Source organism: Phalangium opilio, unplaced genomic scaffold, assembly GCF_054372755.1.
Source record: "Phalangium opilio isolate 3A_F unplaced genomic scaffold, DU_Popi_V2 ptg000059l_1, whole genome shotgun sequence".
Lineage (NCBI taxonomy): Eukaryota > Metazoa > Arthropoda > Arachnida > Opiliones > Phalangiidae > Phalangium > Phalangium opilio.
The window spans coordinates 2,814,696-2,886,784 of NW_028324176.1; the positions used below are offsets into that span (position 1 = coordinate 2,814,696).

A 72,089-nucleotide genomic window follows, 5' to 3' on the forward strand; every position below is an offset into this window, starting at 1 on the left:
CTGGTTGCGTAATAATTCAAAGAGTATGGAATTAATTATACTAACAAACGTTTCGTTTACTTCGGTTAATTTAATACGTTCTAAATTTTTAAATTTAATTTTACATTCTACTTGATTACATTTGTATTTTCGAGATTTTTTATCTAATATTTTTTCGCAAGTATAAAATTGTTTAGGATTAGCTTTAACACTTAAATTTAGCGGTTCTTCATTTTCGGAATCGCTCGAACTACTCATCTTTAAATGAGTAAGTTTATCAAATTGTTTAGAGTTTTATATATTTTTTTTTCGTTTTTCTTCTTTTTCTTTTAAATCGTTTTCGAGTCTGGCTTGTAGCATGTCCGCGTAAGGTGATAGTTTACAAACTCTGCTGCGATCATTTTCCGGTCCCGAGAACTTCCTATGCATTTCCTCTAAATAATTACGACCAATGATAGGGACGTTTCCACACCTCTTTCCGTCCCCACGAAGAAATAGACATAACGGTTGTTCGCGCCAATGAACAGCCAATGGATGATTGTCGGCTCTCCATCCAGTCAAGGCGGTAAGGCAACAAAAACAACGAACGGTTTTAGGACTAATGCAATAAAAACCGCTAGCTGCCATGTCATCCACGCTAATACCTTCGACAGACCATATCTTGAACGTTGATAATCTGTTAACTTCGAGTCTCATATCCATCCCATCAAACGTAGACATAGTGTCTTCTTTTTTTATATTAAATAGTAGTAGTAATTGATATATTGGGTATATAGTATATATAAATACGTTAATAGATATACGAGTAATAGATATTGGGATTCCATATTGATTAATTAATCGTTTTTGTTAAAAAACGAATAATTTTTCGTGATCTTGTCGGGATTATCGATGATATGCTTGGCGATCTTGTTCACGATAGATCGAATTTGTTTACATTCGACGCTATCTTTAGACGCGACAAATCTTAATCTTCTTCCATCGCATTGCCAAATATCTTTATTATCTCTATCTTTTATATCCTCGTACTTGTATATTTGAATATCGAAATAAAAATCGTCACGCGACGCTGGTAATGAAGTCACGTAACTAGCTAAACCTCGTTTAATATCGTATCGAGGGACAATGCCGGATTTTTCGATAGTATTTTCCTCTTTAACGTTTTTAATTTGCTCAAAAATATCTATTTCCTCTTCATCATCTGATATATTAAGTTTTCGCTTACCGAGTGAAGATGAAGATGCCATAACGAACGTCGAGTGAAGAACGAATAAAATATCCGAAAATCCCGAGCCCTTATATACACCGTCCCCGCCGCCCCCGGGGGAGGGGGGTGACACACGGCGTCCCCGCGCGCCGGCGCGCGGGGAACGCCTAATTATACGGTTAAAAATATTTTTTCCTTGTAATAATTACGATAGGAATTCTCGTAGATAATTATAGCCTCTATAAAATTTTTAAAAGTTAGAATTCTCATGGATAATTATACGATACCTCTTGGTTATAAAAATATATTTTGAATTCTCGTCGTTAATGATACTTAATGATACCTCTTGGTTATAAAATATATTTTGAATTCTCGTCGTTAATGATACTTAATGATACCTCTTGATTATAAAATATATTTTGAATTCTCGTCGTTAATTATACTTAATGATACCCTAGGTATATACAATGTAACAAAAATAATTGCTTTTTTAGCTGGCTGCGGGTATACTTTTTAATGATGGGTAGATATACGATTTCAAACACCTGGATACCCCTAGGTTATCAAATATATTTTTTAAAAGTAATTTACCGAGAATTCTAGTCGTTAATTATACTTAATGATACTTTTAGGTTGTAAAATATATTTTTTGTATTACAATGTATCAAAAATAATTGGTTTTTTTATCTGGCTGCGGGTATACTTTTTAATGATATTAGATATACGATTGGAACACCTGAATTCCCCTAGGTTACAAAATATATTTTTTAAATTACATTGTATCAAAAAAATAATTGCTTTTTTATACGATGCACCTGGGTGTAATTACAGAGAAGTATTTTTTGCTTCGATTTGGGTGGAGTTTATGTAGAAGGCTAAAGACGCTTTCCAACACACATCCTACACAGATGGAAAGCTTTAATTGGTATTTAATGGTTTTATAAAAAACGAAAAAGTGTGGGAATTTAAACAGGGATTTTTCGGGGGAAAGGTGCTCCGATCTTAAAATGGATGATATTTTTGGAAAAAGGGCGAAGGGTCAAAATTATACTTTCAAAAATCACGTGTGAATTCTCCCAAGGTTTTTATTTTCTCGTAATTATCAGGTATAAGAATTTCTATCGCTTAAGGGTAATATTATGGAATTTTTAAGTGGAGATATTTTACTATAAAAAGACCCCGAGTTTTTGTTAGGAAAGTCAATCGAAAGTAAATGTTTGAAACTGCACTGCTCGTTCCTGAATAAAAATACCCGTGATGTGTTGTGAGTAATACTATTTTTATAAAAATATGGCTATGTTTCGCGATTTGAACTTACACTTAACAAAAAGCGGTGTAACGGTAACTGTTTGTCCGCGGGGAAGAGACGTAGAACCAACAGTTATTGTTGAAAGTGGAAACTTTATTTTAATACCGTATAAAATATGGTACATCTTGAACAAACGTAAATCTGAATTCGCGGCCTGTATGCAGAAATCGTCAATTAAATTTTATCGTTGTCAGAACATCTATATATCTATTACGAGTTTGGGTCTTGTCTTTACGTATGACGAAAGCGTTCCAGTGACAATTAAACCCGAAGTATTTACGCTTATTATGCAAGACCCCATGAACGGGTTTATTTCAACCCATATTAACTTTATTATTAATCAAAGAATTTTCATAAAAAATATGCTACTCACCTTTCGAATTCTTTTGGGTGATTTTGAAAAAAAACTATTGGATGTTAAACGCGAGTATAAAACTACCTTACACGCATTTTGCAGCACGTTAAATTTAACCGATCTGTTAAAATCTTTCGAAAATAATTTACGTAATCCTCAAAATATTCAATGTGTTTTAAGCATTCAACAAATGATTTCGTACTGTTTAATTGAATTTTAAAAAATCTTTTAATAACATGTAAAATTAAAATACAACAATAATAAATGGTATATATTTGGAAAAAGTTAATATTTTTTTTTTAGAAAAAGAGTTAAACATTTAAAGGATAATCAAACATTTCCATAAATGCCGTATTAAAATCATCGGGATGGCCGCGACAGGGGTAATGAATATTAAACATAAAAACGGGGATGCAAATACCCACTATCTTATTGTATCGGGGACAGGATAGAGTTCTACAATAGAAAGCCTTTGTAATATTTCTATCGATTTCAGAAACCTCTCTTCCTTTACAAACGCAACACGGTACGAATGCGTATGAATGAGTTTCGAAGATTCTAAAATACATAGCTACTTTTACTTAACTATACTTTTTAATGGTAAAAATATCACTTACCCTGCAGATGCCCTTTCTCTCGCTAAAGCTGCGGTAATTTCTAACGGTACTTGGGTTCTATAAAAAACACTCTTAAGAAACTAGAAGCTTAAAAACAACTAGTAAACTTTTAGCTTACAGAGAGTCCATCTCCTGTAACTGCGGCTGAGGATTATCTTCTGGGAGACCCATGTTTTTTAAAAGACTTTCTCGGATGAAGCGTTAAAAGAAAATGATAAAGTTTTCCCCCGAGATATCTACTATTTCAAAAGAATTATTATTAGGCGTTGTCAAGGTTAACTACTTTTTAAGGCACTACGGTTGTTTAAGAGAGGGGATTCTTATAGAGTGTTTAAGCTTAATATAAAAAGATAAGAGACAAGTTTCGTTATAATATATATATTTTTATTGAGAATTAATTTGAGATAATAATTTAGGTAAGCGTCTACGATCAATAAGAAAACAGAAATGAGAATTATTTAAAATATGAACAGGATAATATTTTTGATGATAGGAGAAGCAGATGAGATGTTGGTATAAAGGACAGTCTCGAATAGGACAGAAGTAGAGCTTGTAGACAGTTGTACGTCGTTCCGGAACGCAGACAGTTTCCCTGATAGTGTAGTGGTTTGGAGAACGGCAGTAACAATTAGGGCAGCGAGTAGGAATATCGTAGGTAGAACTATAAAAATAGGTTAAAATTTGTTTTTTATATACAATAAGACTCATTTCCAACTTACTTTAAGTCAATTTGTAGATCTTTTTCGTATTCGGGAAGCCGGTATGTTTTATATTTAGAAAGGAAAAACGTATCTAGGAAAAAGTTAATTGGATAGAAATTAGGCTGATCCCAGGTAAGGCAGATGATAGTTTGGAAAAGAGGGCAGTTAGAATTAGCGCAAAAGTATAAAATATAGCGGGATTCAGTAGTACGAAAAATGACATGAGAATTAAATTCGGTGGAAAAACAACAAGAACACAATGTTGGATAGGGATATTTAAGACTGTAAAAAACATGTATTAGTTTATTAATTTTTAGATAATCATTTTTTATGCTTTACTTTAAATCAATTTGCATGCATGGGTATTCTTGAATCATTGCGTTGTAAAGTTCTTCGCTTTCGCTGTTTTAAAAATTTCTTGTTAGGTATCTTACAATTCCTCAAACTTATTTAAAACCTTACGTTTCTTCATCCGAGGATGATTCGGTAGAGACCACATCCGGGTCGTCCGCTTCGGCGAACATATCAAAATTCGCGATTAATTCGTTTATTTGCTCCTCCATGCCATCTGGGATATCATGCTCCTCGTGGATGATGATTGGTTCTACTTCCAATTCATCATCGATATCCCAGAGTTGGGGTAGAGCGCTATATAAAATAGATCCGGTATTAAAAAATAATTTTAACTTGCTAGCTAAAATAACTTACAATTCCTCAACCGGTTGAACAGCGTTTGAGTTAAAAGATTTTGCTGGACACATTTTTCTAGTAGTAATCTAGACTTTGAAGATATTTTCAAACTTAAAGTTTTTTGCGTTATGATGTGAAACTTTGAAATCCGTTCAGTTTATATATGAAATTTTCAAGGTTGTTAGCTTAAGAAGTCTAGTTAGGAATTTGTAATGAGCGTCGAGGTCATCCCTGGTTTTCTTAGAAAAATATATTTAACTGTTGGTTTTTTATGTATTAACGATTTTAAAGAAGGGTCCATATTAATGAGCGTCCCTATCGAAAAATATTTATCAGTCGTTTTAAGAAGGGTGCATATTATAAATGTATAATTTTAAAAGAGGCCCTCACAACGTGCGTGTTTCTTATAAGATATTATTACTTTTCACAGACTTGAATGAAAAACAATTTTCGGAATTAAATACCACAGGCCAAACTGAGTTACAGAGTGGTCAGGATCTAAACTGTCTTTTTTGTGAAAAAGACGATATTGCTAGTTTCTCATCTATTGGTGGTGAAATTCATTACTGCGTTAACAATAATTGTGAAAAATTTAAAAAAGCCATTTATAAACAATACGGTAAAGTTTTAATCACCAATATTGAAAACGCTTACGCGATTCTGGACAATAGTTTTTTTTGTATCAATTGTAACCAGTTTTGTTACAAAGCTCAACGCCAAGAAAAAGAGTGTTCATACTGGGACAGTGAAGAGGAACCAAACTATTATTTGTGTAGCTTCCCCAAAAAATGAGAGAAATTTATTCGTACAATTTTAATGAAAAAAATATTATTGAACATGATTGTAAAAATAACGTACCTCGGTTAGGGACGTTATGTCTAATCGAAATTGAAGACAATCGTCAGAAATTTGCGCGAAAGTATAAAATAACTCACACAGTGATTAGAAAACTCGTTTGCGAAGAAATTTTGAAAAACAAGCGGGAGAGTTATGTTGTAGAACTATCTTGGGTCACTTTCTGTATAGTTGACTCATTATGTCAAATCGATACGGTTGATTGTGGTATTTACATCCCTACAACGGAGTGTAAACTAGGTCGGATTCATAAGTACTATAACAAACAAAACTGGCGTTGTCAACATCGAAAAGAGGCGCCCTACGTTCTGGGATACGTTTGTCACGACAGTGAGGCTGTTCAAGCAGTAATTAACACGGCGATTGTTAAAATCATTTACGAATGCAACTCTACGCTGACGTATAAAAACCCATTTCGCAAGAATTACGCAACATCTAACAGCTTCAGCTCAAATTTCTTGAAGCTGTTATATATTAGTGTTGTAATCGATTCTTTACGGTTCGGCAATTACTCTAAATCATCCTTATCAAATACACTGTCTAGATTTAGGGATACATTTTTTAAGGTTCGATACTCTTTTTGTAAAACCGGTCACTTTCGTGACAATGTATCCATTGATAACGTGTCTGAAGTGATTTTTTCAAAGAATGCCACTAACAAATCTTACGAAGATTTTCAAAATGCCAATCCATCTTTCCTAGAACTTGAAGGTGAAGATTGTGATTGGTAAGGATTTGCAAGATAGTGAACCATCATTTACCTTTTAGTGAAATAAAAATTCAAAAAATGGATTCCGGGGTTGGAGAATGCATGCATCACATGGTTTTTGGTTCAAGTAACAATATAAATTATCGATTTTCGAGTTACGCGTGTGGCGAAGCTTTTTGTATTAAATCACAAGCTGCGAACGCGATACCTCGGTTAGGTACGTTATGCCTGATCGAAATTGAGGACAATCGTAAAAAGTTTGAAGGAAACAATCGAATATCGAAGTATGCTATTGCTCAACTTGTACACAGTGAAATGTTAAAAAACTTGTGGACCAACAACATTGTTAAAGTATCTCGTAACCGATATGATTTTTGGAGAGATGTAGTCTCGATCGATACCACGGATTGCGGACGTTACATCTTGACTACGGAGTGTAAACTAGGACGTTTACATAAATACTACCCTCATGAACTTGATCAATGTCAACATTCGAGTCAAGCAGCGTACGTTTTAGGGTATGTGTGTCACGATCAAGCGAGTGTTGAATCGGTATTAAACACAGCAATTATAAAACTTTTGTATGAATTTAACACTCGTTTGATCATAAAGGATAAAAATGGCGATGATGATTACTTCTATTATATTAATGGTGATCCCCGTATTAGTTATACTGTTAATGTGATAAAGTTATTATATATTAACGTAGTTATTGAAGAATTGCATAACTTTAATCATTCGTTAATGGATTTAACTTTCACTTTCGAAAAAATGAAAATAAAATTTAATCTCTTTACAGAATCTAAAAATATTCCAAGAATTTTGAGAGATAAAATCGGTTTAATATATGACCCCACTTTTAAAGTATTTTCAAAAGACGCTATTGATTATGCACGCCTAGAGTTGCAAAAAATAGAACAAAAACTGTTATATTCATTTCCAAGTTTTTGGAATTATTTTCGCAGAATTTAACCCCAGAAAGAACGCTGTCAATTATAATTTACAAGATAGTGAACCATCACCATTTAGTGAAATAAAAATTCACAAAAATGGAGAACGTTTTTGGTATTGAATCGCGTAAAAATATAAATCATCGGTTTTCGAGTTACGTGTGTTACAAACCTATTAGTATTAAATCAGAAGGTGCAAACGCGATACCTCGATTAGGTACATTATGTTTGATCGAAATTGAGAACAATCGTAAAAAGTTTGAAGGAAACAATCAAATATCGAAGCGTGTTATTAATCAACTTGTACGTCGCGAAATGTTTAAAAACTTGTGCGCTAACAACATCGTTAAAATATCTTACTATCGAAGTGTATCTCCCAGCTTACGAAATGGTGCATGGTTTGAATGGACCTCTATCGACACCAGAAATTGTGGACGCTACGTTTTTAGAACGGAATGTAAACTAGGAAGTATACATAAATACGACCCTAATGAACTTGATCAATGTCAAGATTCGAATGCAGCAGCGCACGTTCTGGGATACGTTTGTCACGATCAAGCTAGTGTTGAATCGGTATTAAATACTGCAATTATAAAACTTTTGTATGAATTCAACACTAGTTTGATCATAAAGAACAGACAATACAATGACACCCCCTGGAATATATATATTATTACACCTATTAGTTATACTATTAATTTGTTAAAATTATTATATATTAACGTAGTTATTGAAGAATTGCATAGATATAGGTATTCTTTAATGTTTTTAACTTTCACTTTCGAAAAATTTAAAAATAAATTTACTCTCATTACAAGATCTCCATATCTTCCAGATATTTTGGAAGATAGAGATAGAGATGGAAACCTAATATTAGCGTATGACCCCACTTTTAATGTATTTTCAAAAGACGCTGTTGATTATTATCATCGTCAAGACTTGGAACAGATGGAAACACGCTTTTTAAATTTATTTCCAAATTTTTGGAATGTTTATCGCAGAATTTAATCGTGATGTAATCAATACAAATGAACATTGTTTTTTTAAAAAATTTATTTCATCCTTTGATTTGTTTTTTACACCATTGACACAATCCTGTTTTAAAAAAATTCTGATCTAAAATAGGTAAGAGTACAGGATAAAAACCAAGAAGCGCTACTCCTGGGTTCATAGATAACATTCCACAAATAAGTCCTACAGGTACAGTTATGGGAAGGATAAGTAATAACCCACCTAAACAGACATTTTCTTTTACAACCTGTAAAACACGCTGCGTACAACATCGATTATTACAATATTCTTCAGTCTTGGATTTGCTTGTAGTTGAAACATATTTCTCCGTTGGTGGTACATCTCTACCTATCTCATCGATAGAACAATGTATGGGTATGTTGCATGTCGAAAACCCTTTCACAATTGGACATTCCGGGGAATATTTCCGATGCTCCTCATTTACTTTATCATTAGCTTTCCAACTATGTAATGTTATATCGCAATAAAAACATTTAACGGCGTCGCCCTTCTTTAAATAATAAAAACCATGTTTCGCAAACTCTGACGGTCTTATATTACTAACGGGGTAATCTTTAAAAGTTTCGAGCCGTAGTTTTTCCCAGTTCATTATAGCTTTACGTTTTGTCCCGAACTAATATCATTTCAAACCCTGTTGCTGATATATCTTACAAATTTTACCTACGTCACAACACTACACGTGACTCACACGTGACTCGCATTTGATTGACAGGCGTGGGATTCTGAATTATGCAAATTATAATCATTTTCGGTTCATTTACATGTTTAAGGTCGGATCTCTGAATTATACAAATTTAGATCCTAATTTGCATAGTCAAAAGTGGGATTTCTGAATTATGCAAATTTGGATCATTGTTGGCTAATTTGCATGCCTAAAAGTGTGGTAACTTACTACTTCCAGGGGATTATTACTAAATCTATCTGTTCTTCGATTCGCCGGAATGTTAGAATTACAGCAAAAGTAAATTTATACGGTTATAATTTTATCACTGTTTAGAGTAGGGCATCGAGGGGCTATTCACTCTGATTTTATGCACGGTAAATCATTTAAGCATTGAAAAAGATAGCGCTAATCACTCATTAGGGTAAGGTATAGAGGGGTTATCCACTCATTAGGGTAGGGTATAGAGGGGCTATTCACTCGTACGATGTGGCTACTATTACGAGCCCTTGGGCCGTCTTGTTAATATCGAAAAAAAGGAAAAAATTTACAATGATAGCCGACGAAGATTTTCCAGTTTAAATTTGTTAATAAGCAATTTTAAATCTAGATTTCTAGTCACATCTTTTTCGTATAGGCTAGCAAAAGTTAAGTTTGCATTTCTTTCATGAGACATATTTGAAATGCAATTGCGCGAGTAAGGCAGGAAAGCTAGCCTGGCATGTCGCTGTTGAGGCCCCATGCCCCTCCAAAATGTTACCCCGATATTATTATATTTTGAAAGATAATTTAAATACCATTATTATCTTTTACTGTATAAGCTTTGACGTATAATTATTGCATTAGGCTAGAACACTACCTAGACATAATAAAGCAAAGCTATGTCCAAAAAGAAAACCATCCTTATTCGTTAAAGTCGGTATGTGGTCTGTCCGCGAAAATAGTTTCTATTGCATTTCGTTGTATAAATTTTACGAATCTTGGGCCACAGATCGAACTTTTTGAAATAACGCTTCGACTGAACTAGAAACTTTACCATGTGTTTCGTATGAAATACTAACCGTAATCGGTCAAGTTGTCACTGAGAAACAGAATAAGCTCGGCTTCGAATCATTTGTAAATTAAATTACCAAAAATTCGATAAACTAAAGGGGAGTTTTATAATTTGGTATCCGTCCTTTCAAATTTGAAAAAAAACCGTTTGCTAGCCCATGTAATAAAGCTCTTGTATTTTTTCTTAAAAATATATTGTGTAAACTCCAAGGGTCGATTTAATAGATGTGCACGCACGCTATACCTTTGATTTTATAAAAAGAATTAAATGCTATCCAACAATAACACTAACCTAGACAGTGTTGTCGTGATTTGTGGATTGAACAATTAAAGTGTGACCACGTTTTCTTTATTCCAGTTGGCAATGGGAATACACCAGAAAACACGGGGTTAGCTAAGCGTTGATTGCACTGTAATATATTAACATTAAAAAATTGACTTAAGTCATCACTTATCTTTGTGAAATCAAAAAAAAATCAACAGTTATTAAATTTCAGTTCAATATTGAAACCGTGCAATTTCCACCCGATATTTTCATAACCAAATGTAGGTTATATCAGGGATAGAAGTAAGAATGGAGAACAGAGTAATCTGGGCGTGCGTCAAAATCCCGGACCCCCTTCCACGGGAAGGAGGAGTATCAAAGAAGAGGCGACTCAAAGCGACAGAGGTAAAAATGAAATTAAATATTTTTCCCTGTCTCCGTCAGCAACGTCATCAAAAGGTCGTTTAAGTGAGTTAATAAGATAAGTTAAAATTTTGGTTACATGTTGGAGGGAGGGGCTCTATACTGGGCTATGAGTCGGACTGAAGTAAACACTAACCGTTCACCATTCCTACTTCTAAAACTAAATCTATTAGTGACTGGTTATATAAAGGATGATGAGGGAGGATGCGTGATCTGTTAGAAATCGAAATGCAAAGTGTGGAACGACTCAGGTTCGATGGAACGATAGAAATAGAGGAGGATTATTCGGAAAAACTGGCAGGCGGTCTACGTCAGACGAACCAAGAAGACGGCCCGCCAATTTCCCTAGTAAACATCCCCCATTTTCTGGAATCCCACCGGATCTAAGGCGTTAAGCCTTATTTTAATGCTCGCGTGTTGCGTAGAAATTTTAACGTGAGCTTGTAAAATCTTTCGCGTATACGCTGAATCTAAAATGTTCAGCATTATCATGCCTGCGTATTTATGAAACGTAGCGTATTTTACCAAAGCTTGCGCGTATCTACGAAATCCGCTCGTATCAAATTGAGATAGATATGTGCGCTAATTCTTCAGTTCTACGCTAGATGTCAGGCCGGTCTTCGCACTCGAAGAAGGTGGCTGCTTCTTGGTTGACAGTTGACACTGTATATATCTTGGGCCTTTGTCAAATTTGAACATGCGGCGCGTCTTTTAGTCTCTTTTTAATTTACATTGATACTTTAGAGAACATTTGTATAATTATTTAAGGACAACTTTCCATGATTCCTGAGGTAATTATCATGTAAATAAATATTAATGTTTTCAGCCGTAAAACTTCTTTTCGTGTGACAGTTCTGTTATTATTATGGCAAGTGGGCAAGCACTTTTAAAATTGCATAGGGAGGAAGTGAGAAGGAGAGATATTGAATTGATGGAAAAACTCATAGATGCTGTGAGAGGCCGCGAATTCATATGGAACAAAAGACTTGATAGCCATAGACTCCGGGATGTGGTCGATGAAGGATGGAGAGTGATTGCTGACGAAATAGGAATTGAAAGTAAATTCTATAAATATAGGTTTCATCATAAATGCATCACCTGAGAGAATAATGCGCTTATGGTTCATTGGGTGGTGCTTTGGTGTGCAAGTTTTCGAGGGACTTTCATACCACCAAGCGGGGCAGGGGAGCAGCTTTACCTCTCTTTGTAGTAGAAAAGAGCCTCATTTTTCCCTGCGAACTTGCCCAACACTCTTTCATTAATATTTTAGATATACCAAATTGACAGGGTTGTTTGATTTAAATCAGTTTGATTGAAATCACTGATTTAAATCATGATTTAAATCAAGAGATTTTTTTAAAAAAATCATTTGATTAAAATCAAGAATATATTTTTATTTTAAAAAAATGTTTTCTAAGATTCCAAGAAGTAGTTTAAGAAACTCGAGAAGAAACTTAACTAGAAAAGACCTAAAATTAAAAATAATCATGGCTTTGGTATATTTCAGTTCAAGTTTTTCCCAGAACTCCAGTTTGTCTTGCTGGAAAGGCTAGGAAATGAAATAGCGGTCAAGCTAGTCTTTTTATGCAAGCATTTGAATAGTAACAATATCCAATAGCTGCTCAAATGTCATGATTATTTTGCTTTTGGTTAATTTTGGCTCAAAAGTTTTCATGTTGGTAATTTACTATCTATTAGTTCAATAAAAATCAAAAACATCAAATAAATCAATTAAAATCAAAAAAATCCGATTTAAATCAAAAAAATCAACAACCCTGGCCGTGGTAGAAAAGGCTCTGTGGATGGGCGTCTTTACGCGCGGTAAGTGGCCTGATTTTGCTATGAAGTAACCATAGTCTTCCAGATGCGTTCCGCGTACTTCGCCCTCGAACGTCACCACCCACTGCGGGTAATTTCCGACCTGGCCGCGCTGCGTCCCCTGGCCGTACTTAAAGTGTTAGTGACATAATTCTCGTCACCCACAAACTTAAAATGCGAAAAAAATCCTTGAAAAATCTAGTTTATTGTGATATGTTTACTTTTTTATTTGGTTTCGTAGCAATTTATAAAATTGCAATCAAAGTATAGGGTTTGGAAAAGGCCTAGTTCAAATTTGTTTCGTTTGATGACGTAGTAAGGAGAAATTTTCTCTCTTGATATCGCTCACGTGACGCCTGTTATTGTCTCCGCGCGCGCCGCGTTAAGCCTATTTTATTCAAATTCGCGCGGCATTAGTAGACTCGGGCGCTCGCGCTTGGCTTTTCAGCGAGATGCCGTGAGTGACGTAGCAAGGAGAAAACCCGCCAAAAATCTTCTCTGCAAATTTGCTCTTGTCCCCAAAATTTCAAGTTTTCGAAGTGTTTTTTTCTGTGTTTTCCTTCATATTTAAATATTAATCAAGCATATTTTTGGAATCAGAAGAGTTTAAACTCTCCAAAAAGTAAGGTTTTCTTTAGATTTGAGATAATTTTTAAATCACGTCGCTATTCTTTTAAGGTCAAGATGGCGAAGCGTGCGGTCCAGGCTGTCGATAGGTCATTTCCCCGAATCGAGGCGTAAACCCTTTGAGCGACTGCCTCAGCAGGAAGGAACTTCAGCCGGTCGAGGTATTTCAGCTTGGATTTAGCCTCCCTCGCCACCACCCCATCTCCCCTTGGACAGCAGCGGTGGCCGCCATCAGACCGGCATTGAGCGCGGTCTTTTATTTATTTTCTCACAAATACATTTAGTTATTGTTTATTTTCTCACAAATACATTTAGTAAATATTTATTTTCCCACAGATACATTTAGAAAGAATTTATTTTCCCGCAAATACATTTAATAATTTTTTTATTTTCCAATTATATATTAGAACACATATTTATCAATATCTATGTAGTAATTTAAATATCTCGTAAACATATTCTTACGCGTATAATCGTTTTAAGGGAAATCGCGAGTTTTCAAAAATATTAGTAATTCCAAATATTGTAAATAATTAAGTAGTATATACTATGATCTTGGATTCGTTATGTCTACTAGGACAATATTTTTAATTAAGCCAAAATAGATTCGGTTAATTTTGGGACTTTGTCTACGCGCTCAATAATATATAATAATCTGGGGCCCGTTGTTTTACTTACAAAGCATAAAAGTAACGTTATCCACATTAACATTTGTGCAAAGTTCAATTATAAATAAATAATATTTTTTAGGAAATATATCATCATCTGCGGTAAATTTAAAGAATAATTGCTTAAAAATTTAACTTGTATACTGAATGAGTTTTAATGGCCCAAATTATTTTTCAAACAATTCAACAATATGTTGCAATGGAATATAATTAAAGTCTGTGTATTTGACTATTTGTATGTAATGTTTGGTCAATAAATTGTACCCAGTCTATGGACTCAACATCAAAGATTTTATTGTGATAAAAATATATTCAAAATAGTTGAATAAATCACGTGGAATTTAATCAACATATTTGTCTAATAAAGTTCCAAGGTTTTCATCTAACTATTAGGCATTCAATATCACGAAGGATTTTGATTTGCACAATTATTGAAAAAAAATATGAATAGTTTATAAGAAGATGAACTTCATACATGTCCCTATTTAATTTGTGCAAAACATTGAACGTGTAAAGGCCGCATAATACAATAATACATTCATAACTATTTAAAACATTACAACATTGCTGTAATTGAAACACAATTAGTTGATTAGCTGGAGGCTAGATATATAAAATGAAATAGCCTATAAAATGTCGAAAACTTCTAGGGAGGCTTTTCCCGATGGGGTGAGGGAGGGAGATTCAGCGTTTCGAAATTATTCCAAGTTACGACACATCTTTCGAATAATTAAAAATGTGTGCCGCATCTTTCTCCTTAGTTCTAGTCTTTTCCATTTGAGAGAGCTATATCTTCAACAGTTTCTATATTTGATTGAACTATAATACAGGGTTTCGAAAGTATTCCAAGTAACAACAAATCTTTAGCCTGATTATAAGTGTATGCCGTATCTTTCCTATTCAGTTTTAGTCTTTACAATTTCAGAGAGCTATATTTTAAACTATTTCTATATTTCCTTTTTTTGTTGTATACGTCCGAAATATGGTGATGAAAATACAAATGTTTTAGTCTGCGTTAAACAAAGCAGTTTTTAGACTAGACGCCTAGAAACTGTGAGCCAATAATTATTTTTTATTCAATGACATCATGAACCACCTCGTGGCATGTTTTAGAGTTTTTTGTCCCTTTTTTGACTTCACATTTAAAATCTCACGACAAAAAAACGTGTCTTTGTCTTTGAGAAACATCTTTTACGTCTAGAAAAAATAATTAAACTGTAAGAAGTATTTCAACCAACAGATTATAATCAAAATTTTTTTTTCATTTCAAAGCGGGAGCGTCGATTTCAGATTTTTAGTACAAGCTGTATATCCTCAGTTCAAGTGCTAGGGGTCTTCGTTCCACATCTCAATTGATGAAAAAGTGTCGTAACTGTCCAAGCATTACCAACAAGGAAATGGCCATTAAAGAGATATACGCGAGAAATATGGCACCAATATCATTAAGAGACGTCTTTGAAAAGGCCAAGCTTTGCTTTGTCTTAAGGTATTTCGAGCAGCCCCTTTTGTTCAACAGAAAATTGGCTCTTATTTGATGTCCAGTCTCCCAAAAGTTCAATATTCTGTCGCGTAATGAAAATGTCAGCAAATGATATTACAAATGGCCTTGTCTATTACCTTAGATTAATCAAGTCTTTCAATATATCCGAAGCCACCTTAGACACTTGGAAAGCGATGGGGGACGGCAAGAAACGATCTTTACCGTAATGCAAGGGTTTTTTCGCATTGTAAATGTAACGGCACACGAATTCCAAATGGTGAACGGTGGCAAAGTAGACGGCGTTTCCTTGTATAAAAACTTCGTCGTTGTCTTTACTTCTTCGCTTGAATTTTTTGAACCTTTTTTCGTATTCTACCCAGAAGTCATTACGGGTATTCTAATTAGAAAGAAAAAGGCATAAAATAAAGAGGCATCTGCAATTATTTTTATTAGTAAACCTAGAAGGTAATTTCTGTTATGTCATAATCGAATAATATTATTCAAGTCGAGCAATGGATAACAGTACAAGTTATAGTGGGCAGCCCAAATAACAGCGGTTCTCATAACCGAGTCGCGCTAAAAAGCGGTTTTTCGAAAACGCAATATATCCGTTACGGCAGTTCCATTTACAGCGCGTCTCGCAAACGTGGTGAACCGTTACAGCAGTTCCCCTAAGATATTCTAGGTGTGACTGGACATGAAAAACGATTGTCCTATATGATTTGTAAGTTTGGTAATTTGAACCTCAATTTGTGTAGGTTATGACTTGTTCAAAATTGTAGTTCTAAACTACGCCGCTGTTCTTTTTCCCCGTTTCAGGATCTACTCTTACTAGGTACTCCCATGATAGTGTATCTCTACACTGTTAAAAAATGGTATTTTGAAGGTACTACAAATTAGATTTTGCGACCTTTTTAGTACCCATTAACGTATTCTATTTGTTGTCTCACAGTGCGGGTATTAAATGATTTCAAAAAAGACATTATGGAAATATAAGGTACACTGTTAAAAAACATGTTCCATATTGAACAAAATGGCGTTTATTGGAGTGTCCCCGTACGAGCACAGCGTTTTGTTCAAAACAGAACACTAAACGAGTGTACTTAGGCCGTGAGCCAGGTGCAGTCGTCGGTACCAATAGGTGGTACCAGACGAAACTTTAAAGGCTAATAAATGAGGCTTAGGGACTTCTGTTAACACATTATGGACGCCTCAAATCTGTAGCATTTAAAAATAGCGGCCACGTGAGAACCCAAAAAGCTTGTATCTCTTGTTCAAATCATCGTAGGTGCTCGTACTATACACCAAATTAAAGATCGAAATGTGCTTGACATTTCATTTCTCACAAAAAATGCTTTACTGAACCGTTTAGTTGCTGCGTTTCATTTTAGCCAAAATCAACCGATTCGTCATAATTATTTCCCAATATTTCAAAAAATAGCCATAACCTAAACGTTTGTATATTTTCCATGTGAAGACTGAACTTTTACCTTTTATTTGAGCCGTTGTTCGTAGAAATGGAAGCATAAGGACCCGAGTTATGACGCTTCGAAAATGAGAAGTAGCTTGACTCTCAGAAAAAACAAGATGGCCCAAGGGCTTTAATAGGAGCCACATCGTTATCTATTTAATTAGCACATAAAAAGAAAAAATATTCAAAGACCCTAAAAAATCAGAAGTATCCGACAACACAGATAAAAATTCAAAATTATCCGACCCCACAGATGAAAGTTCAAAAGCATTCGGCCCCACAGATAGAGTGGTACCCTCCCGCCATCCCCGACACTTCAGAGATAAACTAAAGGACGAAAACTCAAGTAGTTTATCGAGTCTCTATGGTTCAGTGGTAGCGTGTCTTACTGCAGCGGCAATGATCCGGGTTCAATTCCCGGGTGATATGTGAAAGAATTTTAATTAAACTAAAATCTCTAACTGAGCTCAGTTATGGGTGGGTTGAGGTACTATCGAGTTCCTTTTAAGCTAAAATCTAACGATAACGAAAGCGACAACCCCGGCTACTACTACTACTACGGCCTCATCGTAACTACGATGTGGCTAAAAATGTGTACCCATAAATTTCTGGGTGATTTAATTTTTTTATGGGCATGGGATATAGAACCGCGGGAAATACGCGAGAGGGGTGCGTGCTCAATGACAGTTTTAGTTTTGGTTTCATCGAAAGCGGTTACAATGACTGTTTATGTTTTTTATGAATTCGCAGATTCATAATAGTTAGGTTTATGATATGATATGAAAGATGGTCATGCTTTATAAATATTATGGATAAATCTGAATGCTTCAGTTAAGTCACAGCTTTATGCATTATATGCAACCGCAAACTTCCGAAGAACGATTTTACTACACTAAGAGATGAAAAATCATGGCTTGCACTTCTGAAAGCTGTAAAACTACATCTCAACCGATTATTGAACATGAAGGTACCGATGTTTTACCAGACATTTGGTATGAGCGCAACTGTCGCAGTCAGTTTACCCACAAGAAGTGTTTGGAAAAGCTTCTAGAATATTCAATCTGCGAAACTGCGAAGCGGAGGTAGGACTGTTCACGAGCTCGAGCCAGCTCGGGCTCGTGACGAGCGAGCCGAGTTCGAGCCGAGCCGAGCCGCCACTTTTGCGGCTCGATTAATTAACGAGCGAGCTTTTTTATGTTCGAGCCGAGCCGAGCAGACAGGCATCGAGCCACTACGACTCACGAGCTGAGTCACTGATATAGTGCTTTCCTATAGCCTTTATTCTCTCCACCAATAGCGTTCCGTTGTAATTTTGCATGAAATAAAGCGTGGGAAAAAATCTCTCGTCTCTAACATTGAGCATTTTTACCGAGCGGGTTTTACTGAACCATTACATTCCTAAACATGGGATGGCATTTATAGTCGTTCTCAAGGTTGACGTTGGTAGTAGCAAATTTTTTAAACATGTATATATTAATCGAGCTAGAGCCGAGCTAGAGCCGAGCCGCCGTTTTTTTGACTCGAGCCGAGAAGAGCTTTCAAAAAGCTCGATCAGCTCGACTCGTGAACAGTCCTATGCGGAGGAAGAGCAACCTTCAACAAGTGATTCATCTGTCCGACGATCGCAAAGACATTTAGATTATGCCAATGCCTTGTTAATCCAGGAAAATGCATATTTTGCGAAAAAAAAACTAAATATAGGGAACATCGAAGTAAGGAAAATCTAATACAATGCGTAGCTTAAGGGCTGATAGAAATATAAGAGACGTTGCGAGTGGAATGCTAGGCAGTAACGTGTCTCAAGGAGAATTATTGGTTCATAAATAAATTTGCAGCTTTAACATCGTGGGATATAGTTGCGTTAGAGGCGCAATACCACAAAACATGTTATATTAACTAAACGAGGCAGAGACCAAATAAAGTGTGTGTACAAAACGATGAACACGAAGAGGCTATAAAATACTCCATAAACGAAATTGAAGCATACAAATGTTTATATGATTTTATAAGAGATGATATATTTGCTAACCGAAAAGTGGTGCAAATGACGAACCTCTCAGCTAAATTGGGGTGTTTAATAAAACAACAAGGGGAGGTTAATGATAACTTTGCTTCACACATACAATAGAAGCACATACAATAGAAATTGGAGGTAGAACTTGGTACAAGTCTTTTATTTCTTCTTTACGAAGGTGGAAGAGTTTTAGTAATACCTGACAAATGTTACCCGCGAATATTTAGTCAAAGAACTAGTCAAAGTACTAGATCAGTTGAACCTTTATACAAGCGACACGTCAGACTTGAAGAAAATGGTTACAAAAACAGGATCTCTGGTACAAAGAGAAATAAATAAATCAAAAGTTCATCAGACGTGGCCACCAAACCTGGAGCAGCTAGAAGAAAACTTCATCTCCATACCGGACACTTTAAAAAAAACTCTTGAACGTAATAATTAGTGGTGAAATGCCTCGATACGCTAATTCAGCACGGGTGCAGAGGCTGGTCTGGTCGATCAGTCAAGATTTGATATGCGGCGCATCAGGTGGTCAAGCCGTAACTTCAAAATATGTGTTGCTTCCATGGGCATTAAAAACACTCACCAGTGTAATACCTCTCCGTGACGATGACGGAGAGGAAAAAAATCTTCGATGGAATCTTTGTTCGGTGGTTGCCCGTTTCCGCACAGTTTTATTTTTCACGACTTAAAAACCTATAACCCGTTTCCGCACAATTTTTCAAAACCCATTTCCTTACAGTTTGAAAAACATTTTAAATATCTGGAACTGATGCTGCTGGTCCATTGGACCGGAAAAAAAGCCAAAATGTGATGTTTTATGATTATAAAGTTTTCGATGCTATTTAACGATAGATATATTTTTAATGCAGATTTTACAAACGGAATTGAAACATTCTCCTTTTTACTTCTATTTTTTAACAAAAACAAACTTGGTTTAATGCTTACGTCTATCAATACACTTCTCTATAGCGATTCTGATATTGCAATGGTCAAATCACAAGTATAATAGCATGCCTCTATTGTAGCATACCAAACCAAACCAAAAGCTAATCGAACCTTACCCTAAACTATAACGATAGTGAGATTGCAATGGTCAAATCACCGGTTTAATAACATGCCTCTATTGTAGCATAACCTAACATAACCCCAACCGAGCCCGAACCAAACCTAACCCTAAACGAACCGAACCTAACGTAATCAACAAGAAAAAAAATGTTTTATTTGCAATCTTTGTGGAAATGGGTTATGTTGAAAAATGGTGAACTAAAATTTCAATGTAAAAGCTTTTGCGGAAATTGGCCATAAAAAGTGTGCGGAATTGGGCTTAGATTCTTCAAAACGGTACGGAAATGGGCATACTCGCTTTGTTCACAGAAAAAAAAACAATACCGTTCCAGCTTGAATGATCTTTGTTTATGGCGTAATTTTTATTTGTTGTTCGAAATCGAACGCCATACTTTGAACAATTCTAGTCCATGATGTCATTTGTTGTTTTTCTCTACATTGAACGAATAATTTGGAATGATTCTAGTCCAGGCCGTGATTTATTGTTTTAGTTCTAAATTGAACGAATAATTATCAAGATTTAAGTCTTTGACGTCATTTTCTGGTTAAGGTTCTAAATTGAACAAACTCATAGTCATTGAACGAACCATTGAGTGATCTTGATCGCGACCATCTATTTCGAACGGGTTTTGAACGCCTGTTTTTAACAGTGTATGAGACCTTTTAGAGTTTCAGCGCTTCTGGTGGTATGTTAACGTACCCTTGAAGTAGAAAAAGACTTAATAGATTCCTTTAAAGGCATTTTTTAGCCCCGGTCTGCTGATTCTTACAAACACTACTAATGTAAAATACATGGTATAGTATTTCTAGCCCAAATTCTCTAACAATGTTTACTTCACCATTAGCACCAATAATGACAGCGTAGAAGGAATCTCGATTGGAATGTTATATATAAACATTAAAAATAGGTTTGGTTAGGTCTGGTTTGTGTTTTTCACTTAATAGGGTAGTAGTAGTATAGGGCCACACTTCGTACCACGGTAGAGGTATAAATTAGGAGCGTGGGAACTGGAGCGTGGGGACTGGAGCATGGGAACTGGAGCGTGGGAACTGGAGCATGGGAACTGGAGCGTGGGAACTGGAGCGTGGGAACTGGAGCGTGGGAACTGGAGCACGCCGCCGCCGCCGCGGTGAATCTTCGCGAGAACCCCGCGCGCGAGTTCCTTCCCCCCTGAGCCTCACCCCCGCGGGGTTCCCCGCGCGTGCTGCGAGTTCCTTCCCCCATTATAACTAGTTTCGTACTATTCAATTCCAGGAAAAATTCTATTGTTAAATTCTTTCTATTTACTGAGATTTTATACTGAGACTATCCCTTTCGTATTTTATACTGAGACTATCCCTTTAGTTTTTTATCCTGAGACTGTCCTTTTAACGAATTAAGAGGTGTTTTCCCTCGGTAACATCAAACCTTAACCTTTCTGTTTTCATACCTTACGTGTGACTAATCAGTAATAGGGATTATTTATTCGACAACACGAACTGGCTATAATACGTTTTATTCAATGCCTTCAAATATATATCAGTTTAGTTTTTAAATCATTTACATCGTTTACAATGTAGTTGTAAAGAAATGGTTCATCAATAGGTAAATTAGTACCAAAATCTTTGCGAAACTTTTCAATGACATTATCGTAGTTAATTACTTTTAAAGCTTTCACTAGGTTTTTTTCGACCCTTTCGTTCCAGTCAGTTTCTTCGGACTCGCACATAATATCGTGGGCTATTTTGTTTTGGCAAGAGGTATTGTCGCAGCATTGGGTCATCTCCAATAAGATTTCCGTTACGTTTTTCAGAATCGCTTCTCTCATAGTTTCAACGGCTCTTGTTTTTTCGTCTATGAGGGCTTTAATTTTCTTCAAATAATCCCAACTAGATCGGTTAAAGGAAATGCCCCCGCTTGTAGCGTACAAAATGTTGTATTTTTCTCGACATCCTCTCGTGTATTTTCTAATGTCAAATAAATGACCTTTCCGGTTTACGAAGCATTCTAGCTTTAAATTGGTAGTAGTTGGATGTAGCCAGACGGAAAACCTCGGCGAATTTCCTTTGAAGAAAGCGTCGATTTCGTTGGAAAACTCGCAAATATTAGACCAAACGTGTTTCTTTAATGATATTTGTACACGAGTGTCGGTACGTCTAAAATATACCTTTGGGGTCGTGACATTACCAACCCAAACTTCTACTTTCTCCGAAATATTGTGAACTTGGTTCATTTTAAAGCGGTTAAGAAATGACGATTTCGACGTTGAGTTCCTACCTAATATAGTTTTTCCTCAAAGTTCAGGTGATCTCCAAAAAAGAGTAATACGAATGACGTCATATCTAATTCAACCAATCAATGCGCCTATATTATAACTGTTCGACGAATGACGTCTATTATAACAGTTCAGCGAATGACGTCATATTTGCCTTAAGTTTTACTCTAATGATACAAACGTTTTTATTGTTACATTGGGACTATTTGTTACAAACTTCTATTGTTAAAGTTAGATTATTTTTTTGAGGATCGACGGCATAAGCATTTTCTAATGGCATAGAATTAAGGCGATATTTACAAAGTCACGTCCTGTTCTTATGGAATATTACAAGTCAGCTATATAAAATATAAATCGAAAGACCTATGTTTGTATTAAGTAGTGCTAAGCTTATTGGCTGACTTAACCATCTGGGTAGAAGGTTTAAAAAACTAAAAAATTACAAATTGTGTACTAGAATGTTTATAGCACGTGATTTTACTGTTACAAGCACTTCTTGGAATCGGAAGTTTCTTAGAAATCAGTTAAAGGCGGTCATTTAGAGGTCTTACAAGTTATCTAAGATTTCAATAGAAAAATGGTCAAAATTTTTAAAAAAGGCTTTTTGATTTCAACTTAGTTTAAAGTTTTTGATGAAAATGATTTTAAGTACGAGTGCAAAATATAATTTGTGTGGATATAGTGGTTTCAAGCGTGTAATTTTCGAGTAAAAAACCACGTTTGTTTTTGTGATCATCAACTTAAATAAGGAATACATATATTCACATTGAAAGGTAACATTTTTTGCTATATTTAAATTAGTTTTGGGGTGCCTAGTTTTGGAAATGTGCACAAATTTCAAGAAAAATATAGTATAAGTGAACTATCGTTATAAGTTATAAACGTGACAGGGTGTTAGCCACTAAAATAAGATCAATATACATGACAAAAATGGGTAATGAACGAAAAATAAACGAACTCCTCCTCCTCTTCATTTAAATTAGCAATGCGTATAGAGCTTCATCTATTTAGTTGTCTCAAACGGCAGAAAATCCAACCCTTTTCTTATGAAACTAAAGTCATACCATCCTGTTAACTGGAAATGGTAGTTGTAAAACCCTTTCGCTAGGAATGCGAGATGTAAAACCCTTTTCTCTAGAAATGAAAACAATGTAGCTGACTGAGAATTTAAGTTTATTATACTACAATTTACAATACTTATTATTCATTACCGTAAAAAAAATAAAAATATTTAAAATTTAATGTAAAAAAGATACACGAGCCACTTTAGTATGAGTTACCTCTTCTTGGTCTCTAAATGTAAATGATCTACGATTGCTAATAGTATGCCAGCCGGCATTATGCGAACAAAATTCCTCACTATACATATTAAATAAAGGTTTTTTAATGCAATTACTACAGAAACTTTTCTGAACGTCCCAAATTACTTCTACCATCATGTCGTCTCGATGCACTGCTGTATGAGTTTTTACCGCTAGATATTTCGTATTTGGTTCGTCCATATCGCTAAACAAGACAAAACAGTCTCTGCAAACTCTACGTTGGCATTTCCTTTCACCTTTTCTCCATGTTTTTAAAAAATAGTCATATTCTATGTGGTGGTACCCATCCAATAAAAAGAAAGGGATGGTAACTCTATTCCTTTGCGTAGCTTGAAATTGAGCAAAAGTCAAGCGATTATCCACTTCGAATTCAATTTCTGATTCTGTGATCCAAAGCCAATTTGGCATTTCTTCGGGATATAGATCCTCTTCGCCCAGGTTCCCTCGTTCACCAATAGCTGCTTTCCAAAATACCTGTTCAGATACTCCCCAAAGTTGGCGTGGAATTGTTTTCTTAATATCATTAAAGGTTTGCTCCGTATTAGCTAAAACGAATTCCATTGTTACTACCATGGCTCTAATGGCCATGGATCTCAAAGACATGGGTGACCGAGATTCCATATTGATTTTAAATATATGAAGAGATGCTTTAAAGTTAATAACTGAATGTTGTATGTGCCCTTAAGTTTTAAATTTCCCCTTAAATACATACTGTTAATTAGATAAAAATATTCGCCAAAAGTAACATTAGGTCGATTGAAAGGTTACTTACCGATAACTGGAATCGAACCAGGATCTTTCGAATTCCATATTTAGCAGCCAATACGCTACCAATCGACCTAATGTTACCTGTGATCTTTGAGTGTGAAACTATAAGTCTATTTTTCCAATAACTACTATTTATACAATGTATGACGGAGGTGATATTAGATTTTTTGGCAAAGGTAGTTTAAGTATAGTAAAGCATATATAAGGCTCATTAGACTTCAAAGTTAATTGTTGCGTTGAGTCATAATTCCAAAAAAAATCCTTCTATGCCAGAACTTCGAATTAACTAAAACGTCATTGTTTCTAAGGCTTGAGTTCCAAGAAATTTTAATTTTATTTAAAGGTATGGTTGTTAAGTTTTATTTCTCTATTCGTTTAAGTATGTCGCGCCAATTTTCCCCTGCTTTCACGTGCAAAAGCGGTAGGCATGATAAACTACGTAAATTACCTTTTACACTCCCTTTAAGAAGTCAGAACAATATAAATACCGCACCCACCGCCCCGCAAACTACAAAATATCCTCATTGCTTTCGCTTAATCTCCCTGCTAAAATTAATAATTTCTCCAAAATGGTAAGTAATATATATAAATATATATTTTTGGTACTTTTTCTTACTACCCCATAGCTTTATGTTATCTAGGCTCAAAGCAGCAACCCTTGGGAGACTCTTCAACTACAGTTTAGTCAATCCGAACAAATAGGAGTTAAACTATGCAAGCTTAATAATAAATTATACGTAGACATAAGAAAGTACGCTCTGCCCAGAATACCCATTGAAATAGTAGACGACTTAGTTAAGGTTTTGAAATTAGCATCTCTAAATAAGTTACCGCAAAGTTCCTGTTTGCCTGGGATGTTGGAAATCGAGAAAATAAAAGAAAAGGGTTGTCTAATAACGAAATATAGGGGCCAAGCGCGCGAGAAGCAACTGGATTTGAGGGCCGTCGATATATATCGGAAGTAGTGGAACTAGTATCGAGCATTTTGAAGAAGGTTACGCTGAAGTAGTAAAATGTCTGATGATGAACCGCTTGACCTTTCTATTTTTAGAGCAGAAAACTTTTATGAATTAGTTAAAGTAAATGTAGCCAGATCTAGGAAATTTAACTGTTCATCCTACGAATACAAAATTATCTTTAAAAACCTTGATAAAATATGTGTGACGGAACTATATGAAAAATTGAAACTGATATTTCAATCAATCATTGAGACTACTATCAACGCGGGTAGAGACTACAACAGAGTCAGGTTTTGTGTTAGAAGTGACCAGCTGGAAAATGCCATAAATTTAAGATTTATGGCGTTGAACGAACTGACAGTTGATAGGCTTTTTGGTGCTATAAGTCAAGTTAGTCAATCAAATCGTAATTTCATTTTAGACGGTGATATTAGAATTGATGCAATTTTTCTAAAAACTGATATTCCAATATCGGGTAGAAAATCAGTCAGAAATAGATCGATGTTATCACTAGAACATTACATGAAAAACGGGAGGACTTTTTTACCAATTTTAAACGATGACGATCATTGCGTAGCTCGAAGCATAGTGTGCGGAAAAATGGTTGCGGACTTAACCTATTTAAAACAACAAAAACAAGATAGATCTGGTTTCGACTATAACCGATACCGTAGAATACAGGCACCTAACAGACCGCTACAGAGGGAAGAGGCCCTAAAACTTCACCATGAAGCTAACTTACCGGTAGGACCCGTTAGTATAGAACAGATTTCGGCTTTTCAAAAAATCTTAGAACCCGAATACCAAATTATAGTGTTTAGCGCTGAAAATAATTTTAAGAAAATTTATGAAGGTGAAATTTACGCTGAAAAAAAAAAAAAAAATTTCCTTCTGCTTGTAGATACACATATGCATGTTATTAAAAGTTTAGCAGCCATGTTCGGATGTGTTTCTTATTGTAACAAATGCTTAGTAACATTTAGTAATGTATTTAGGGCCTCAAATCATAAATGTTATTATATAAAAACGTCTTGGTTTGGACCAAGGCCGAAAAAACAAACGATATGTGTGAGGTTTATCATTTGACTGAAGTTTCAGATATTGCAATTGTTTTAGTTATTTTTATCCATTTAATCCTAAATCAATATTAAATTCAATCAAATGATTTTACTGTTAATCGATCCATTCCCTCTAAATTAATTGAAAAAATTACATATCTACGCTTTTTCAAGAACAATTACATTTTCCGAAAACATTTTATCATGAAATTAATTATTTTGAAGGGAGTACGTGTTGAGGTATCATCATAGAATATTTGAAATATATATTCTAAAATGGTCTACTCACTTACAAATGTACTCAAATTACACTGAGTGATCGGTCCTTCAGGCGCTAGCGAGTGATAAGCCACAACCATAATCATTCATGTACACGAATGTTTTATAGTTTTAGGTTATTAAGCTTGGCGGGCAAGTCCGGAGAGTCACTTATGTGAAAAGGTTTCGAACTATATGGTATTATTGGCTGAGTGTGTTGCGGCGGCCCAGATGACCCATACACTTGAACCACTGGTGCTTTTAAAATTTTTTATATTGGGAAAATAGAGGAAGGGGGGTCGGAGGAAAGTGTGACCTTCGCATAACTGGTAATGAATGTGTATACCCAAATTATTTCCGCGTGAAATGAATATAACAAGTCATAAAAAAGTTGTTAAGCCCGCAACATTTAAAACTATGTCCGTCAAGGTGCTTACAAGTTAGTGAGCAACGACGCGAAATCCCTTCAAAATAATTAATTTCATGATAAAATGATTTCGGAAAATGTAATTGTTCTTGAAAAAGCCTAGATATGTAATTTTTTCAATTAATTTAGAGGGAATGGATCGATTAACAGTAAAATCATTTGATTGAATTTAATATTGATTAAGGATTAAATGGATAAAAATAACTAAAACAATTGCAATATCTGAAACTTCAGTCAAATGATAAACCTCACACATATCGTTTGTTTTTTCGGCCTTGGTCCAAACCAAGACGTTTTTTTATAATATCTGTCACTTCAGTCTTATTGTAATTAAAATTTTAATAATTTTTTTTTGCTTTACCGTCATACATTTGGGGTTGATCTATTTCTAATTGATTAAAGAAGTACTTAACTATCGTTAATTACATTTAACTTATATTCAAAAACATTGATTTCGATAAGCAAATAATGTTGTACTTTATTTATGAAAGAAGTTTAAAAACGACGGTATTTGAAATATGGAAGAAAAATATTTGTTTCGTACACTGTATACATATACAGTGTTGTCGAGATCAGACCAACAGCTTCCTTTATGTGAAACCCCCAATACTGCCAACGGGAGATGTCATACTAAATTATACAGGGTGTAAATAAATGTTTATAATTCATGTTTTATTGTATGCCTGAATGCAACAAAATATATTAAAGCACAGTCCTACGATTAGTCTTAGTCTCTTAGAACCTGGGTCTCAAATTGCAACCTCTAAACTGTTTGGTAAACAACTCAACTTAAATATTCAAAGTGTGTACCATTGTGGTTGAGGCACTCTTCCAGAGGATTGTCCGTGTCTTACATTACATTTGGAACCACTAAACTCATGACGCATGGTAAGACTAATGGTATTGCCGTTAAGGCTTGATGTAGGGGGATATGATTATGCCGGTTGTAATGCCCTTGCAAACTGGCACGAACAGTAGAATGGCTTAGTGCAACTTCATGTTCGACCGCTCAACTACTAGCATGAGATTGGCTTCAAAACTATCTACGATGTCAAAGACTCTATCCTCATTACAGACTATACAGTCTCTTCTACGTTCACGATCTTGCACTACCAAAATCACGAAGGTGTTCGCACCCGAATGTTGTAGGTGTGGAGACCGTTCGGCATAAAATACTGCCTTTAGTTGAACGTTACCGCTGCGACACTGAAAGACCCTGTATATCTAAAGAGACCGGAAGTTCCTCAAAGTTTTCAAAGATTGCCAGCTTGAGCAGGTCATGGTGTGTATCGTGGTGAAGGTCGCTTTAACGTTCGACACGTGACACCACGGTATGTTTGGTCCTCCAATGTCCTGACCAGATAGGTCCAAACAATTACCATCTTGGTTTTTGGGGTCAGTGTTGCGGTATTGCTCGTCCCATAAGAAATACAAGGTCTCTAGTGTTACAATTGTAACAATACGTCTGTCAAAAAGGCACAAATACTGTAAAAAAACCATTGTAATAATGGTTGGCCAATTTTTAAACACCCCTAACTTTAAACTTTGGACTAAATAAGGAAAACATAAAGGTTTCTTTGGGAATAACTTTGAAGAAGGTCCGAGTTGTCTGTGGAACCGAGAAAAAAGGCCGTAGTGAAAAGTAATCGTCGTTACGTAGCAGTTAGGATCGAATTTAGTTAGTCTCGTCTCTTAGCAAAATGCCAGTGTATTCAAACCAGGGCAAATTGAGCATGATGTTTACGAGGATTACCTAAGACGGCAAAACCTTTGCGTGAACTAATTGAAGCCGATCCATTATTTTTTAGAAAGGTACTGTTCTCTAACGAGGCTATTTAGGAATGGTACCTTAAACCTTCATAACGTGCATTTTTGGGAGGGCAATCTTGGAAACCAAATTATCGGACCCTGTTTCTTGATAAGAAAATCTCTGAAGGCATTTAATTGGACTTTCTGCGTCATGAGTTCGTTTCTTGAAAAGTTATTGCAAGACATGGGCAGATGAAGAATACCTGCACCACAATGGTAATCACATTGAACATTTACGTTGACGTTGATGTGTACCAAACAGATTAGAGGTTGTAATTTGAGGCCCAAATTCCAAGACTAATCGCAAGACTGTGCTTTAAAATTTGCTGTTGCTCCCCCCACTTGACTGGTATGCTATGAGATATTTCAGAAGAAGAAAATTTATTGAATTAGCGAGAGATGGCTAGCGATGTGGCTTAATTATAGGCTAGACGCCCTTGTTTTATTGGCAACATTATTACATTGAATGTTGCCAGATTAAATTGTTGCTGGTGATTTTGCGAACTATGTTAATGATATATTAAAATTTAAATGGAAGAGTTTTTTTGACGCATTCCTTACCCTAAAGTTTTGTATTTGGAGCCTATTAATGAATTATAGTGATAATGTAATTAATTTTAGTGATAAATAGGAAAACATTTAGGCTGAAAGAACAACTCGCGTAGTTTGATCTTATTTTAAAATTTCAGTTCAGGGTTATCTATAGTTACCCAAAAAACCTATTGTTTTCGATTAATTTCACGTTAAATATGGTTATTAAGTTGAAATTAACGGCTTATCTTCTTTTACTAGTGTTATTTCAGTTTATTATACGAGTTTCAACAAGAAATTCTCCCTAACTGCCAACTTTAGAGGCGTGACTGTTTGACTCTTGCGATACAATCACTATTTTGCCCCAAAACTTTTAAATATCGATCCTTTTCAATGGCTCTCTTTTCAAAATGGGGAAAAATGCTTTTAAATGACAATTTAATTAATCGTAAGAATTAAACAGGAAAGTAGTGGCTGGGTGAAAGATAATGGTAGTTTTAATTAAAATTTGTTAGTTTAATTATAAGGTATCCACGAATCTTTCACATTAATTATACTTGATTGAGTTTAATTTAACGGCTTATCTTGATTATCTAGTGTGGATTTAGTTTACAATACAAGTTTCAATAAAATATTAACTTTAATTGCAATTACCCTAAAATTTTAATGTATGCGCTTTTGATATATTTTAATGATCATTTAAATTAATTTCAAAGTGAAATAGGAAACTAACTGTGGCTGTACGAAAAACTTGTGATGTTTTAATCTTAATTTGAGCGTGGTTCGTGTGAGTGGATTAAGCTTAAAATTTATTTGAATTTTTTACCCTAATTGCAATGTTTAGTGCAGTTTAATATTTTTGCCATATATTCATCATTATGGTACCCTAAACTTTTGAATTTCGCGGCAATTAATGTACTTTAAAGATAGTTTAAATTAACTTAAGTGTGAAATAGAAAATATTGGGCTTTACCAATGGCTTGGGTAGTTTTAATCATAATTAAACAGTTTATTTAAAAGTTATTTGAGCTTTTATCCAAAAATGTATATTTTGGTTTAAATTCACGTTAATTATATTAAATTGAGTTAAAATTAACTTAGGATTGTGTTTAGACAGTGTACATTTAGGTTATAAAATGAGTTTAAATGTATGCATCACCTTAATTGCAATTTTTAGTGGGTTTTGAATCTTATTTTGCCTTAAACTTTCGAATTTCGCGCCTATTAATGTACTTTAAAGATAATTTAAATTAACTAAGTATGAGATAGAAAACATGGGGCTATACTAACAGCTTGTGCAGTTTTAATCTTAATTAAGTATTTTATTTCAAAGTTACTCGAGTTCTCATCCAAATATGTATATTTCATATTTAAATTCACGTTAATTATACTTAATTAAGTTGAAATTAATGAAGGATTGAGGTTTGGCAGTGTTGATTTAGCTTATAAAATGAGTTTCAAATCACCTTAATTGTAAAGTTTAGAAGAGTTTTTCATTCTTGCCAACACGATGTGTTCAATTTTTATCATACCACGTGCTAAATTTGCGGTAACATAAAGATCATCTATAACATATGTTAATGAATGATGTGATTCTATAGTTTAGCAGCTTTGGCTTCAATAACAGTAATTAAATTAAATACCTAAACAATTCATAGCAATTTAGACAAATCAACAAACGGCAATGTGAACTGTGGAGATAGCGAACAACGTAACCCTCCGTTGCTGACGTGGTTACGTTGGAAAAATCTGCGCTGATGTTAACATGGAAATTATTTGACTAATTAAATTACATAACGACACTGACCTCCTGGATTAATCAGCACCACAGTTACTTATATTTATGAATTAACAAAATCCACTGTTGGTAACAAACTGCGCTAAGGTAAACACCACGAGTCTTTAAACTGCCGTAAGGAAAACATTTTAAACTTTTTGTCATCTTACCAGTAGTATTTTGAAGTTTTCGATCTTTTCACAGGGTGAAAAGCACTATCTTTATTTCAACACGTTAATAATTTGAATAGGTATGCCATTTTTACATCAAATTGCAAGCGCACACGGTAAATACAACATAAAAAACCTAGGGTTAACCCGGTTAGGCTCTGTTTCTAGCATAAAATTGAGCAGACTATATAAAGGATTCCAAAACAAATGAGAGCTGGAAATCAGCCTTTTTAATAATCTTTAAAGAGTAACTAAAATAGAGTAATGGCAGCCCTCTGCCTTCGACTGTATTAAGCTCTATGGGGAAATAACATGGGGTGCTATTAGTCTATATAACTTAAGCCTTGGCCGTAAAGAACGTCGAAAAGTTTACTTCAAAAGATATAAAAACCTCTATTAACTGTAATAATTTACCTGAATTACTTTTCTAGACGAAAATTCGACCTGATAACGACCTATTTCTTATTAAGGGTGCTACAGTTAATTAGAAAATACATATAAAGGTGCTCAAGCTCGGACGAAATACCAAAGTAATTTGTTAGAGTCTACTGCTTAGAAATTACTAAAATCAGCAAAAAAGCCAACATTTACAATTAGTTAACGTAACTTGTTAGCACCCACAAACTTAGGACCTTCTAGTTGTCAACGAGAACGAAATGAAGAAAATAGTAATTTTTTGACGTACTAACTTAATTAGTTAAATTACAAAAATTAGAATTCATTAATTAAAATTCGAAACAGGTAAGTTTCCCATTTAATAAATGCTTGTTAATTTAGAAGTATTCCGAAAACTAACTTCGCTATACTTTTTCCGTATGGCCTGTCTCAATTGCCTTAAAAAAGCGAAATTTTTTAATGCTTTTTCTATGGGACACTAACCCTAAAAACTGTGAATTTTCCTTTAACATTACGGAAGGGTGTCATGTCATATCTACAAGGGCCTACCAGCCCTGTAGAATTAAGTTGTTAAAGTTTTGTAATTGAGAAATATACCCGCGGCACTCGGCTGCTTCTTCAGACTTTCCCTTCTCAATAACATTCTCTAATGATAAAATCACGGCATTGAACCTATGTCTAAAAAAGTGAAGGCCTTTTTTTTGCTTGACCACCTTGTGTTGCAACTTTGTGGCATTTTTAGGATCTTGTCATAACCTAATTCTTTCTGGGAGTCTTCAAAATACGCGCTTCTTATAACCGAATTACTTTGAAAGTTGTATATTGCTTGTAGAAGAACGAGCAATTCTCGGACTGCCAAGATGTTGGAGCAACAGTCAACCAAAACTAAATTTAACCTGTGGGCGTAGCAATGCACATACGGACAATTCCCACCAACTGCCGCTTCAATTTTCTCTCGCACTCCGTTTACATGCCCACTCATAACGCTAGCCCCATCATAGGTCTGTGCTACGCAGTTTCCTATTTTTAAACCACAATCCTTAAGAAGCTTGATAATGGCCAATGAAATGTTCTCGGAATCAAATTTATGTAAATCTGTATACCCCAAAAACCTTTCTATGACGGCTTCATCTCTAATTCTAGTATATATAAGACATACACTCAACTTCTCTACACCCGCGTTGTCTCTCGTTTCATCGGCAATAACAGAATAAACTCCACCGGATTCATTAAGTTCTTGTAAAATCATTTTCCTTACTAAATTTCCACAAATATTAATTAGTTCATTTTGAATTGTACTATGCATATATTTGGCGTTATTAGGCATGTTTTCGCACTTGGCTCTCAAATCAGGGCATTTTGTTTTCAAAAGGTCTAAAATCTCAACAAAATTGCCTCTGTTTTCATTTCGGTCATCAGACCTATGGCCCAGCAGGGCGAGATCTTGTTGGGCGCAGAGTATTATTATTTGCTCGGTTTCTAATAACATCCACTCTATGATGGTCATTAACCTGACACGCTACTGAACCGCTAGCTTTCGTTTCCAAATAATCCAAGTATTTTGGATATGATTGTTGATGAGAAGATTTAGACGAGTTAAAATGCTCTTCAAATTTTTTTGCCATATTTTTCCAGTCCGAAAACCCAGTAATTAACGCCGTACTTCTACTACTCGGAAAATGCCTACAACAAACAATAAACCTTATCCTTTGCTACGGAGTATTCGAGCATTTCAAATTTGCTGTACCAAGAATAATTGGAGCCTCGATTTTTGCCACCAATTAAAGTTTTTGGGAAAGAACCCTGGTTTGGCTGAACGGGCAAACAATCTTTATCCAAACTAATATCCAAAGCATTTAAATTTGATAATGATTTTGTACTTCCCTCCTCTTTACTCCAGTTTTTAATGGGCTTTTGCTTTTCAATTGTATCGGTATCTCTAATTTTCAGCGCTTCTTCGGTAACCATTTCTGAACCTGAAAGCTCGAAAGCATTTATTTCAGGAAGAATGCCTGGAATGGTTATCAAAGTTTCGCATTCTACATCGTGCTCCTGAACCTCATGGTTCTCACCGAGACTACTAACATTCCCCTTAAATGACGGTTGAAAAAACCGTTCCATTGCACCTCTCAGATTATCAACTAATATTTCATCTCTCTTTCTTTTTTGACGTTTTTGGGCCCCCGAAATGAAATTCCTTGAGATCATATTTCTAGTTTTAAACTATCTATAGTAAACGCTTGTGTTTATAGTCTTAAAGAGACCGGGTTTTAGTCTTAAGAAAAGACTGTTGTTTAGTCTTAAAAACAACTGCTGTTTAGTCTTAAAAAAGACTTGTTTAGTCTTAAAAAAGACTGTTGTTTGGTCTTAAAAAAGACTGTTGTTTAGTCTTAAAAAAGACTGTTGTTTAGTCTTAAAAAGACTGTTGTTTAGTCTTAAAAAAGACTTGTTTTGTTTAGTCTTAAAAAAGACTTGTTTTGTTTAGTCTTAAAAAAGACTTGTTTTGTTTAGTCTTAAAAAAGACTTGTTTTGTTTAGTCTTAAAAAAGACTTGTTTTGTTTAGTCTTAAAAATTTCAGCTCTACTACAAGATGACTAGTTTGCTCTGCTCAACAAGACGAAATGAAAAATATACCATGGTTTTCACAAAGAGGCGCCTTTTGCATCAAACCTGTGAACAAAGGGAGTGGGAACGGAATTTTTTCAATCCACTACGAGAAATGTGACGGCGGGGGGGGGGACGACTGTCGGACGGGGACGTGAATATATTGTCCTCTCTAAGTTGGCTTTGTGCACGTAGGCACGTGCACAACGCCTCTTTCGTTCGCCTTCGCCATTGTTGCTTGACACCACTAGCGAAGCCTGAAAGACCCGAAAATTTACTCTCGTATAATCTCGGGTTTTCTCGATACTAGTTTATAGTTGGAAAATTTTATTCCTCTGCGCGACGTATGCCGCCTACGTTTTTAGGTCCTTTCTAGTTTTAATGCGAGAGGTGTAACCTGGGGGTCAACGGTCAACAATTTAGCGGGGGGATCTTGTTCTTTAGTATATAAAGAAAACGGGTTTTTGAAATGCTCACTTGTACATTAAAAAGGCATAATGTAGCGAAAATATCAATCAAATACTAACGGACCCTTAGGGGAGTGAATGCAGGTGTGTGATGTTGTGTTTGATTTTAACAAATAGAAATATAAACCGTGAAAGTACATAAAGTAATTAAACGCTGTTACAGTAAGAAATAAAATTTTATTTGAAGGCCTCTATAGGCACGTTTTTAAAAATATGGAGGCCCCCCAAGTAGGCCAAAATTTTTCAACGTAGGCACGTGCCTACTGCTGGCGGCGCGACTGTATACTGGTAAAGGGATGTTTTATATTCGAAAGAGAGAGGTCAAGCAATTTGCTTGATTCCTAATTTTATGTTCGGGCGCACGCGAGGGGCTGCTATCTCTCACTAGAAAATGTACACCTGATTTCAGATTCACGAATTCCTCCATTTTCAACCCTATGAATTCATGATTCTCTACTGAATACAGAATTCTTAGAAAGAATTCAAAGAATTCGAGATATTCATCAATGTGCTAGATGACTTCACGCAAGTAAAAAATGAATTCACATCGGAATTAATAAATTTTTTAGTGAATTCGTTAATGTTTAAGTGAATTCAGGGAATTTACTGAATTCATCAATGCTTTAGATGAATTCACTAAATTAAAAAGAGATCCCACTGAATTCATCTGTGAATTCGTAAATTTTGAAGCGAAGTCACGGAATTGATCAGTGAATTACTTAGTTTTGAAGTGAGTTCACGGAATTCAACGAATTCCTCTGTGATATTCCAGTATTCAAATGTTTTAAGTGAATTTTCGGTAAATAATTTAGTGATGGACTAGTCACCTTACGAGTCCCAGTATACCGATTACGGGTAAAAGCATTAGAAAGGAAATGTGTGAACACGGATGTACCTTTTTACTATACTAAAAGGATTACACGTAAAAGTGAAATCCCTGTCCTACAGTGGTTAATTAAATTATAAGACTTTACTAGTCATCGGTGGACAGAGACTTCTTAAGCGATAAGTTATTTAAAAATACTTTTACCTAAGGTCTGGTTAATAACACAAATTTATTTTTATGAGGTAAGGCTCCCGATAGAACTTGTTTGTGACCTTTCTAGATTGCGACCGTTTGAAAAATTTAAATCTAGAGTGGTAACCATGGTAACAGGAAGAATTTTTTGTTTTTGCTACCTGTTCTCTATACACTCTAAGAAAATGGGGTGTGCTTTAACACCTTTAAAAGTAGTTTATATGGGTCCAAATTTGACACCGTTACAGGTGTTCATTTACACCCCTGATAGGGTTTAATAACACTTATTTGAACAATTGGTGGCAAAGATAAGTATAAAATTTTTGCAACGGAGGTGCAGTTTAACACCTTTTTAGCTCTTATATCGCACGGAAAGTGAATTTTTACTCTCATATTAGTTTTGTGCAACTCCTTAAAGGGTGCGGCATTGCAACTTTCAGAGTGTCACTTCACACCTTTAAGAGTGTCGCTTCACACCTTTAAGAGTGTCGCTTCACACCTTTAAGAGTGTCGCTTCACACCTTTAAGAGTGTCGCGTAACACTATTAAGAGTGTCGCGTAACACTATTAAGAGTGTCGCGTAACACCATTAAGAGTGTCGCGTAACACCATTAAGAGTGTCGCGTAACACCATTAAGAGTGTAGCGTAACACCATTAAGAGTGTAGCGTAACACCATTAAGAGTGTAGCGTAACACCATTAAGAGTGTAGCGTAACACCATTAAGAGTGTAGCGTAACACCATTAAGAGTGTAGCGTAACACCATTAAGAGTGTAGCGTAACACCATTAAGAGTGTAGCGTAACACCATTAAGAGTGTCGCGTAACACCTTTAAGAGTGTCGCGCAACACCTTTAAGAGTGTCGCGTAACACCTTTAAGAGTGTCGCGTAACACCTTTAAGAGTGTCGCGTAACAACTTCAAGAGTAGGAGATTTTTTGGTAGGATAGTATTTGAAACTTTTCCTAGACTTAGGAGCAGAACCGATGACGTAAAAAAACACTATAGTAGCTACATTTTGACCACTCATGAGGCATAACTCAAATATCGAGTATGGTTTTCCTGTTTAGTTAGATTTTGATTATCCACCATTCCGCAGCATTATTAGCAATTAATGCTATATTCAAAACAGGGTTCCATCTTGAGAGAACTTCATCACCCACAGGGAGGAAAGTTCTCACATGCAGAACTATACCTCTTATAGCGAGAATTGTTGCATATAAAGTCATTTTTACGCGTTTATAAACTTCTGAAAAAGACAGAAAGTTTTTAATTTGTACAAATGCATAGGGTATTAAATTAGTTTTGGAGGCTATAATATTCAAGCAGTAGATATAGACGTTCTTGTTAAATTTAATAATCTCTTTTCACTGAGAGTTTTTCGAGCACCAGAAACGCGTTTAATCTAATTTGCACTACAGATTTTACAAAAAAAAATCCATTTAGTACAATAATTTTTCTCAAAATAATGATAAAACATGTCACAAAAGCAAGTGCCCCACTTTGGCTTCTCAAGCTGGCCCTACTGTGAGGTCAGTACCTAACCTAGTCTCGTTTTTTAAGGGTATCGCTTAACACCTGTAAGAGTGTCGCCTGACACGTTTAGCATAGCTATATGAAGGTACAACGACGCCAGATGACCAATTTCTTTGTTAATTTTATTTAAAGAATAAAACTGTTTTCTTTCATGAATATCATCTTTAAAAAAGGTTTAGCAATTACGTTTTTCAATAATTTTTTACTATTAGTATTGACTTTAATATTAAAACATTAATGAAAATGAAAGACCTTATTTAAGAAACCCGCAGTATTATAATTTTCATGTTTAATTTCGAACGGTGTTTTAATAGTGTTATTTTACACCGAATTTACACTTTAAATTGGCCCCTAAAAACTCAAGGTAATAAAACTCTCTTTTGGGTTTTTTACGGTTTTTACACCGTTTTAACACGTTTTTTACACTTCCGTTTCTTAGAGTGTATGCTTACCAATAAATGCTGTATTTTATAAGACCCTTGAACAATAAATGTTATATTTATTAAGGTCCTTTTCTAATATATTGATTTTATTACAGATTAGCTTAACTTCGGTTAGGTTACAATAGAGACTTGCTAGTAAACTTGTGATTTGACCATCGCAGTGTCATTATTTATATTGGAAAGTGTATTGATAGACTTAAGCATTAGAACAAGGGTGTTTAATAAAACCAAAAGAAAAAATCCTTAATTCCGTTTGTATAAACGGCATTAAAATATATCGTTAAATAGCACTAAAAGTTTTAAGATCATAAATACACCACATTTTGGCTATGTCCGGTTCAACGGGATTCGGTTGAATGAGACATACGGTCCAATGTGATTCGGCCCAATGGGCCTGGAGCTGCTTTTCCACCAAGTAAACTTTACTGTGTAAACGCAATTTTAGTTAAAAACTGTATTTATCACATATTTCAGAAAAAAGTTGGATGAAAGTATCAGATGACCAATAAGAGACACAGCAAGAAAGTACTTTTAAAATTAGTTCTATCCCTTAATACTAACCTGTTTGTTTGGTAAAAGAAGACCAAAATAAATAAATGTCGCGCCCAACAAGTAAGAACAACATTTGAAAAATGGCAAATGGCTGGGAATCACCCCAAGGGTTTTCGAGTAATCTGCCCCTCTGCACGTTTACAAATATTAGAAAATTAGATCCGAAGATATACTCTGTCATGGGCCTGAACCCATCATTTTGACTTTGGAAAATAACTTTTTATAAAAAAATGCTATCAACTCTAGAAGCTTTAATCCTATTAAGTGTAATAAAACACGCGTCTCGTTAAAACATCAGGTCATTTCGATCAATAGGACCAAGGATCTGACAAAAAAATCTACGTCTTCCCTTAGAACTTAGCTTTTTTTTTATTTTTTTCAAAAGTCTCGCTTATACTTGTGAATAGAATTCTTTGAACGGGCTTCTATAGCGCGAGCAGCTTGCGTCGTCGAGTGCGTGATCGAGTGGGCTATTGTCAAATCAAATACACTGAACAATACTTTTAATGAATTAAACTGGGCCCAGTGGCATTTATACTCTACCGTTTACAAAAATATCTCATTGAAAAGATGAACACACGAAAAAAATAATGAATATCAAAGAATTCATTGCGGAATTGAGTGAATTCGTATGCATTCTTAAAGAATTCGAGCTCATTTTTCTGAATTCAAATGAATGCATGCTAATTTTCGGGAATACAATTGAATTCATTAAAAAATTTAGGAATACGCTGGAATTCATAAGAATTCACCAAATTATTTCGGAGGATTCAGTAAACTTGCCAAAGATTTTTAAGAATTCATAAAGTTTGATCAGGAATTCCGCTTGAATTCATGAAATTTCTTGGGAATTCACTTGAATTCAAAGGGCTATTCTTGATTCATTGGAATTCACTTGAATACATGGAATACTTCGTGGAATTCAGAAGTTTGTTTTTGGAATTCACATTGAATTCAGCCAGTGATGTACACCGAATTCGCGAGTTAGAAGCCCCTCGGGCGCACGTGATCATTAATTCCACAAAACTTTCAATCCTGTGCTATTTAGCATCACTATAAGATCAAGCTCGCTTCCTGTAATAAAGATATGAATACGAATTCATATCTCTATTACATAAAGTGAACTTGAGCTTAAGACTTGTACAAGGCGTATTTTCGCCCTTTACTTAATCTGTCTCTTATCTACACGTGTTAAAGGCTTGTAATTTTAGTCTAGGTTTATTTCGGTCTTCCGTTGTTTGATTATGCAATGACACTTGTTTTTGCGAGTTTTTCGGACGACTATCATAACCATGGAGCCGTGTTTGCAGTGGCAGTGCCAGGGGTAGGCCACACAGGCTATAGCCTACTTTTCGTTTCTTTTTGGGGTCCATAAACGCTGTTAGAGGCACAATAAGGCCCTGAAAGGGCCTCCTTATGTTAAATATTTTGGGCCCTTGCGCTAGACCGCTTACCTTCAGAAGGGAAATTATTAAAGAATATTGTTTCTACAGACAAAATGGATGTGAAAAATTACCCGTTAAAATAAATATGTCTAAGGGATCGTAAATTAACTACACGCTTAAAACTCATGGGTTCAATGAGTTGGGCTATTTGAATTTTAACTACAATTTGGTTAAAAAATAGCCCAGTAGTAGTTGAATAAACATTCCCTGGTAGTTTGGGATGGGGTTGTATCAAACCCAAAAGATATGGTTATTGCAGTAACCCAAATTGGGTCATTTGCAATTTTAGGCAAACCAAGCACACAAATACACGATATTGTAAATTATTTGTTTAGAAAACTTTGCAATACCAGTTATTTAAGTAATATGTAAATTACTCTTTCTATATTAATTTTGAGTTGATAAACAAGATTAATAATCTGGGAATTTCAATTGATAAACTGTTTAATAGGAACTGAGATAATACATGTTTGTTACTCCGAGTCTAGGCGCGAACTGCCTTGTCACAGACAACTTCCTGGATCCAAGTATGGATGGGTAGCCTTGTTATTTTCCCAAGAATAGATATCGAGATCAGAATGACTAAGTGTTTTCATTTTGTAATTTTAGTTGTCGGGAAATTTAAATGCTGTAGTTAATCTCGGACATATTATAATTAGACATAACATTATTAATTAGACATAACATTATTAATTAAACATAACATAAGAACATTATTAATTAATAAACATAACAAGTAGGGACACTGCGTCGTTGCAATGTAAGTGACATAGCTTGGTGGATATCTGCCTCAAATAAATCATAAGACTCCCAGCCCGCTATGGCACGGCTTTCCATTTCTCTAGAGAAGGTTTCAAGACTCGCCTCATCATCAAGCTTCCAAAAAAAATTAGGGTTGGAACCAGTGTTGGCCCGTGGTAAAGGGGGTGGAAAGTGGGTACCGATTAACTCCATGGTGATAAGATTGTGATCACTATCAATATTGAGGCGCCCTGAAACGTCAATTTTCAAACAAGATATACGCTCCACAAGAACGTCGCAGCATAACGCAAAATCAATCGTCGAAACTAAACACGGGCCTTGCCAAGTAGAAATTCCCTCACAGATGGGGAGACAGTTGCAAATGTGGAGTGCATTTCTTTCAACAAATTTGTTTAGGAGTTTCCCGTTAACATCCTCCGTTCCAAACTCGTTATAGTCACGCATTATACAAATGAAGTTTCCTTTCGCTTTTTCATCCAGGACATGTTTTTGGAGACAATCAAAGATACGCGAGTTCCACTCCTGAATAGATTTAGCTGTACCCGTTGCACAGTATACAACCGCGAAGCTTATACAAGGGTAATCCTAGCATTGGAACCACATATGCTCCTGACAGCATTTAGTTAGTACCACCGAACTCGTCTTGCGATAGATAACGCCCAGGCCGCCACCCATTTTTGCTTTCAGGACTCTATTCAAACCAATCCATTGAAACCCCTCAGGTAAAGAGGATTCCTCACCATTTCTTAGGTGAGTTTCAGCTACAACCAGAATCGTCTTCTGTGATCAACAATTTCCCAAGTTCCGCCCATTTCTGTTCGAACCGACCTCCCCGAATATTCAGGAAACCAAAACGAAAGGTTTACTTGGTCCTTTGACTACGCCGTTTCCCCCTCTTGTTTGTCATTCGTTTTTGGCGCCTTTTGTGTACTTGGACGTGAGATACAGATATACCCTGACGTAAATCATCTGGTGCCGCAACCACAGCTCCAGAAACAGCTTCGACCAGAGGTCTGAATTGCACTGGTGTTAAGGGCGCACTTTGGGCCAAAGAGGGCAAAAAATCATGCAATACCACGGAATAAACTGGTTTATATTTATATACACTATTTACACTATATACAGAGTCTAAAACAGCGCCTGCTGCCCTAGAAACAGGCATCATTGCGATTTTTTTAACTGGCCTTCCCCTGGCGGGTTAGCCACATTCTGGTCACCATTGCCCGGACGCTTACGCTGTGTAGCACCAACGTTGCGTGAGAGGTACCAAGACCGCATTCGCTCCTGGATAGACCTATCTGGCTTCAACACTATTTGACGGGTCAACTCGTCATCATTCTTCTTTAATAACTTTGCCTGCTTTAGTACATGGGTTTTCATTTGGGTGGAGGCACAGGTGATTTTTATTGGTCTCTTGCTGAGTTCTTTGTTTCGTCCAAAACGTTCAGAGCTGAGCACTTGTACAGGAGAGTCCTCTCCCAGCTCTAAATGTTTACGGAGCCAATCTTCCGCCCGTTTAGGACATTCCAATTCAGCAGTGCTGCAGCCAAAAGCGATAATATTGGTATTCGGAGGTCCGGCTGCACGAGGCATTGCCCCCTCAGCAGCTTCAACCTGGTCTTTCATAGACTGCATGTCAGTTTGTAAGGCAGCTAACTGTTCCTGAAGAGTCTCAGTGACACTTGCCTGGATGGCACTCGCCTCCCTCAGCTCCTCCAACTAAACTGAGACAAATTCCTCCCTAGCATCCAGGCGTTTGTTTAGACGCATTTCTAGTTTTTCAAATCCAGTATCCAGCTTAGAGTCTAACGCTTTATTATACATCACTAAGCTGTCTATTTTTGCCATCACGTTATCCTGGTAATCGCTCAAATTCAGCTCCAGGGAATTCAATAAAGAGTCTAAAGTGAAACCTTCCCTATTGTTGGCAGCAGACGAGCTTAAAACAATTTGGGGATTTCCAATATTGACCAAAGCCCCTTTCATGACAGTAGAGGGGGTGGCAGTAATACCACCCGTAACTTTTGACAGCGCTATGGCGTTATTACAGGTGCCAGCCATAGCACATGAGGGACACCTCCAAGCCGTTCTGGCTAAGCGTGCGACACTTGCAGGCCTGATATTAAGGCATTCTGCATGGAACCACTGAGAACAGTCATGACACTGGATCCAGGTATTCGCTTTGCCCGAGCAGAGTTCAATAGGGGTATCTTCGGCACCACACTTTCCGCATACATCAGCCGTAGTCAAACCAAAAGCTAATACAACGAACAATAAACCAAAAAGTCAGTTCATGGATTAACCACAAAGAACCCCGTAGCACTCGGTTGACCAGAGCCAACTCGATTATGGGCTTACGGCTGCAAGCAAGCTGGTGTCACTGGTGTGTGGAGTTCGCCATTTTGTCTTGGACTTCTCCACTGGACGCTGGTTTGTTCTATATTTTTTTCATTCTAATTGAGTTATTTTAATTTATTTTCAGAGTTTGTTACTAAAGAAACTAAAATACCTGAATTTCTTGACAATTCAGGTTTCAGTGACTCTATGGATGGTCTACCAAAGGTAAACATTACAATGCCAAAACTTCTTGGACCCAGTGACAAGCTGGGTACCAAGAACAACAAGGATGGTCTAGCAAAGCTAACCACTCCGATAAAAAAATTGGACCCAGTGACAAGCTGGGTACCAAGAACAACAAGGATGGTTTAGCAAAACCAACCACTCCGATACAAAAAATTGAACCCAGTGACAAGCTGGGTACCTAAAACACCATGGATGGCCTAGCAAAGCTAACCACTACAGAAAACGTTGAGCCATCAGTCTCAAAAGCTCAAAGACCCATTGAGAAAAAGGGTATCTCTAATGTTAACAAAACACTAGACATGGACGAAAGCTTGGGAGAAGCAAGTGATTCTGGATCTTCATCAGATGAATAAATATCAAACTCTCACTGTACCTCTAAGGCTATAACTAGAACTTTTGAGAAAGGTCCTTTGCGTTGCAATACTACGAAGCGTTTACTTCATAATAATAATTTCAAATACAATGTCGAAAGAGAGAGAAAAATATCAGATGATCCGTATTGCAATTTAATTGAACTAGCAAACGGATCATTTCATGGAATGATATTGAAAATAGGTTACAGTACTTTTCGCGTAATTTTGACCATTCCAGAAATGTTAGAGCTCTCGCTTGTTAAGAGCATCAGCTGATGATCCAAACTTTGAACAGGTGATGTCCTATGACACAACTTTTGAAGTGGGAAATTTTTATGTTTCCTTTTTAGCAATGAAAAACCGAAACTGTTGGAAACCCTTTAATTCCTGTCTTTGCTATGGTACATGATCGCAAATTCATGGCAACGCACAGTCATTTTTTCCAAATCTTTGTAGCTCCTTCATTGGAGCTGGATCAATATGGTCAAAATGTTCCTATTATTTGTGACAGAGAAGCTGGGTTGATACAAGCCATTTCAGGAAGTTGTGAAATTGGCCGAAAAAACCTTCTCTTCTGCCATAACCATACAAAGAGAAATATTACCGATTGGCCGGTTAATACGAATGCCAGTGCTGAAGATAAAAAGGTGTACTCAGAGTTTCTAAATGGCTTGATAAATTGTGAGACAGTAGAAGAATTCGATGAATTATATGACACATATAAAGTAACTTGGAGTAAAGAATTTGAGAAATACGCCGACAAAGACATTAAAACAGCTTTGCGCAAAGGATGCATAAAAGCTGTAACAAAGAGATTTGCAGCTTTCTGGAATTGTGTTCCAACAAATAATGTCAGTGAAATCCTCAACGCAAACTTCAAAGCATATATTGATAATAAATAATTAAGTGTAAATGAGGTTGTAGTTGCCATAGTGAACTATCAATTATCAAAACTGAAAGAAATAAACCGAGCATATTCAAGTATAGGTTCGTATTTTTTAAAAACAAATCTAAGAAATCCAGAACTTGAAGGCAACCAAAACCCGGCTTTAAAAATATTGCCACAAAAAGTCACTGAACCGTCAAAGATGTAATTGATCAATTAAGATCCTGCTCAGATAATGATACTAAAGGCTCGTTTACACAAGCGCGAGAATATGAAGCTTAAAGATGAGAGATGAAGCTGACCCGTGTTTCTGTTTCTCGCGTGACCGTTCACATGCCCGCGAGAATATCACTTGAACGAGCTTTTGCCTAGAGATGAAGCTGATTTTCCGAATAAGCTCGCGATCTGCCCTGGCAGATTTTCTCGCACGAGTTCAGCTTAATCGGAATATCATGTGACTTTTGCTATCCAATGACAAGCATTTGTTTAGTCGGCGCATGGTCGGTGGTTATTTTGTCTTTGTCTGCTAGTCATTCACACTTGATTTTGAGAGTAAAATTTTACAGAATAGAAAGAACGATGTCTTTGAAGAAAAAACGAACATGAAAATATTTTAAAAGCCAAAAATAGAAAAAAGGACAAGAAAGTAAGTTACTTTTAATAAATATAATTCGGGATTAGTAGGAGATTTGGGACAAGTCCAACATTAATTATCGAGACAGGGACTTGCAAAACTTAAAATCGGAAGCCATTGCCAGGGAAATTAAAATAACAGGCAATTAATATTATATTAAATGATAAGGTCGTTTCTAGTCCCTCCGCCATTTTGCATGTTTACGTTCTCGGCTTCTCGCAAAAGCACGCTAACTTGAAGCGCCTATGTGAACGATAGGCCTCGCGTAGAGAACAAGCTTACGCCGAAACCAATTTTTTGCGCGAGATACGACATCATACTTCGGAACCTACTTTCCGCTTCAGCTAGAGAACCTCGCACTTGTGTAAACGAGCCTTAAGAAAAGGAAATCATCTTAAACAACCAATATTGGAAATAACGCTTTAGCATCCTTGTGCATAGAAAAACAGTTAATAACGTATGAACCAAAACCAATGTCACATTGTTGGAAACCCTATTGACAAGGTTTTTCACGCTGTCGAATTAACCAAAGATTCTTGCACTTGGGTTGTTTCCATACATTTGCAGTAAAGCGATTACTTGGAGAAGTGGGAAAACAAGCGATCAATTCTACGACGCTGTTAAAACCAAAAATTTCGAGTGGTCGCAAGAGGCCAAGAAGAGAAGATTATGACTATTCATTTAGTGCAGCTCCCGATTCTACTTATGTCGTCGAAAATACTGGTAATGACCTGGAAGGTTTGAAAACAATTGATTTTTCTTTAACACACGCTGAAAAGGATCAATTGCTTCACGACGAAATGGAGCTTGATAGCCATCATGAACAGCTGATTAATGATGAATTTTTGAGCATTCCACACGAAAATAATATTAATCAAATAGTCACTTAAGTGAGCAGTTCAGTCGCCCAATTACCAAATGAAAGTTCAAACTTAACCGAAGCGAAGAGCATTATATATTTGTGTTGCGTAGAGTCCAAAAACGAAGCAAGCGAAATAACTGATGATAAAACGTATGAAACCTTTCCAGAAACTGAAGAAAATTTTCTACTTCAATTGGAATGTCATGCAACCATAGAGACTCCAAATGAAAGTTTAATAGATATGCCTGTGTTAGAGCAACCGACGATTTTTGGGTCTGGAAATGTTTACCTTTATAACCTTATAGACAAGCTTAAGAAGTCTAATGTTCGAGAAGCTGACACTCAAATCATATCAAACAGTTCCTCAGATTTGGCAAGTTCCGGCTGTTCCTCGAAATGCGAAAAATCCCCTGTACTTGAAAAACGAAAATGTTGAAACGTTAGTAAAAGAAAAAGAGCCAATCATTGACCACGGGCAAGCTTTCCTTCATAACATTATTGACTCAGAAATCATATCAAGCATTTCCTCAGATTTGGTAAGTTCCGGCTCTTCCTTGAAATGCGCTAACTATGACGGTAGTGAAATACCTTTAGATTACGAAAATGCTGCCAAGTTCGTTAGATGTGAAGATTTTTATGAAAATGAGCAAAAAAAACTCTGAAGCTGAACGAACCAGTTATTGGTTTCCTAATACATAATTGTATGGCTAATTTGGTGAAAGCCCATCATGCTGAAAATCAGGTATTGGTTATTGAAAGTGGAATGTTTGTAACTTTGCACAAAGCCCTACATGGCTTGGTGTCAAAAATTAGCACCAGTCAAGGTTACTATAAGTCAGCATTCCAATATTTAGAGCATAATGAAGCCGCCAATAAAGATGTTCTGGCTGTTTTTAGGGCTTATTAATTCACGAGAAAAGAAAATTTGCGTCTTAGATGGCCTGCACACAGATCCAAACGAGCTTATTAAACACATGAAAAGGCTATTAACCTTTGTTATTCTTACATTACACATGGCTAAATAAAGTTTCAATCGTGGGTTTTTAAATTAGCGTGGATGGTCCTACTCAACAGGCAAGTACCAACGACTATGGTGTCTACGTTTTGTATTATTTCTTTTCTTTTTTGAAAACTCAAAAAACTGAAGCGCCGTCATCCTCTTTGATTGGCAAAAAATGGGCCTTTCATGTTAACTCGTTAAAGTTTCATGATATTAAAGAAATTCCTAGAAATAAGGCGAAAGAGGGCATTTCAATTCCACAAACGACATCGACATGGCTACGGCTATGGAATAAATTAAAATGCAATCAAGCCAAAACCGAAAATGAAGTGAGTACGTGGCTTCTAAAGTACCATAAAAAGGGCGTCATCAAATGTGATGCCGATTTTTGTCCTGGGTTTGGTAAAACAAGTCATTACGTCATGTGCGTTAGTTGCAGAAGATGGTTATATGACCAAAGTGAAAATTTTTCAAGCTACAAAAATGAAACGTACTATCTCTGTTCCACATGCAAAGAATAGAAATATATGTTTATTTTCATATCTTCAAAGTTGACAGACGCAAATTTGTAAAAAAATTGTAAATCTTTTATTTCTTTTACAGACCAAAAAATAGACCTTAAATTTTAATTTTCATTTTTGGAATAACGTCCATTTATAGCAAATTTTGAGACCTTCGGCATAAGCATCCTCACTAATATTTCTACAAACAGATTTCACCTTCGCAGACACAGGAAACAATTAAAACTCGTCCAAGGCGAAATATTTGAACCAACTAGAGTTGCACCGATATATCGGCATATCTTTTTTCATATCGGTATCGGCCAATATCAGCTTCATGTGCATCGATATTTTCGGGAAAAACTTGACAAGTTATATGGTCCTCAATGAATACTAATTGAAGTACATCACACAAATTTATTCCCACAATTTAACATTTCCCTTTAATAATTCCAGGTTTTCCACAATCTCAGTTTTATTCCGTTGTTCACAACTATGAGAAAGTAATTTCCCTAGTTTCCAAAACTGCCACAAACAATCTAAGTCGACACTGACGCTCTCTAATGCGTTTGGTGTCACTAATGTACACTTTGAACTTTTCACTTGTGGTCCACAAGTTTTCTTATAACGCTACCTCTTGTTGAAAAAAGAAAGGAGGTGCATTTTTGCTAAAACCCAAGGAACTTAGACCACACCATTTTTTAAGAAAGGGGGTTAAGGCTAAAATATGTATCGGTACCACATTAAACGAAAGAGAATTGACACATGTCGCTAATAAAACTGAGTAAAAACGTAAATGGTCCTAGAAATGTTGATTCTATTCTTGATAACGATATTCAGGGAGAAATATTTTTGTATGGGCCGATAATATCGGCCGATATATCGGCAACGAATTTCCGATATATCGGCTGTACCCATATAGGTGCATCCCTAGAATCAACAGGCAGCAACTTTTACTAACCTACATGCCTATAAACCAAGTGTACCGACCGCAATTAAAACCAACCTTACCTGGAATGGAATATTCAAAGTTGCGTGTAACAAGCTGCCTTTTCTTTAAAAGGAACTTGTACATATATATCTACCTTGAGAGAAAAATACACGTGGACATTAATGATCATGTCCAAATAAATTTTGTCAAATAGTAACATAAAATGCCGAATAACAAATTTTTACCTCTCCGAGTGACGTATGTCACGGAGAGGTTCTGTAACGATCGTTTGTGTCTGTTGTTACACCCACGTGACCGCGTTCGCAGTTTCCGAACTGCTTTCACAGTCACGGAAATGGCTCCTCTACTAGAGTTCTCACACCACCATCTTCTGGTCTTTGTCCATCCCACACGGACACCAGTCTGTTCTTTTCCTCATTGACTGATTTCCATGTGTCCAAGATTTATCCTTATTTGATGTAAAATGTCGTCTGCTTTACTGTATATTCGCAATTCTTGGAATACTGCTTCAATAATTCGTAAATTTTTACTTCAAAAAAGAGAAATAATTCCATATCTAGGGAAATAAGCTAGTAGTAGTAGACCTCTTGACTCGGAGAGGTAAAATTTTGGTTTTCCCAACTTGTTATATTTAGTACGAATTTTTAACACTTCACTCAGCCACACGGAACGCAAAAACCTTTAAAATTTTTTTAAAATCAATTTGGGGGGGGGGGGAATGGCATCATGGTTTTTAAGTGTACTTTAATATTGTAAAGTTTTTTTAAAAAAAATCCGTTTTCATATTAATTGTTACACTAATCCGTGACTGTGGCTTTAAAATCTTATCTCATTAACTTTCGTCAATGACTTCATTATGCTAAGCAACTTTGTTGAAAAACGTGTAAAAGAGAAATAGCGTGAAAGTAAGCAGTAAAATAGAGCTATCGCGCTAAAACCCTATGAAGCATTCCTTCTTCAGGAGGACTGTTCCCATCTGGAACTCCCTTCCTACTGAAGTAGTTGCCCAGCCCACTCTTCCCCTATTTAAATTCAAACTACGTAAGTTTCTAAAAATTTAACTCGAATGGAGGGAAAGTAATCCACCAATCCCTGTCTATTACTTTATTATCAGCGTATATTTTTTATTAATTTATGTTCGTTAGATTGGAGCTGTAGGGCGTCATAGCCCTAGATCGTCAATTATCTTGAGAATGGGCTTCCTCGTACTGAATCTCAGCTGAACGTTTTTAGGGAAATTGAAGTGGTAGAAGTTTCATCAGCAAATAATCACAAAACTAGGTAAGTATTTTGATCTATTGAATTTAAATTGTTAGCGTTTCAAAATTTCAAGGACTTGGGAAAATAAGCATCAAACATTTTTTATAAACGATAATATATATTTTCCACAAATTTCACATTCATGCATGTTCTGTTTTCGCTATGAACACTGTAGTGTACATTTCTAAATTAGAAGAGACTACATTTATATGATTAATCCACCATACTCAAGTTCCAGGTTAAAAACCACATGCAATACATTTCTTTTAAGTTTCATCTGCAAAACGCAATTTCACATATTTTTCCACTATTTTATTTAAAAATGACACTATCGTGTTCAGAGAAATGTTGTATAGGATGGAACATGTTTTGTTCTTGGCTTTTCCCTGGTCCCATAAATACCGATATTATATCCCATGATTAATTGCTTATAATTATAATATTTTGGGCACATCTTCTACCAATGATGTATGTTGTGCATGCAACACAGAAACGAATGCATGCTCGTTGATCGGAAAAATCGCGATAAACTATAAAATTCCAAAACTCCGAAGACGTATTGAAAAATTGATCAAGAAAGCAAATCCTGTTGTTTCTCTCCAAGCGAATAGGTCAAAAATAATCGATGTTTTGTACGAAGACATGAACAAATACTATGATTTAGGAAAGTTGTAAGTTTTTGCATGTGTCAAGTGAAAAAACTTTATGCGGAACTGTTACAGTACTAACGTTTTCCCAGAATGCAAAGCCATAAATGGTTTTATTAAATTTATATTTATGTATATCGAAGGTAACCTAGTCATGTCGATTATGTAAGAGTCAGCGAATCTCACGTGAAAACTAATCAATTCCTTTGCGATAAAGATAAAAAGGAGCGGGCTATGTAAAGTATAATTTTCTGCTTTAAGTAGGAGTAATTATGAACTTGTGCAGATGGTTAACGGTAATGAAGCCTTTGGCGAATATCACCAACACGCAGATCTTTTTATCCTTTTCCGAGTGAAATACTTACTCCTTGTTGGCGCAATTATGATAATTATTTATTACATGCATGGAAAGTGTGACATAGTCGTAAATGTGAAATTATGGCAAGCATATTTACTGTCTCACTCTCTGAATATGAATGTTTGAGCATGCGAAGAAATTTTTGTTACTACTTTTCCATTGCTTTGTAACGGTTTTCTCTTCAATCAGAAATATATGAGAGCTATTGCGTTGTAGAAAAAGGTTTCACTTAAAATAAGACCCATTCAACCGAATACCATTGGAACGAATCCCATTCGTCCGAAAATTTCTAGCCAGTATTTTAAAATCTAGCCCAATGGCGGTTTTCCATTAAACAGGGAATATTTTCCCATTCAATCGAATCCCATTGGAACGAATTCCCTTCAGCCGAAAGTTCCAAGCTAGTATATTAGTATATTAGTTTATTTGATGTCGAAGTGGTCTGCGTAGCACCAAGGTCTAGTAGTAAAGCGTCGGATCTTCACGCAGAAAATCTTCGTTCGAATCTCAATCAGGAAGGTGAGTTTACTAAAATCGAATTATAAGTATAATTCTGAATAATCGATAATAATCGAATTTAATTTCCTTGCAGGTGCTGAATTTAGAAGGCGAATTTATAATTCAGCAGTATTAAGGATTTCACAACGAGAAATATAGCTTTGTTAGGTTCAATTACATATTGGATGTTATAGCTGGGGTATTTCATTTTGGTTTTTTAGGTTAGGTTTGGTTATGTTAGGTTAGTAATATTTTATAAATCATTTAACAATGTTACTCCTTTTCCAAAATATTGATGATTAGCTTCATTGACTTCTCAAATAATATGCCTTTTCCAAAACATTACTGTTATGTTATGTTAGGTTAGGTTTGGTTAGGAGGACGTCTCTTCCTCTTTGGAGCGGTTATACACTTCAAGTAAGTGTATCCCTTATGGAATGAAAAAATAAATAAATAAATAAATAAAACCATCAAATTCTACTCTATTTGAGTCTTTTTGGGTATGTAATATTGGGTTAATTGGAATAGTAGAACTGGGCATTGGGTTGAATGAGGTTTGCGTAAATGGGAATAGGGTGTTTTAAATGGGGGTAACCTTAATTAGTACCCAAAAAGTTATAAGTGCAATATGACCTTTAAATATAAAAAACATTAATTGGCTAAAACATTTTTATAAGAAGATAACTATAGAGGCTTTTTAGAACAAATTACTACAATAATTTACCACCAAATTGGGCTACATTTCGGTCGAATGGGATTCTGTCGAAGGGGTTTCGCTCGAATGGGCCAGGAGCGAAAATTAAAGGTAAACTTTAGGAGGAAAATATATTTATTTTAGAAGAAAGTAATATTAGAATAGTAATATTTTATGAATCATTTAACAATGTCAAGCCTTTTCCAAAATATTGATGTTAAGCTTCATTGACTTCTCAAATAATATTTTATAAATCATTTAACAATGTTACGCCTTTTCCAAAATATTTATTCATTGACTTCTCAAATAATATGTCTTTTCGAAATCATTACTGATAGGTTAGGTTAGGTTTCGTTAAGTTAGTTTAGTAATATTTTATAAATCATTTAACAATGTTACACCTTTTCCAAAATATTGATGTTTAGCATCATTGACTTATCAAATAATATGCCTTTTCCAAAACATTACTGTTGACCATTATTAAGAAAATCCCGTCAGGGATTTTCTATTTATACTCAATCCGAAATCGTAATGTTAAACTCTATGGAGCTTAACATTATGAGGTGGAAACATTTTCGCGACCAAGGGGGTACACTTTTTTCACAGCCTAACTTTACAGCACTAGCAAAGGCTGAAAAGGTATAGTATCTCATTTCTCGTAGTGTAAGGTTAACTTGGCCTTTTTGTATAGGTTTTAAAAATAAATATTTTAAACCACGCGCTAGCTCACGCGCCAGCACGCGCTGCATTTCAATTAAAGTTTCAATTCAAATCTCGCGCTTAATTTCACCATTTTGATTCTCTAATTAAGTTCACGGGATTTTTTTAAAACTTTTTGGGCCTAATGTTTGTCTTTGTAAGCCTAACGTTAAATGATCACAAAGAAATAGTAGGAGAATTTTTATAATTTTCACATGGTTTCAACGAATATTTAGCATAGTGTGTTTTTATACAGTGCATTGTATTATCCGACCATTCCAATTTCCGAATGCAAGTTACGATTTAGTGAAATACTTTATAATTAGTCTTAAAAAATTGGACGAATGAGTTTCACTATTCCAGAACTAATTTATTCCCAAATAACGTTTCTCCCCAAAAAGGGACAGATATTATACAAAAACGAGTTTTGCTTCGCAGTCCTTAAACAAGTTGGGAAAACCAAAATATAACCTCTCCGTGTCAAGAGGTCTACTACTACAAACGTATTTACCTAGATATGGAATTATTTCACTTTTTTGAAGTAAAAATTTACGAAATATTGAAGCAGTATTCCAAACATAGCGAATGTACAGTAAAGCAGACGATATTTTACATCCAATAAGGATAAATCTTGGACACATGGAAATCAGTCAATGGGGAAAAGAACAGGAAATGAAGTCTACGCTTCAGCTGTTTACCCTTTATTCTGAAAGCTACATTCACAACTGGTTTGCAGTGTAAACACTATCGTCTCGTCTCACCTCAACAATATTCTTAGTTTGCCAACATGAATGTTAACGTTAAATAACACCAAAGCTAAATTGTAGCTAGACGCACTAATAGTCAATGCGCACCATAAAGAGAATAATAAGTCTGTAGTTACTAGCCGTTAACCATTAGCCCTTTTAGTAACCTTATTATTATTATTTAAGAGTGTATTTAACTTTCGGCTCACTCTGAACCGTTGATGTCTGTTCATTTCAGACACGAAAATCAAAGCCAAAAGTTTACTTCACCTCAGGCCTCAATTATTTACTCTTTGTTTCACTAAGCCTATTGCGGATAATTCTTGTTATACGCGCCTGAGTCTAGGTCTTAGTTTTCTTCATGAAATTTCTAAACCAAGGATTATTCTATATACGGATGTAGTATAGCTTACGCAATATATAAACAGCCATTTCAAATAACAATATTAAAATAAATCTTTGGAATATCAAAATGAAACAGAGCTTTTAAGCTACAAAAGTACTAAATGCATCATAATTACGAAAAATACTTCCACATATTCACTTTATATTATGAAAAAAGGGAATATTAAGGTTCTGTATGATTTCTTAACACATCAGCACAAGGCTAACTGCTAACGCGACGCACTAGTGTAACAATGGACGGACACACACAGACAAAAACATAAACTGCTTTTTAAATCTTTTCGTATTAATTTTGAGTTGAGAAACAAGATTATCTTTAATATTTAAATAAATATAATTATTTTTAATTATTTTAATCTTCAATTATTAACATTAATAATAGTTAAATCGTTTAAAATAAAGTTATACCTATTATCTTCTCAAACTTTTCTAATATTGACGTTTAAAGTGAAGGGTACCCCTCTTGCCCGCTTTCTTCAAATTTCGGGATATATATACGATTCGTTTCCATTATAATAGTAAGGAAAAAGCGCAATTGCGAAAACCTTTGGTGGCCGATCCCACCTTAGGGAGGCTAGACGTTTCTCGTAACCCTAGCTGATCGCCGCGTATATCCTAAACCCAAACGATGATAATGGAGTAGAAGCCAATGATACAGATTGGTGTCTATGTGGAATAGACGGAAGACCAGTGGATGGTGGTGTTAGAAGCCAATGATACAGACTGGTGTCTATGTGGAATAGACGGAAGACCAGTGGATGGTGGTGTTAGAAGCCAATGATACAGATTGGTGTCTATATGGAATAGACGGAAGACCAGTGGATGGTGGTGTTAGAAGCCAGTGTAAGTGCGGACTGGTGTCAATGTGGGATTGACAAAGAATAGAAGATGGTGGTGGTGGACGCCAGAAAAGTACCAGACTGGTGTTCATATGGGATGGACGAAGACCAAACATGGTGGTGTGAGAACTCAAGTATAGAGTAGCCAACGGAGAGAAAAACAATTTTCCAAATTTCTGTGAACTGTCAATGCGGTCCGGAAATTGGGAACACGTTTGCTCCGATACGCAAACTGCGAACGCGGTCACGTGGGTGTAACAACGGACAGACAGACAGACAGACACACACACACACACACAGACAGACACGGCCGTTACAGAACCTCTCCTGGACTATGTCACACGGAGAGGTAAAAACTGCATTTATACACAATCCGCGGCACTTTTTCAAACCCACAAAGGGCCAGAAATTAGAAATTATTTTATGTATTGCAATTTGAAATTAAGAAAATCCCGTCAGGTATTTTCTATTTATACTCAATCCGAAATCCTAATGTTAAACTCTATGGAGCTTAACATTATGAGGTGGAAAAAGTTTTGCGACCAAGGGTGTACACTTTTTTCACAGCCCAACTTTACAGCACTAGCAAAGGCTGAAAAGGTATAGTATCTCATTTCTCGTAGTGTAAGGTTAACTTGGCGTTTTTGTATAGGTTTCGAAAAAAAATATTTTTAAACCACGCGCTAGCTCACGCGCCAGCACGCGCTGCATTTCAAAAAAAGTTTCAATTCAAATCTCGCGCTTAATTTCACCATTTTGATTCTCTAATTAAGTTCACGTGATTTTTTTAAAACTTTTTGGGCCTATTTTTTGTCTTTCTAAGCCTAAGGTTAAATGATCACAAAGTTCGAGATTTTTTATAATCTTCACATGGTTTCAACGAATATTTAGCATAGTGTATTTTTATACAGTGCATTGTATTATCCAACCATTCCAATTTCCAAATGTAAGTTACGATTTAGTGAAATATTATATAATTAGTCTTAAAAAATTGGACGAATGAGTTTCACTATTCCAGAACTAATTTATTCCCAAATAACGTTTCTCCCCAAAAAGGGACAGATATTATACAAAAACGAGTTTTGCTTCGCAGTCCTTAAAAAACTGCATTTATACACAATCCGCGACACTTTTTCAAACCCACAAAGGGCCAGAAACTAGAAATTATTATATGTATTGCAATTTGAAATGAAGTTTAATCGTTATGAGAAATTTGCTTTAAATTGCGTAGTTCAAACATTTGTTATGATTAGAAATTTTACAACAAACACGGGTATAAATGCCGCGTTTCGGAACCATGCAAGAGCTAAATCAAGGACGATTATGACTCGAGTTCGAATTGAAGTTTTAAACTTATACAAGATGTAACAACACACATATGAACACCTTTTCTGAATGTATGTCGGAAATACGACACTGCTTTTAAAGCCACAAATCAGAATTAGGGACCTCATTTTAGGAGTAGTAAAGCGACATTTTACTCGAAATAAGTGTTTTTATCTCTTCCACCCTGAAAAATTAAAATGCTAAAAGCTCATTTTGTATTTTTTCGCCTTAATTATTTGACAGGGATAAGGTCAGATTCTATATAATTTCATACGTGAAAATCTAAGCTCCCTTTATCTCGAAACGCGGCATTTATACCCGTGTTTGTTGTAAAATTTCTAATCATAACAAATGTTTGAACTACGCAATTTAAAGCAAATTTCTCATAACGATTAAACTTCATTTCAAATTGCAATACATATAATAATTTCTAGTTTCTGGCCCTTTGTGGGTTTGAAAAAGTGTCGCGGATTGTGTATAAATGCAGTTTTTTTAAGGACTGCGAAGCAAAACTCGTTTTTGTATATTTTATTATAAGTCAAAGAAATTGTTTACTTGCAAAGAAGCAATCTTTGCGCTCCCGGGAATTAAATTCATTTTAGTTCCATCGGGTGTATATGCGCATGCATTCTTGTCCCAATGGACCGAATCCGAAACCCGGAGAAGTGCGGGTTTTCGCTCCAATGGGACTGTCCCATTGGACCGAATCAGCCCAAAGTGCGGGTTTTTCGGTTGATTGGGACTGTTTTCGGCCGAATGCGATTCGGTCCAATGGGGCAGAGCCGGCATAAGCAGATCTTCCAAATTAATGAGATTATTAAGATCAATGGAAATTGTCTTATGTCAGATTTTTCCAATGATATTATGTCTTTTGCAATAACTAATTTTTCCCCCAATTTGAAGGCCTCATGGTTACAGGCATTGAAATGTAAATTTAAGAGAGAACGTCAGCCTTTGACAAACTATGAAAAGGGTTATGGAAACCAAAAAAAAAAAATACGGACATGACATGAATAAACGACCAGCTGCTGTTGTCAAAAATAATAAAATATATTAACTAAAGAGGTATTTAATTACTTATTTCACACATTGTTTCTCAAAGGTGTGGCAGCCCAAGATCTATTTATTTATTGCAACATTCCTAGAGTTTTTCTGTAATGTTCTTCAATGGAACTGAATCGTACAGATTGTATAGCTACTCCGTAACGTTACTCAAGAAACTAGTTAAATTTGTTGTGTAGATGAAAAATGGCGTTACGGTCATAGCGACACGGCGCGACGGTATTCAAGCGGGAAACCGCATACCTACACGACCTTTCAACACGCGCTAATGTGTTGGCTTAAGTATTTTATGTGTAAGTTGCGAAACCTGCACGGCGGGTGTAGACCAACCATAACAAACATTTTAGAATTAGAAATATTAACCTAGCTATTGCTAACTTTATGTAGCGCACAAAATCCCGAACATTTAATATACCCAACTTGATCGAAAATGTCCTATTATTTGCCTATCACCTCCATCGTTAAATTAAGTTTTTTAGAATGTCAATTTTCAACCAAAAACAAATTTTTTCCTTCCACTCGACGAAAAAATATTTTCACCTTTTCCAAGATTACTATATAAAAGAGACCGCAAACCACTCTTTTTATCACTTAATTTTCATATTCTCCGAACAAGTAAAATGGCTGATAGAGTATTAATTCGTCGTCAAATTGTTGAACTTCATGAGCAAGGTTTTTGCAATCGCGAAATCGCTCGGCAGTTAAATGTTTCACCTGCGACAGTGGCTACTTGGATTGACCGTGACAGAAATAACGAGTTTAACGGTGGAGCTGATAGGCAAAGAGGAGGACGACCAAGGGCTTTAACCAAGAGAGAAGTTCGACTAATTGGAAGGACAGGCAGGGCACAGCCATTTCTAACAACGCGGCTTGTTAGAACGGAACTTGAGCTGCAGGCAAGTGTGAGGACCGTACGAAGAGCCTTGGCAAGTCAAGGCCTTCGTGGAAGGATCGGGGTCCTGATGAAAGGAGCGTCATGAACCGACGAGGGAGGCTGGAATTTTATCGTTTACATTTCAATTGAACACTAGAGCAGTGGGAAAGAGTAGTTTTCACGGACGAAAAAAGTTTCGTCGTCGGACATAACGGGCCGGTATGTTCATTTACTGAGAGGAAGCAATGAGATGAATGACAGAATAAGATCAACAGAGTCTATTAATATATTATATAAAAACGTCTTGGTTTGGACCAAGGCCGAAAAAACAAACGATATGTGTGAGGTTTATCAATTGACTGAAGTTCAGATATTGAAATTTTTTTCTAGTTCTTTTTATCCACTCAATCCTTAATCAATATTTAATTCAATCAACTGATTTTACTGTAAATCGATCTAGTCCCTCTAAATTAATTGAAAAAATTACATATCTACGCTTTTTCAAGAACAATTACATTTTCGAAAACATTTACCTCACACATATCGTTTGTTTTTTCGGCCTTGGTCCAAACCAAGACGTTTTTATATAATATCTGTCACTTCAGTCTTAATGTAATTAAATTTTGAATAATTATGTTTGCTTTACCGTCATACATTTGCACTCTAAAATATAATGGTGCATTCAAACACCATATATGCTGTTTTTTCCAGTGCCATAAAAGACATCATTTAGGGTGTACTTTAACCCCATTTCTATGATCAATTCACACCAAGGTATACCCGTGTTTGTTGTAAAATTTCTAATCATAACAAATGTTTGAACTACGCAATTTAAAGCAAATTTCTCATAACGATTAAACTTCATTTCAAATTGCAATACATATAATAATTTCTAGTTTCTGGCCCTTTGTGGGTTTGAAAAAGTGTCGCGGATTGTGTATAAATGCAGTTTTTTTAAGGACTGCGAAGCAAAACTCGTTTTTGTATATTTTATTATAAGTCAAAGAAATTGTTTACTTGCAAAGAAGCAATCTTTGCGCTCCCGGGAATTAAATTCATTTTAGTTCCATCGGGTGTATATGCGCATGCATTCTTGTCCCAATGGACCGAATCCGAAACCCGGAGAAGTGCGGGTTTTCGCTCCAATGGGACTGTCCCATTGGACCGAATCCGCCCAAAGTGCGGGTTTTTCGGTTGATTGGGACTGTTTTCGGCCGAATGCGATTCGGTCCAATGGGGCAGAGCCGGCATAAGCAGATCTTCCAAATTAATGAGATTATTAAGATCAATGGAAATTGTCTTATGTCAGATTTTTCCAATGATATTATGTCTTTTGCAATAACTAATTTTTCCCCCAATTTGAAGGCCTCATGGTTACAGGCATTGAAATGTAAATTTAAGAGAGAACGTCAGCCTTTGACAAACTATGAAAAGGTTATGGAAACCAAAAAAAAAAATACGGACATGACATGAATAAACGACCAGCTGCTGTTGTCAAAAATAATAAAATATATTAACTAAAGAGGTATTTAATTACTTATTTCACACATTGTTTCTCAAAGGTGTGGCAGCCCAAGATCTATTTATTTATTGCAACATTCCTAGAGTTTTTCTGTAATGTTCTTCAATGGAACTGAATCGTACAGATTGTATAGCTACTCCGTAACGTTACTCAAGAAACTAGTTAAATTTGTTGTGTAGATGAAAAATGGCGTTACGGTCATAGCGACACGGCGCGACGGTATTCAAGCGGGAAACCGCATACCTACACGACCTTTCAACACGCGCTAATGTGTTGGCTTAAGTATTTTATGTGTAAGTTGCGAAACCTGCACGGCGGGTGTAGACCAACCATAACAAACATTTTAGAATTAGAAATATTAACCTAGCTATTGCTAACTTTATGTAGCGCACAAAATCCCGAACATTTAATATACCCAACTTGATCGAAAATGTCCTATTATTTGCCTATCACCTCCATCGTTAAATTAAGTTTTTTAGAATGTCAATTTTCAACCAAAAACAAATTTTTTCCTTCCACTCGACGAAAAAATATTTTCACCTTTTCCAAGATTACTATATAAAAGAGACCGCAAACCACTCTTTTTATCACTTAATTTTCATATTCTCCGAACAAGTAAAATGGCTGATAGAGTATTAATTCGTCGTCAAATTGTTGAACTTCATGAGCAAGGTTTTTGCAATCGCGAAATCGCTCGGCAGTTAAATGTTTCACCTGCGACAGTGGCTACTTGGATTGACCGTGACAGAAATAACGAGTTTAACGGTGGAGCTGATAGGCAAAGAGGAGGACGACCAAGGGCTTTAACCAAGAGAGAAGTTCGACTAATTGGAAGGACAGGCAGGGCACAGCCATTTCTAACAACGCGGCTTGTTAGAACGGAACTTGAGCTGCAGGCAAGTGTGAGGACCGTACGAAGAGCCTTGGCAAGTCAAGGCCTTCGTGGAAGGATCGGGGTCCTGATGAAAGGAGCGTCATGAACCGACGAGGGAGGCTGGAATTTTATCGTTTACATTTCAATTGAACACTAGAGCAGTGGGAAAGAGTAGTTTTCACGGACGAAAAAAGTTTCGTCGTCGGACATAACGGGCCGGTATGTTCATTTACTGAGAGGAAGCAATGAGATGAATGACAGAATAAGATCAACAGAGTCTATTAATATATTATATAAAAACGTCTTGGTTTGGACCAAGGCCGAAAAAACAAACGATATGTGTGAGGTTTATCAATTGACTGAAGTTCAGATATTGAAATTTTTTTCTAGTTCTTTTTATCCACTCAATCCTTAATCAATATTTAATTCAATCAACTGATTTTACTGTAAATCGATCTAGTCCCTCTAAATTAATTGAAAAAATTACATATCTACGCTTTTTCAAGAACAATTACATTTTCGAAAACATTTACCTCACACATATCGTTTGTTTTTTCGGCCTTGGTCCAAACCAAGACGTTTTTATATAATATCTGTCACTTCAGTCTTAATGTAATTAAATTTTGAATAATTATGTTTGCTTTACCGTCATACATTTGCACTCTAAAATATAATGGTGCATTCAAACACCATATATGCTGTTTTTTCCAGTGCCATAAAAGACATCATTTAGGGTGTACTTTAACCCCATTTCTATGATCAATTCACACCAAGGTATACCCGTGTTTGTTGTAAAATTTCTAATCATAACAAATGTTTGAACTACGCAATTTAAAGCAAATTTCTCATAACGATTAAACTTCATTTCAAATTGCAATACATATAATAATTTCTAGTTTCTGGCCCTTTGTGGGTTTGAAAAAGTGTCGCGGATTGTGTATAAATGCAGTTTTTTTAAGGACTGCGAAGCAAAACTCGTTTTTGTATATTTTATTATAAGTCAAAGAAATTGTTTACTTGCAAAGAAGCAATCTTTGCGCTCCCGGGAATTAAATTCATTTTAGTTCCATCGGGTGTATATGCGCATGCATTCTTGTCCCAATGGACCGAATCCGAAACCCGGAGAAGTGCGGGTTTTCGCTCCAATGGGACTGTCCCATTGGACCGAATCCGCCCAAAGTGCGGGTTTTTCGGTTGATTGGGACTGTTTTCGGCCGAATGCGATTCGGTCCAATGGGGCAGAGCCGGCATAAGCAGATCTTCCAAATTAATGAGATTATTAAGATCAATGGAAATTGTCTTATGTCAGATTTTTCCAATGATATTATGTCTTTTGCAATAACTAATTTTTCCCCCAATTTGAAGGCCTCATGGTTACAGGCATTGAAATGTAAATTTAAGAGAGAACGTCAGCCTTTGACAAACTATGAAAAGGTTATGGAAACCAAAAAAAAAAAATACGGACATGACATGAATAAACGACCAGCTGCTGTTGTCAAAAATAATAAAATATATTAACTAAAGAGGTATTTAATTACTTATTTCACACATTGTTTCTCAAAGGTGTGGCAGCCCAAGATCTATTTATTTATTGCAACATTCCTAGAGTTTTTCTGTAATGTTCTTCAATGGAACTGAATCGTACAGATTGTATAGCTACTCCGTAACGTTACTCAAGAAACTAGTTAAATTTGTTGTGTAGATGAAAAATGGCGTTACGGTCATAGCGACACGGCGCGACGGTATTCAAGCGGGAAACCGCATACCTACACGACCTTTCAACACGCGCTAATGTGTTGGCTTAAGTATTTTATGTGTAAGTTGCGAAACCTGCACGGCGGGTGTAGACCAGCCATAACAAACATTTTAGAATTAGAAATATTAACCTAGCTATTGCTAACTTTATGTAGCGCACAAAATCCCGAACATTTAATATACCCAACTTGATCGAAAATGTCCTATTATTTGCCTATCACCTCCATCGTTAAATTAAGTTTTTTAGAATGTCAATTTTCAACCAAAAACAAATTTTTTCCTTCCACTCGACGAAAAAATATTTTCACCTTTTCCAAGATTACTATATAAAAGAGACCGCAAACCACTCTTTTTATCACTTAATTTTCATATTCTCCGAACAAGTAAAATGGCTGATAGAGTATTAATTCGTCGTCAAATTGTTGAACTTTATGAGCAAGGTTTTTGCAATCGCGAAATCGCTCGGCAGTTAAATGTTTCACCTGCGACAGTGGCTACTTGGATTGACCGTGACAGAAATAACGAGTTTAACGGTGGAGCTGATAGGCAAAGAGGAGGACGACCAAGGGCTTTAACCAAGAGAGAAGTTCGACTAATTGGAAGGACAGGCAGGGCACAGCCATTTCTAACAACGCGGCTTGTTAGAACGGAACTTGAGCTGCAGGCAAGTGTGAGGACCGTACGAAGAGCCTTGGCAAGTCAAGGCCTTCGTGGAAGGATCGGGGTCCTGATGAAAGGAGCGTCATGAACCGACGAGGGAGGCTGGAATTTTCTCGTTTACATTTCAATTGAACACTAGAGCAGTGGGAAAGAGTAGTTTTCACGGACGAAAAAAGTTTCGTCGTCGGACATAACGGGCCGGTATGTTCATTTACTGAGAGGAAGCAATGAGATGAATGACAGAATAAGATCAACAGAGTCTATTAATATATTATATAAAAACGTCTTGGTTTGGACCAAGGCCGAAAAAACAAACGATATGTGTGAGGTTTATCAATTGACTGAAGTTCAGATATTGAAATTTTTTTCTAGTTCTTTTTATCCACTCAATCCTTAATCAATATTTAATTCAATCAACTGATTTTACTGTAAATCGATCTAGTCCCTCTAAATTAATTGAAAAAATTACATATCTACGCTTTTTCAAGAACAATTACATTTTCGAAAACATTTACCTCACACATATCGTTTGTTTTTTCGGCCTTGGTCCAAACCAAGACGTTTTTATATAATATCTGTCACTTCAGTCTTAATGTAATTAAATTTTGAATAATTATGTTTGCTTTACCGTCATACATTTGCACTCTAAAATATAATGGTGCATTCAAACACCATATATGCTGTTTTTTCCAGTGCCATAAAAGACATCATTTAGGGTGTACTTTAACCCCATTTCTATGATCAATTCACACCAAGGTATACCCGTGTTTGTTGTAAAATTTCTAATCATAACAAATGTTTGAACTACGCAATTTAAAGCAAATTTCTCATAACGATTAAACTTCATTTCAAATTGCAATTCATATAATAATTTCTAGTTTCTGGCCCTTTGTGGGTTTGAAAAAGTGTCGCGGATTGTGTATAAATGCAGTTTTTTTAAGGACTGCGAAGCAAAACTCGTTTTTGTATATTTTATTATAAGTCAAAGAAATTGTTTACTTGCAAAGAAGCAATCTTTGCGCTCCCGGGAATTAAATTCATTTTAGTTCCATCGGGTGTATATGCGCATGCATTCTTGTCCCAATGGACCGAATCCGAAACCCGGATAAGTGCGGGTTTTCGCTCCAATGGGACTGTCCCATTGGACCGAATCCGCCCAAAGTGCGGGTTTTTCGGTTGATTGGGACTGTTTTCGGCCGAATGCGATTCGGTCCAATGGGGCAGAGCCGGCATAAGCAGATCTTCCAAATTAATGAGATTATTAAGATCAATGGAAATTGTCTTATGTCAGATTTTTCCAATGATATTATGTCTTTTGCAATAACTAATTTTTCCCCCAATTTGAAGGCCTCATGGTTACAGGCATTGAAATGTAAATTTAAGAGAGAACGTCAGCCTTTGACAAACTATGAAAAGGTTATGGAAACCAAAAAAAAAAAAATACGGACATGACATGAATAAACGACCAGCTGCTGTTGTCAAAAATAATAAAATATATTAACTAAAGAGGTATTTAATTACTTATTTCACACATTGTTTCTCAAAGGTGTGGCAGCCCAAGATCTATTTATTTATTGCAACATTCCTAGAGTTTTTCTGTAATGTTCTTCAATGGAACTGAATCGTACAGATTGTATAGCTACTCCGTAACGTTACTCAAGAAACTAGTTAAATTTGTTGTGTAGATGAAAAATGGCGTTACGGTCATAGCGACACGGCGCGACGGTATTCAAGCGGGAAACCGCATACCTACACGACCTTTCAACACGCGCTAATGTGTTGGCTTAAGTATTTTATGTGTAAGTTGCGAAACCTGCACGGCGGGTGTAGACCAACCATAACAAACATTTTAGAATTAGAAATATTAACCTAGCTATTGCTAACTTTATGTAGCGCACAAAATCCCGAACATTTAATATACCCAACTTGATCGAAAATGTCCTATTATTTGCCTATCACCTCCATCGTTAAATTAAGTTTTTTAGAATGTCAATTTTCAACCAAAAACAAATTTTTTCCTTCCACTCGACGAAAAAATATTTTCACCTTTTCCAAGATTACTATATAAAAGAGACCGCAAACCACTCTTTTTATCACTTAATTTTCATATTCTCCGAACAAGTAAAATGGCTGATAGAGTATTAATTCGTCGTCAAATTGTTGAACTTTATGAGCAAGGTTTTTGCAATCGCGAAATCGCTCGGCAGTTAAATGTTTCACCTGCGACAGTGGCTACTTGGATTGACCGTGACAGAAATAACGAGTTTATCGGTGGAGCTGATAGGCAAAGAGGAGGACGACCAAGGGCTTTAACCAAGAGAGAAGTTCGACTAATTGGAAGGACAGGCAGGGCACAGCCATTTCTAACAACGCGGCTTGTTAGAACGGAACTTGAGCTGCAGGCAAGTGTGAGGACCGTACGAAGAGCCTTGGCAAGTCAAGGCCTTCGTGGAAGGATCGGGGTCCTGATGAAAGGAGCGTCATGAACCGACGAGGGAGGCTGGAATTTTCTCGTTTACATTTCAATTGAACACTAGAGCAGTGGGAAAGAGTAGTTTTCACGGACGAAAAAAGTTTCGTCGTCGGACATAACGGGCCGGTATGTTCATTTACTGAGAGGAAGCAATGAGATGAATGACAGAATAAGATCAACAGAGTCTATTAATATATTATATAAAAACGTCTTGGTTTGGACCAAGGCCGAAAAAACAAACGATATGTGTGAGGTTTATCAATTGACTGAAGTTCAGATATTGAAATTTTTTTCTAGTTCTTTTTATCCACTCAATCCTTAATCAATATTTAATTCAATCAACTGATTTTACTGTAAATCGATCTAGTCCCTCTAAATTAATTGAAAAATTACATATCTACGCTTTTTCAAGAACAATTACATTTTCGAAAACATTTACCTCACACATATCGTTTGTTTTTTCGGCCTTGGTCCAAACCAAGACGTTTTTATATAATATCTGTCACTTCAGTCTTAATGTAATTAAATTTTGAATAATTATGTTTGCTTTACCGTCATACATTTGCACTCTAAAATATAATGGTGCATTCAAACACCATATATGCTGTTTTTTCCAGTGCCATAAAAGACATCATTTAGGGTGTACTTTAACCCCATTTCTATGATCAATTCACACAAAGGTATACCCGTGTTTGTTGTAAAATTTCTAATCATAACAAATGTTTGAACTACGCAATTTAAAGCAAATTTCTCATAACGATTAAACTTCATTTCAAATTGCAATACATATAATAATTTCTAGTTTCTGGCCCTTTGTGGGTTTGAAAAAGTGTCGCGGATTGTGTATAAATGCAGTTTTTTTAAGGACTGCGAAGCAAAACTCGTTTTTGTATATTTTATTATAAGTCAAAGAAATTGTTTACTTGCAAAGAAGCAATCTTTGCGCTCCCGGGAATTAAATTCATTTTAGTTCCATCGGGTGTATATGCGCATGCATTCTTGTCCCAATGGACCGAATCCGAAACCCGGAGAAGTGCGGGTTTTCGCTCCAATGGGACTGTCCCATTGGACCGAATCCGCCCAAAGTGCGGGTTTTTCGGTTGATTGGGACTGTTTTCGGCCGAATGCGATTCGGTCCAATGGGGCAGAGCCGGCATAAGCAGATCTTCCAAATTAATGAGATTATTAAGATCAATGGAAATTGTCTTTTGTCAGATTTTTCCAATGATATTATGTCTTTTGCAATAACTAATTTTTCCCCCAATTTGAAGGCCTCATGGTTACAGGCATTGAAATGTAAATTTAAGAGAGAACGTCAGCCTTTGACAAACTATGAAAAGGTTATGGAAACCAAAAAAAAAAAAATACGGACATGACATGAATAAACGACCAGCTGCTGTTGTCAAAAATAATAAAATATATTAACTAAAGAGGTATTTAATTACTTATTTCACACATTGTTTCTCAAAGGTGTGGCAGCCCAAGATCTATTTATTTATTGCAACATTCCTAGAGTTTTTCTGTAATGTTCTTCAATGGAACTGAATCGTACAGATTGTATAGCTACTCCGTAACGTTACTCAAGAAACTAGTTAAATTTGTTGTGTAGATGAAAAATGGCGTTACGGTCATAGCGACACGGCGCGACGGTATTCAAGCGGGAAACCGCATACCTACACGACCTTTCAACACGCGCTAATGTGTTGGCTTAAGTATTTTATGTGTAAGTTGCGAAACCTGCACGGCGGGTGTAGACCAACCATAACAAACATTTTAGAATTAGAAATATTAACCTAGCTATTGCTAACTTTATGTAGCGCACAAAATCCCGAACATTTAATATACCCAACTTGATCGAAAATGTCCTATTATTTGCCTATCACCTCCATCGTTAAATTAAGTTTTTTAGAATGTCAATTTTCAACCAAAAACAAATTTTTTCCTTCCACTCGACGAAAAAATATTTTCACCTTTTCCAAGATTACTATATAAAAGAGACCGCAAACCACTCTTTTTATCACTTAATTTTCATATTCTCCGAACAAGTAAAATGGCTGATAGAGTATTAATTCGTCGTCAAATTGTTGAACTTCATGAGCAAGGTTTTTGCAATCGCGAAATCGCTCGGCAGTTAAATGTTTCACCTGCGACAGTGGCTACTTGGATTGACCGTGACAGAAATAACGAGTTTAACGGTGGAGCTGATAGGCAAAGAGGAGGACGACCAAGGGCTTTAACCAAGAGAGAAGTTCGACTAATTGGAAGGACAGGCAGGGCACAGCCATTTCTAACAACGCGGCTTGTTAGAACGGAACTTGAGCTGCAGGCAAGTGTGAGGACCGTACGAAGAGCCTTGGCAAGTCAAGGCCTTCGTGGAAGGATCGGGGTCCTGATGAAAGGAGCGTCATGAACCGACGAGGGAGGCTGGAATTTTCTCGTTTACATTTCAATTGAACACTAGAGCAGTGGGAAAGAGTAGTTTTCACGGACGAAAAAAGTTTCGTCGTCGGACATAACGGGCCGGTATGTTCATTTACTGAGAGGAAGCAATGAGATGAATGACAGAATAAGATCAACAGAGTCTATTAATATATTATATAAAAACGTCTTGGTTTGGACCAAGGCCGAAAAAACAAACGATATGTGTGAGGTTTATCAATTGACTGAAGTTCAGATATTGAAATTTTTTTCTAGTTCTTTTTATCCACTCAATCCTTAATCAATATTTAATTCAATCAACTGATTTTACTGTAAATCGATCTAGTCCCTCTAAATTAATTGAAAAAATTACATATCTACGCTTTTTCAAGAACAATTACATTTTCGAAAACATTTACCTCACACATATCGTTTGTTTTTTCGGCCTTGGTCCAAACCAAGACGTTTTTATATAATATCTGTCACTTCAGTCTTAATGTAATTAAATTTTGAATAATTATGTTTGCTTTACCGTCATACATTTGCACTCTAAAATATAATGGTGCATTCAAACACCATATATGCTGTTTTTTCCAGTGCCATAAAAGACATCATTTAGGGTGTACTTTAACCCCATTTCTATGATCAATTCACACCAAGGTATACCCGTGTTTGTTGTAAAATTTCTAATCATAACAAATGTTTGAACTACGCAATTTAAAGCAAATTTCTCATAACGATTAAACTTCATTTCAAATTGCAATACATATAATAATTTCTAGTTTCTGGCCCTTTGTGGGTTTGAAAAAGTGTCGCGGATTGTGTATAAATGCAGTTTTTTTAAGGACTGCGAAGCAAAACTCGTTTTTGTATATTTTATTATAAGTCAAAGAAATTGTTTACTTGCAAAGAAGCAATCTTTGCGCTCCCGGGAATTAAATTCATTTTAGTTCCATCGGGTGTATATGCGCATGCATTCTTGTCCCAATGGACCGAATCCGAAACCCGGAGAAGTGCGGGTTTTCGCTCCAATGGGACTGTCCCATTGGACCGAATCCGCCCAAAGTGCGGGTTTTTCGGTTGATTGGGACTGTTTTCGGCCGAATGCGATTCGGTCCAATGGGGCAGAGCCGGCATAAGCAGATCTTCCAAATTAATGAGATTATTAAGATCAATGGAAATTGTCTTATGTCAGATTTTTCCAATGATATTATGTCTTTTGCAATAACTAATTTTTCCCCCAATTTGAAGGCCTCATGGTTACAGGCATTGAAATGTAAATTTAAGAGAGAACGTCAGCCTTTGACAAACTATGAAAAGGTTATGGAAACCAAAAAAAAAAATACGGACATGACATGAATAAACGACCAGCTGCTGTTGTCAAAAATAATAAAATATATTAACTAAAGAGGTATTTAATTACTTATTTCACACATTGTTTCTCAAAGGTGTGGCAGCCCAAGATCTATTTATTTATTGCAACATTCCTAGAGTTTTTCTGTAATGTTCTTCAATGGAACTGAATCGTACAGATTGTATAGCTACTCCGTAACGTTACTCAAGAAACTAGTTAAATTTGTTGTGTAGATGAAAAATGGCGTTACGGTCATAGCGACACGGCGCGACGGTATTCAAGCGGGAAACCGCATACCTACACGACCTTTCAACACGCGCTAATGTGTTGGCTTAAGTATTTTATGTGTAAGTTGCGAAACCTGCACGGCGGGTGTAGACCAACCATAACAAACATTTTAGAATTAGAAATATTAACCTAGCTATTGCTAACTTTATGTAGCGCACAAAATCCCGAACATTTAATATACCCAACTTGATCGAAAATGTCCTATTATTTGCCTATCACCTCCATCGTTAAATTAAGTTTTTTAGAATGTCAATTTTCAACCAAAAACAAATTTTTTCCTTCCACTCGACGAAAAAATATTTTCACCTTTTCCAAGATTACTATATAAAAGAGACCGCAAACCACTCTTTTTATCACTTAATTTTCATATTCTCCGAACAAGTAAAATGGCTGATAGAGTATTAATTCGTCGTCAAATTGTTGAACTTTATGAGCAAGGTTTTTGCAATCGCGAAATCGCTCGGCAGTTAAATGTTTCACCTGCGACAGTGGCTACTTGGATTGACCGTGACAGAAATAACGAGTTTAACGGTGGAGCTGATAGGCAAAGAGGAGGACGACCAAGGGCTTTAACCAAGAGAGAAGTTCGACTAATTGGAAGGACAGGCAGGGCACAGCCATTTCTAACAACGCGGCTTGTTAGAACGGAACTTGAGCTGCAGGCAAGTGTGAGGACCGTACGAAGAGCCTTGGCAAGTCAAGGCCTTCGTGGAAGGATCGGGGTCCTGATGAAAGGAGCGTCATGAACCGACGAGGGAGGCTGGAATTTTCTCGTTTACATTTCAATTGAACACTAGAGCAGTGGGAAAGAGTAGTTTTCACGGACGAAAAAAGTTTCGTCGTCGGACATAACGGGCCGGTATGTTCATTTACTGAGAGGAAGCAATGAGATGAATGACAGAATAAGATCAACAGAGTCTATTAATATATTATATAAAAACGTCTTGGTTTGGACCAAGGCCGAAAAAACAAACGATATGTGTGAGGTTTATCAATTGACTGAAGTTCAGATATTGAAATTTTTTTCTAGTTCTTTTTATCCACTCAATCCTTAATCAATATTTAATTCAATCAACTGATTTTACTGTAAATCGATCTAGTCCCTCTAAATTAATTGAAAAAATTACATATCTACGCTTTTTCAAGAACAATTACATTTTCGAAAACATTTACCTCACACATATCGTTTGTTTTTTCGGCCTTGGTCCAAACCAAGACGTTTTTATATAATATCTGTCACTTCAGTCTTAATGTAATTAAATTTTGAATAATTATGTTTGCTTTACCGTCATACATTTGCACTCTAAAATATAATGGTGCATTCAAACACCATATATGCTGTTTTTTCCAGTGCCATAAAAGACATCATTTAGGGTGTACTTTAACCCCATTTCTATGATCAATTCACACCAAGGTATACCCGTGTTTGTTGTAAAATTTCTAATCATAACAAATGTTTGAACTACGCAATTTAAAGCAAATTTCTCATAACGATTAAACTTCATTTCAAATTGCAATTCATATAATAATTTCTAGTTTCTGGCCCTTTGTGGGTTTGAAAAAGTGTCGCGGATTGTGTATAAATGCAGTTTTTTTAAGGACTGCGAAGCAAAACTCGTTTTTGTATATTTAATTATAAGTCAAAGAAATTGTTTACTTGCAAAGAAGCAATCTTTGCGCTCCCGGGAATTAAATTCATTTTAGTTCCATCGGGTGTATATGCGCATGCATTCTTGTCCCAATGGACCGAATCCGAAACCCGGATAAGTGCGGGTTTTCGCTCCAATGGGACTGTCCCATTGGACCGAATCCGCCCAAAGTGCGGGTTTTTCGGTTGATTGGGACTGTTTTCGGCCGAATGCGATTCGGTCCAATGGGGCAGAGCCGGCATAAGCAGATCTTCCAAATTAATGAGATTATTAAGATCAATGGAAATTGTCTTATGTCAGATTTTTCCAATGATATTATGTCTTTTGCAATAACTAATTTTTCCCCCAATTTGAAGGCCTCATGGTTACAGGCATTGAAATGTAAATTTAAGAGAGAACGTCAGCCTTTGACAAACTATGAAAAGGTTATGGAAACCAAAAAAAAAAAAATACGGACATGACATGAATAAACGACCAGCTGCTGTTGTCAAAAATAATAAAATATATTAACTAAAGAGGTATTTAATTACTTATTTCACACATTGTTTCTCAAAGGTGTGGCAGCCCAAGATCTATTTATTTATTGCAACATTCCTAGAGTTTTTCTGTAATGTTCTTCAATGGAACTGAATCGTACAGATTGTATAGCTACTCCGTAACGTTACTCAAGAAACTAGTTAAATTTGTTGTGTAGATGAAAAATGGCGTTACGGTCATAGCGACACGGCGCGACGGTATTCAAGCGGGAAACCGCATACCTACACGACCTTTCAACACGCGCTAATGTGTTGGCTTAAGTATTTTATGTGTAAGTTGCGAAACCTGCACGGCGGGTGTAGACCAACCATAACAAACATTTTAGAATTAGAAATATTAACCTAGCTATTGCTAACTTTATGTAGCGCACAAAATCCCGAACATTTAATATACCCAACTTTTCAATTTGGTTTACGTTTTATGAGCTGCAACAGATAGAGTACAATTTTAATTTTTGCACGTCTCACACAATATGAAACTTTATATGTTTACTTTGTAAAAAACTTAACATTTTAGGCCATCAACGATGCGCAATGTGAAGAAGAAACAAGCGTAATTTCACATATTATAATTTTGAAAACATGGACATAATCGACGAAAAAATTCAAAGAACAGTGCAATATCGACAGAAACAGGCCTTTTAATGCGTCAAGCTACTTTCATTTCTTGAAGACTTTCCAACATTAGGAAGAGGTAGCAATGGTGTTTATGTAAGCGAGTACTTGAAATGTACGATATTTATTTGGGAGATTTTATTTGAAACCGCACTTACTAACAACTTTCAAATCATTACTTAGCGCATTTTATTGTTTGGAATGACAATTCTAAATAATAAATTGCCCATATTTAGTAAGATTAAAATTCTAAAAACTT

The 72,089-nt window shown here is 35.9% G+C and overlaps 8 protein-coding genes and 1 long non-coding RNA gene across 9 annotated transcripts; 6 read left to right on the plus strand and 3 right to left on the minus strand.

Moving 5' to 3' along the window:
• Positions 1–3,798: 3,798 nt before the first annotated feature.
• LOC149667329 (uncharacterized) lies at positions 3,799–4,929 on the minus strand. The gene is made up of 5 exons (XM_089841435.1): positions 4,877–4,929; positions 4,631–4,816; positions 4,508–4,570; positions 4,187–4,450; positions 3,799–4,128 (listed from the first exon to the last, which is right to left on the minus strand). The coding sequence occupies exons 1-5, from the start codon at positions 4,927–4,929 to the stop codon at positions 3,852–3,854; spliced, it is 843 nt and encodes a 280-aa protein (XP_089697561.1). The 3' UTR covers positions 3,799–3,851.
• A 25,593-nt stretch (positions 4,930–30,522) lies between these two features.
• LOC149667330 (uncharacterized) lies at positions 30,523–31,368 on the minus strand. Its single transcript, XR_016368196.1, has 3 exons — positions 31,287–31,368; positions 30,983–31,093; positions 30,523–30,904 (listed from the first exon to the last, which is right to left on the minus strand). It is a non-coding gene; the product is annotated as an uncharacterized LOC149667330 (long non-coding RNA).
• Positions 31,369–32,340: 972 nt separating this feature from the next.
• LOC149667331 (zinc finger MYM-type protein 1-like) lies at positions 32,341–33,189 on the minus strand. Its single transcript, XM_089841436.1, has one exon. The coding sequence runs from the start codon at positions 33,187–33,189 to the stop codon at positions 32,341–32,343; it is 849 nt and encodes a 282-aa protein (XP_089697562.1).
• A 24,243-nt stretch (positions 33,190–57,432) lies between these two features.
• Positions 57,433–57,792, plus strand: LOC149667332 (uncharacterized). The gene has a single exon (XM_089841437.1). It carries the CDS (start codon positions 57,433–57,435, stop codon positions 57,790–57,792), a length of 360 nt encoding a protein of 119 aa, XP_089697563.1.
• A 2,036-nt stretch (positions 57,793–59,828) lies between these two features.
• On the plus strand, positions 59,829–60,188 carry LOC149667333 (uncharacterized). The gene has a single exon (XM_089841438.1). It carries the CDS (start codon positions 59,829–59,831, stop codon positions 60,186–60,188), a length of 360 nt encoding a protein of 119 aa, XP_089697564.1.
• Positions 60,189–62,225: 2,037 nt separating this feature from the next.
• Positions 62,226–62,585, plus strand: LOC149667334 (uncharacterized). The gene has a single exon (XM_089841439.1). The coding sequence runs from the start codon at positions 62,226–62,228 to the stop codon at positions 62,583–62,585; it is 360 nt and encodes a 119-aa protein (XP_089697565.1).
• Positions 62,586–64,623: 2,038 nt separating this feature from the next.
• Positions 64,624–64,983, plus strand: LOC149667335 (uncharacterized). The gene has a single exon (XM_089841441.1). The coding sequence runs from the start codon at positions 64,624–64,626 to the stop codon at positions 64,981–64,983; it is 360 nt and encodes a 119-aa protein (XP_089697567.1).
• Positions 64,984–67,020: 2,037 nt separating this feature from the next.
• On the plus strand, positions 67,021–67,380 carry LOC149667336 (uncharacterized). The gene has a single exon (XM_089841442.1). The coding sequence runs from the start codon at positions 67,021–67,023 to the stop codon at positions 67,378–67,380; it is 360 nt and encodes a 119-aa protein (XP_089697568.1).
• Positions 67,381–69,416: 2,036 nt separating this feature from the next.
• On the plus strand, positions 69,417–69,776 carry LOC149667337 (uncharacterized). The gene has a single exon (XM_089841443.1). It carries the CDS (start codon positions 69,417–69,419, stop codon positions 69,774–69,776), a length of 360 nt encoding a protein of 119 aa, XP_089697569.1.
• The last annotated feature ends 2,313 nt before the right edge of the window (positions 69,777–72,089 follow it).

Bases quoted from the DNA above. Each gene is read 5' to 3' on its own strand.
- LOC149667329 (XM_089841435.1), bottom strand. From the start codon at position 4,929: ATGTGTCCAGCAAAATCTTTTAACTCAAACGCTGTTCAACCGGTTGAG. The intron at 4,571-4,630 runs GTAAGGTTTTAA...TTTTTAAAACAG, and splicing joins TCATCCTCGGATGAAGAAAC to CGAAAGCGAAGAACTTTACA. The intron at 4,129-4,186 runs GTAAGTTGGAAA...CTATTTTTATAG, and splicing joins GATCTACAAATTGACTTAAA to TTCTACCTACGATATTCCTA.
- LOC149667331 (XM_089841436.1), bottom strand. From the start codon at position 33,189: ATGACCATCATAGAGTGGATGTTATTAGAAACCGAGCAAATAATAATA.
- LOC149667332 (XM_089841437.1), top strand. From the start codon at position 57,433: ATGGCTGATAGAGTATTAATTCGTCGTCAAATTGTTGAACTTCATGAG.
- LOC149667333 (XM_089841438.1), top strand. From the start codon at position 59,829: ATGGCTGATAGAGTATTAATTCGTCGTCAAATTGTTGAACTTCATGAG.
- LOC149667334 (XM_089841439.1), top strand. From the start codon at position 62,226: ATGGCTGATAGAGTATTAATTCGTCGTCAAATTGTTGAACTTTATGAG.
- LOC149667335 (XM_089841441.1), top strand. From the start codon at position 64,624: ATGGCTGATAGAGTATTAATTCGTCGTCAAATTGTTGAACTTTATGAG.
- LOC149667336 (XM_089841442.1), top strand. From the start codon at position 67,021: ATGGCTGATAGAGTATTAATTCGTCGTCAAATTGTTGAACTTCATGAG.
- LOC149667337 (XM_089841443.1), top strand. From the start codon at position 69,417: ATGGCTGATAGAGTATTAATTCGTCGTCAAATTGTTGAACTTTATGAG.